At 41.7% G+C, this 72,089-nt stretch overlaps 3 protein-coding genes across 3 annotated transcripts in view; all 3 read left to right on the top strand.

Annotated features, from left to right (window-relative positions):
* Positions 1 to 7,897, top strand: part of LOC115555141 (NACHT, LRR and PYD domains-containing protein 12-like) — a gene marked incomplete at its 5' end in the record, with an annotated part of 9,357 nt that extends 1,460 nt beyond the window's left edge. Inside the window, 8 exons of the mRNA XM_030371831.1 lie at positions 1 to 1,259; positions 2,278 to 2,451; positions 3,987 to 4,160; positions 4,285 to 4,458; positions 5,621 to 5,794; positions 6,008 to 6,181; positions 6,351 to 6,397; positions 7,333 to 7,897. The exon at positions 1 to 1,259 is cut by the window's left edge and continues 527 nt beyond it. Coding sequence (XP_030227691.1) covers positions 1 to 1,259; positions 2,278 to 2,451; positions 3,987 to 4,160; positions 4,285 to 4,458; positions 5,621 to 5,794; positions 6,008 to 6,181; positions 6,351 to 6,397; positions 7,333 to 7,886 — 2,730 coding nt within the window. The remainder of the gene's footprint in view (positions 1,260 to 2,277; positions 2,452 to 3,986; positions 4,161 to 4,284; positions 4,459 to 5,620; positions 5,795 to 6,007; positions 6,182 to 6,350; positions 6,398 to 7,332) is intronic.
* Positions 7,898 to 20,524: 12,627 nt separating this feature from the next.
* Positions 20,525 to 48,968, top strand: LOC115555136 (NLR family CARD domain-containing protein 3). The gene is made up of 10 exons (XM_030371828.1): positions 20,525 to 20,662; positions 20,738 to 20,860; positions 21,014 to 21,083; positions 22,845 to 23,067; positions 24,524 to 26,294; positions 26,707 to 26,880; positions 46,344 to 46,517; positions 47,377 to 47,550; positions 47,725 to 47,771; positions 48,421 to 48,968. Exons 1-10 carry the CDS (start codon positions 20,595 to 20,597, stop codon positions 48,966 to 48,968), a joined length of 3,372 nt encoding a protein of 1,123 aa, XP_030227688.1. The 5' UTR covers positions 20,525 to 20,594.
* An 8,449-nt stretch (positions 48,969 to 57,417) lies between these two features.
* On the top strand, positions 57,418 to 69,933 carry LOC115555137 (NACHT, LRR and PYD domains-containing protein 12-like). Its single transcript, XM_030371829.1, has 9 exons — positions 57,418 to 57,425; positions 59,650 to 61,161; positions 61,981 to 62,157; positions 63,741 to 63,914; positions 65,703 to 65,876; positions 67,042 to 67,215; positions 67,433 to 67,606; positions 67,778 to 67,824; positions 69,306 to 69,933. Exons 1-9 carry the CDS (start codon positions 57,418 to 57,420, stop codon positions 69,857 to 69,859), a joined length of 2,994 nt encoding a protein of 997 aa, XP_030227689.1. The 3' UTR covers positions 69,860 to 69,933.
* The last annotated feature ends 2,156 nt before the right edge of the window (positions 69,934 to 72,089 follow it).

The following is a 72,089-nucleotide window of genomic DNA, read 5'->3' as shown; positions in this document are numbered from 1 at the left end:
GATGAGTGTCGACTTCCTCTGGACTTCCAGAAGAACCCGATCTGGAATGATGTCACAAAGTCCACCTCGGTGGACGTGCTGCTGACAAACCTCATCAGGGGCGACCTGCTTCCCTCCGCTCGCATCTGGATAACTACACGCCCTGCGGCAGCCAATAAGATCCCTGCTAAGTGTATTGCCATGGTGACAGAGGTCAGGGGGTTCACTGACCCACAAAAGGAGGAGTACTTCAGGAAGAGATTCAAGGAGGAGACACTGGCCAACAAAATCATCTCCCACGTCAAGACATCACGAAGCCTCCACGTCATGTGTCACATCCCAGTCTTCTGTTGGATCACTTCTACAGTTCTGGAAGACCACTTCAAAACATCCAAGACAGGAATAGAGGTGCCCAAGACCCATACTCAGATGTACAGCCACTTCCTGAGGGTTCAGTCCATACAGGGGGACATTAAGTACAATGAAGATGCAAAATCAGATCCAGACTGGAGTTCAGAGAGCAGGAAGATCATTGATTCTCTGGGAAAACTTGCTTTTAACCAGCTAGAGAAAGGCGTCCTGATCTTCTACGAGTCAGACCTGGCAGAGTGTGACATCGATATCAGAGCAACCTCAGTGTACTCAGGAGTATTCACCCAGATCTTTAAAGAGGAGTGTGGGCTGTACCAGGACAAGGTGTTCTGCTTTGTCCATCTGAGCATCCAGGAGTTTCTGGCTGCCCTTTATGTCTTTCAGTCCTTCATCAACACTGGGGTCAATCTGCTCTCAGAAGAACAACCAACATCCGGGGAAGATGAACTCCTTCTCCTCTACCAGAAGGCTGTGGACAAAGCCTTAGAAAGTGAAAACGGACAACTGGACTTGTTCCTCCGCTTCCTCCTGGGCCTCTCTCTAGAGACCAATCAGATTATCCTACAAGGTCTGCTGGGACAGACACGAAGTAGTTCACAGACCAATCAGAGTACAGTGTCTTACATCAAGAAGAAGATTAGTGGACATCTTTCTCCAGAGACAAGCATCAATCTGTTCCACTGTCTGAATGAGCTGAACGACCGTTCTCTAGTGGAGGAGATCCAACAGCTCCTGACATCAGGAAGTGTCTCCAGAATATCTCTCTCTCCTGCTCAGTGGTCCGCTCTGGTCTTCATCTTGCTGACGTCAGAAGAGCAGCTGGACGTGTTTGACCTGAAGAAATACTCTGCTTCAGAAGAGGGTCTTCTGAGGCTACTACCAGTGGTCAAAGCCTCCAAAACATCTCTGTAGGTTCACCAATAAAAGAAATACACAACACAAGGCTGTGTATATATTTATATGTATATATATATATATATATATATATATATTTATATTAGAGCTGTCAAGCGCTTAAAATATTTAATCACGATTAATTGCATTAATGCCATAGTTAACTCACGATTAATCGCGATTAATCTTTTTTTTTTTTTATATGCTAAATATCCCTTGAATTCTTTGTCCCATTAATTTTTCTAATTTTAATGCTCTTATCAACATGGAGAAGTGCATCGGCTTGCCTTGTGCAAATGTTTTTTTATTGATAAGAACATTTGCTTATACTGATCAAAACAGGACGGTACAAAAAAAAGCCTATAATGCAATTAAACGATGAACATACAAAGATATGCCTTGAACATAGCAGTCAGGCTAGTGCTTCTTTGTTTTGAGCCCAAAAAAATAAAAAAAGTATTTAAAAAAAATTGAAAATTTGGGTTAATCGCGCGTTAAAAAAAATTACGCCGTTAAAATTGGTTTGCGTTAACGCCGTTAATAACGCGTTTAACTGACAGCTCTAATTTATATATATTTATACATAATATATATGTATATATATATATATATATATATATATATATATATACATATATATATATATATATATATATATATATATATATATATATATATATATATATATATATATATATATATATATATATATATATATATACACAAGGTTAGGGATACTCTGTAGTTGTACTAATAACAGTAGTTATTTGCACAATACACACAACGTGATATAAATAATACTACAATAAAAATGAATATTCAAAACCCTTTCAAACACTACAAAACATCTTTCCACTATTCAATATTTATTTATTTACATATAAAGATCTAATGTAGTGAATCTTGTATTTTGGTTAAATTAATAAAACATTTCAAATAAAAGATTTCATCACAATTCCTTCATTAAGTAAAATATATTTATTTTAGTTATATTAAACACAGTTCCTAATATGTTGTTTATTTTGTTTCAAGGCTGAATGACTGTAAACTGTCAGAGAGATGCTGTGAAGCTCTGGCCTCAGTTTTCAGCTCCAACTCCTCTAGTCTGAGAGAGCTGGACCTAAGTACCAATAATCTGCTGGATTCAGGAGTGAGGCTTCTGTCTGCTGGACTGGAGAGTCCACATTGTACACTGGAAACTCTCAGGTCAGTTTTACTCAATGGTCAAACAGTTGCAAGTTCCATATCATAGGACATTGAACAGATTTACATCCAGAAAGTTAACAGGTCTAAATAAATAAGTAAAATGTCTCCTCTCAGTGCTCAAGGCACATTTTCTACTGGTGGTACTAACTTTTTCATTTGGTGGAATCATAGCAAATCTGTTCACATTCCTTGGTCACGTACCATCTATCTTTGTCCATTCATTGAACAGATTCACTCACTTTAAATGAGATGTCAAATGTTTTGATTGCATAGGGTGCATGACCACATGAATTTCAAACTTCAAATGGCTCAGTTTATGGCCAAATAATATGACCTAATTCACCCATGGCATAGCGTGTTCTTCTACAACTTCAGAAATACTGATTCGTCATTTAAATTTCGGCAAAGAAAACTTAACACACATATGATATGCGGCAATACATTAACAAACATCGTTTCTTACCAGTATTGTATACATTATCGTTATCGACTTGTGTTCCAAATTCGCATGAGTCCCCCCTGTTAATATACATTGCCATGGACAGTATTATGAGGTTTGTGTTTAGTTTGCGTGTGCTTAAACAGATGGAGGCACACCCGCGAGGCCGCATTCAATCATTATTTTTAACACTCACTCGCGGTAAAACAATCTTTTCTCATTATCAAATACTCATCAATCCTAAAAGCTATGGGCTTGTACACGATGTCTGTGTCAAGAAAATATGTGTTTGCTGTACAGTGTTTGCGGATGCATTGATTTAAATACAACTCTTACAGCTGCATCAGCTTTTTTTTTCCCCAAATAATTTAACCAAAGTTATCATTTACCCTAAAACGAGATTTTGTTTTGGAAGGCTGGGATATAGCCCACTTTGCTCAAGTTTATTATTGTTATTAGTACGAATGAACACCGTAGTATTACTACTACAGTGTTCATTCGTGCATGGATTTCGGTCAGTTGCGCAACTGCTTTATCGATCTGTAAGATAGCACCATGTAACATTTGCGCTGGAAAGCGCCTCTGCTTTTCGCCGACATGCCTCTCAGGGCGCACGTTCAGTGCCCTAGGTTTGCTGCGGGGGAAAAACGGCTTTGCGCCAGGTGCAAACTAGCAAAGATATGTGCGTCGGTGTAGAAAGTCAATTGCGCTGGATGCAAGATATGCCCAAGATGACTGAGGCCTCCATCTCATTCTATTTGTGTTGCCATGACAGTAAAAGGTTTGCATAGGATCCAGTTTGTTAATGATAGCATCAGGTTTATGTTTTATAACATTTCTATTGTGCTCATAATCATGTAGTCAGACAGAAAGGTGAACTTTAGAGTTTTTTTGTGAAGATAATAACAGCTTCTTCTTAGAACTTGGTATTTTCTAGGAGTTTTGTTGAATCCTTAGTTATTCGACCTCTAAGTAAGTCATAAATTGAAGATCAACTGTATCGACATTTACTTAAACTACTAAAACATTTTTCATAACCAATTGAAATTAAACATAATCACAATATCTGACATGTTCTGTTTGTTTTTGTGCGAAGGCTGAATGGCTGTTATCTCTCAGAGATATGCTGTAAAAATCTGGCCTCAGTTCTCAGCTTCAAATCCTCTAGTTTGAGAGAGCTGGACCTGAGTACAAATGATCTGTATGATTCAGGAGTTAAGACGCTCTCTGCTGGACTGGGGAGTCCACACTGTACACTGGAAACTCTCAGGTCAGTTTAACCTAATGTGCAAAAAGTTACACCACAACTTTAGTAAAGCGACTAAAACTAACACATTTCTAATAAAACATTAATCACAGTTCCAAATAACATGTTTTGTTTATTTTGTATCAAGGCTGAATGGCTGTGATCTGTCTGAGAGATGCTGTGAAGCTTTGGCCTCAGTTCTCAGATCAAACTCCTCTAGTCTCAGAGAGCTGGATCTGAGCTTCAATGATCTGCAGGATTCAGGAGTGAAGCTGCTCTCTGCTGGACTGAGGAGTCCACACTGTAGACTGAAAACTCTCAGGTCAGTTTTACTCAATTTGCAAACAGTTTCACAAGAAGTTCCATGTCAGAGGAAAGATGTCAGATTTGACAATAAGATGTCAAATGTTTTGATTGCATAGAGTTTTTTTTTTTTTTTTGCAATTTCATTGAAACTTTGCACAGACCACCTTTTTTATTCTCTGATCAAAGTAGAGTGTATTCATTGGAACTTCAGCGTGTCATGTGTCAGGGTTGGTTCTTGAACCCAGGTCTCCAGCGTGAAAGTCTCAGAGTAAAGCCCTGAACTTCGCAGGAACTGAGGTTGACTCAAGTGCGACGCAAATAGCATGATACGTTTTAGGTTTAAAAACAAGAAACCTAATCCATAAATTTAAAAGGGCAAAAAACTAATCTGACAGCTAATCCAAAGGGTAATCCAAAACTCAAATTACTTGACAGGCATAGGTTGGCAACAAGATCGATCCAGTTTAGAGCAAACAAAGACAGAGGTCAAGATTAATTTTACTCTCAGGGTTCAGTGAAGACTCAACAGAGACAGAGTGAAAAGACCAGGCTTAAGTACTGTGAGACAATTGGCTAGGCAACTCACATGATTACTTAACAAGGGAAGGTGAGTCTGATAAGCAGAGTGAACAGACAGGTAGAATCGGCGACATGTAGAGGTTATCTACAAAAGTCCAACATTGTGACATCGTGTTTCCAAATAGAGCAATCACACCGGCGCAGCTATACAGCCGCCCTTTAGCTCCCTGCTCTGAACTAAACCTTGGCAGTTTGCGTGCATCGCAGCACCATTACCACTCATCTTATGAAACACAAGACGCCCATCTCATTCTATTCGTGTTGCCATGACAGTAAAAGGTGTAAGTTGGATTCAGTTTGTTAATGATGGTATAAGTTTTATGTTTAAACATTCCAATAGTAACATTCCTATTGTACTCATAATAATGTAGTCAGACAGTGAGGTGAACATTAGAGGTTTTTTTAAGACGTTTAATAACAGCTCCTTCTTAGAACTGGGTCTTTTATGGAGTTTTTTTTGTTAGTTATCTGACCTATAATTAAGTCATTTTTTTGAAGATCTACTGTATTGACATTTAGTTAAACATTAAAACATGTCTAATAACACAATTTAAAAAGGAATAACCGTTTCTCACATGTTCTGTTTATTTTGTGTGCAGGCTGAATGGCTGTCATCTGTCAGAGATATGCTGTGAAGCTTTGGCCTCAGTTCTCATCACCAACTACTCTAATCTGGGAGAGCTGGACCTGAGCCTCAATGATCTGCAGGATTCAGGAGTAAAGCTGCTCTCTGCTGGACTGGGGAATCCACACTGTACACTGGAAACTCTCAGGTAAGTTTTAGTTTTACTCAATGATCCAACAGTTGCATCACAAGGTTCACTATCAGAAGGTATTTGATTGATTCACATACAGAAACTGTCCGTGTCTGTGTGTGTGTGTGTGTGTGTGTGTGTGTGTGTGTGTGTGTGTGTGTGTGTGTGTGTGTGTGTGTGTGTGTGTGTGTGTGTGTGTGTGTGTGTGTGTGTGTGTGTGTGTGGGTTTAGCTTGTCTGGCTGCCTGGTCACACAGGAAGGCTGTGCTTCTCTCGCCTCAGCCCTGAGCTCCAACCCCTCCCATCTGAGAGAGCTGGACCTGAGCTACAACCACCCAGGAGACTCAGGAGCTGCGCTGCTCTCTGCTGGACTGGAGGATCCACGCTGGAGACTGGACACTCTCAGGTATGGAGAGGACAGCTCACCACTCATGGACAATGTCTCCTACAAGGATTCAACCCGCTGCTAGTTGAAGTTGTTGTTGGCAGCTGTAACTCATGTTGTGTAGAAAGTGATGAGACAGCAGATGATGAAGGTGAATGTTTAAACATGCCCCAACATGTTTACCCCCCAGTGTGGAGCACGGTGGAGTGCGGATGCTGAAACCAGCGCTAAAGAAGTGTAAGTGTCTGTATAGTTTGATTCATCACAACACACACTAACTATTGAGATCGAAGGTCCATCCACACAGCAGGAGGTGATGTCTGGTCATTAATTTACATTTAGGGCATTTATCATTCCCTTTTATCTATAGCGACCTACAATGAGTACATTCGTCATAAGAAAGTGAAACAATATATCGCTGACGGTACAATAAGGATGTTCATAGAACCATGTGCAAAGCACCAACAATCGCTGGGTAAACCCATTCCCCGTATTCAACATAGATAGCTATGATGGTTCAAATGTGGACTTGTGTGTATTTTTTCTGTGCTTATGTATATCGTGTGTGTTTGTGTCGGTTTGTAGGTGTACATTACGTTTTATGTAGTGTATGTATGAAACTGTTCTATGGTACCAACATTTAACTTCCAGCCTGTATGTGAGCCCAGCTTGTTCAGTCTGTTGTTTACATTGGTACTATGGATGAGATTGGAACCTTCTAATATCTTGAAGAGTATGTAGACTATGGCTTGGATATTCCATTGGAGATATCACCTAGTTTTAATGTATAATATGTTGATGTGTATGTTGTCTAAAGTTGAGGGAGTAGATGCAGTTGATACATTTTCATAGGCTTCAATGTTTTGACTGGGACAGCCAATCACACACACACACACACACACACACACACACACACACACACACACACACATGGGATTTGAACTTTAACTATCTAATAGGCACAATAGTCCACTATAGTAGCAATCATACAATATTTTTAGACTGTCTATGTTAATGTTTGTAGAGTAGATGAACGTGAAACAGGACAGGAATAATAAGAAGTAGGCAAGACATCAGTACTAGTGATGATGATGATGATGATGATGATGATGATGATGATGATGATGATGAAGAATGGTAAAACAGCTCATCATGTCTTGTTCTCCCATCAGATGCCTGTGAACTCACACTGGACCCAAACACAGCCAACAGAGAACTCTCTCTGTCTGAGGACAACAGAAAGTTGACGCTGGCTAGAGAAAACCTGTCGTATCCTGATCACCCAGAGAGATTTGAATCCTATCCCCAGGTGTTGTGTAGAGAGGCTCTGACTGGTCGCTGTTACTGGGAGGTAGAGTGGGAAGGAGATGTTACTATAGGACTGACATACAGAGGAATCCAAAGGAGGGGAGGGGATGTTGGCAGCTGGCTTGGAAGGAACAACAACTCCTGGAGTCTTTGTTGTCATTATGGTGGTTACTCTGCCTGGTACAACGGTAGAGGAACTGAGATAAGTCTCCCCCCCACTGGCTCTCACAGAGTAGGAGTGTATCTGGACCGGCCTGCTGGCACTCTGTCATTCTACAGAGTGTCCCCAGGTGGAGGAGGGTCCCCAGACACACTGAGACTCCTCCACACCTTCCAGTCCACCTTCACCCAGGAGGACCTCCTCCCTGGATTTGTGTTATTGAGTTGTGGTGTCTCGGTGACTCTGTGTCGGTTGTAGCATCACACACACACACACACACACACACACACACACACACACACACACACACACACACACACACACACACACACACACACACACACACACACACACACACACACTTTCACAATCACACAGACACACACACATACACACTCTAATACAAAAACAAACACGTATATCAATACACACTACAAATACACACAAACATATATTCACACACACACAAACACATACAGTATATAAATACAGACATGCATATATGGATACATGAATAAAAAAAAAACGGAATATACACACAGTTTTTTGTTGATTTAATGTACTCAACTATAATCAATACTAGGGTTAAGCAGGTTTTACAAAGAATATATTTCTAATGTAAAATATATTTTAAATATTGTTTGATTGTAAATCAAACTTGTTTATACTTCAATATTTTGTATATTTTGACATTAACAGTTTCAAACTAAAGGGCTCTGATATCAGTTTATATTTTGATAAGCCAACCATGGAACCCTATTTAAAGCAGATTTAATATTATATTCATAAAGAAAGCGGTCTGTTAAAAGCTATTTATCATGTTGTGAATGACTTTGAACTTTAAGAATATTGATTCCTTGTGTTCTGTTGGGAAGAATACAGCAGCAGAACATGTTCAGATTTTAAAGATATGTGCACACCTGTTTATGATTAGTAATGTCTGCTGCTTCTATTGTTTGAGTCCTAGTATTTATTGTGCACATGTAAGGGACTCTTTTTCTGTTGTACTGGTTAATAAAGCATAATGGTGAACAACTCAGTGGGTCAACTAAATTTTCTTGTGTGTTAATATTAATATTATATAATACTAAGTGCCTTATGTACGTGCCCCGCCCCCGCCCCGATAGTAGTCCTGAGTATTACTGAGACAAAAAAGGGTTCAGCCGTAGACACAGTATAAAGGAAGTTTCTCATAATCTGCTGAACCCAAGGTTGCCTACGTCAAAGCAGGGCAACTTTCGCATTCATGCTGTCACCACTAAGAGAGTAAACAAAGGGAAACTTAGACACACTGCTAACCTCACAAATCTCATATCTATTGCCTCCAAACCAAAAACAACCTTAAAGCCTATCAACAGCACCATCAGGATGGCTCTACTTAATGTGAGGTCTCTTAATAACAAATCATTTTTAGTTAATGATTTTATTAACACTTCCAAACTGGATTTTATGTTTTTAACTGAAACATGGCTGGAACAAAATAACAGTGCAACCGTTCTGATAGAGACAGCTCCTCCCGACTATAACTTTTTTGATGCATGTAGATCTGGAAAAAGAGGTGGAGGGGTTGCTGCTATATTTAAAAATGTATTTCAGGGGAAACAGATGTTATTTGGGGATTTTCCATCGTTCGAATACCTTAGTGCTGTATTGAAATGCTCCCCCAGAGTTCTCCTATTAATTATTTACAGGCCACCCACATATTCTGCAAATTTTTTCGATGAATTCACAGAATTATTGTCTAGCATCTCCACAGAATTTGACTGTCTAGTTATAACTGGTGACTTCAATTTTCATACTGATGATTTGAATGACAAGTGTGCAAAAAAACTTTTTACCATTTTGGACACATTTGAACTGTCTCAACATGTGAAAGAGGCTACTCATTGCAAGGGGCACACTCTAGACCTGGTTATCACAAAGGGCCTCAATGTTTCTGATCTCTCTGTGACTGATCCTTCCTTGTCTGACCACTTTTGTGTTTTCTTTAACATATCTTTTATTCCCGACATACAGACAAAATCAAACACCGTCAAAAAACGGTATATCAATGAAGATTCTAATGTACTTTTTAAAAAGGCCATCTCCTTGCTACCACCTCTAAACCCATGTACTGCTGATGATCTTGTAGAAAACTTTAATTTGAAAATTTTGAAAGTCATAGATGTCATTGCACCTTATAAGGTTAAAACGATTTCTGGAAAGCAAAAGGCACCCTGGAGAAAAGCTGCTTCTGTAACAGCACAGAAAAAGGAATGCAGGAAGGTTGAACGCATCTGGCGTAAAACAAAACTTCATATTCACCATGATATCTATAAAGAGAGCCTCCGTGCCTACAATTTAGACTTAAAAAATGCTAGAGAAACATTTTTCTCCAATATCATTAAAACCAACACTAATAATGCAAAAACCCTATTTGCAACTGTTGACAGACTGACCAACCCCCCAACAGAAATTCCACCTGATCTCCATTCCACGCAGAAATGCAATGAGTTTGCAGCTTTTTATATTGATAAAATTGAAGGTATCAGACGCGCCATCAATATCTCCACGTCAAACAAAAATGTTGGACTACCACCCTGTTCAGGCAAAAATTACGTGGCAAGGATGGCATGCTTTAATGTTATAGACTCTCAAAATCTTGTGGAAACTGTGACACAACTAAAGCCATCCACCTGTTGCCTTGATACTATACCTACCAACCTCTTTAAGAATGTTTTCGACTGCCTAGCAGTAGACATATTGCAGATAGTTAACAACTCTCTCCAGTCAGGCAAGTTCACAAAAGCTTTGAAAACTGCAGTTATTAAACCCCTTTTAAAAAAGCGGAGCCTAGATGCCTCTATTATTAACAACTACAGACCAATATCAAATCTACCCTTCATAAGTAAAATCATTGAGAAAGTTGTCCTCCAGCAACTAAATCACTTCCTGGCATCAACTGGTTGCTATGACACCTTCCAATCAGGATTTCGACCCCTGCACAGCACTGAGACCGCCCTTATTAAAGTTGTAAACGACATCCGTCTTAACACAGACTCTGGCAAAACCTCAATACTAATGCTACTTGACCTCAGTGCTGCATTCGACACTGTAGACCATACATTACTTCTGGAAAGGTTAGAAAACTGGGTGGGGCTTTCAGGCACTGTCTTAAATTGGTTCAGGTCCTACCTACAAAATAGGAACTACTTTGTTTCCATTGGCGACTTTGTATCAGAATCAACCAACGTGACATGTGGAGTCCCACAAGGTTCGATCTTAGGACCCTCTTTATTCAACATCTACATGCTCCCACTAGGGCAAATCATGCAAAATAACAATATTGACCATCATTGCTATGCTGATGACACGCAAATCTATGTATCGCTATCACCAAATGACTATCGGCCCATAGATCTGCTGTGCCAGTGCATTGAGCAAGTGAAGGAATGGATGTGCCGAAATTTCCTTCAACTAAATGAGGACAAAACAGAGATAATTGTATTTGGTCCTAAAACGGAAAGGCTTAAAGTAACCCAACACCTTCACTCTCTGTCCCTGAAAACCTCAATCAAAGCCAGAAATCTAGGGGTTATCATGGATTCAGATTTACATTTTGACAGTCACATCAAATCAGTTACAAAATCGGCATATTATCACCTTAAAAATGTAGCAAGACTTAGAGGGCTCATGTCCACCGAAGACTTACAAAAACTTGTACATGCCTTTATCACTAGTAAGCTTGATTACTGCAATGGTCTCCTCACAGGTCTTCCAAAACAAACTCTGAGGAAGCTTCAGCTTGTTCAGAATGCTGCTGCTAGAGTTCTAACAAAGACCAAAAGATTTGATCATATTACACCAATTCTGAAATCGTTACATTGGCTTCCTGTAGGTCAGAGAATTGATTTTAAAATCATGTTGCTAACCTATAAATCCCTACATGGTTTAGGCCCAAAATATTTAACTGATATGCTTCCACTACATCAGCCTTCTAGACCACTAAGATCCTCTGAGACCAATCTGTTAATTATCCCCAGAGTAAACACAAAACATGGGAAAGCAGGATTTAGTTACGATGCAACAAATAGCTGGAATAAACTCCCAGAGGATTTAAGACTTGCCCCAACTCTGAGCACCTTTAAAACAAGACTGAAGACTTTTATGTTTGCTATAGCTTTCTGCTAAAATCTTAAATACATTGCACTTTCTAAAAAGCTTTTTTTAACTTTGCCTTTATTTTCTATTTTAATACTAAAATGCCTTTTTCTATATTAACCATTTCTTTGCATATGTTTTTCTTTTACTTATCTATTATTTTATTTTATTGTATGACAATGTTTATATGTGAAGCACTTTGAGTCTGCCTTGTGTATGAAAAGTGCTATATAAATAAAGTTGCCTTGCCTTGCCTTGCCTACGTGTCTGATAAATGAGTCAATAGTAAGATCTGAGGCTGATTATATAGCCATGCTTTAGTACTCTGTTATTCCATAAGGAGCCACTAGGGGGCGCCGAATCCATCTCAGTGCAGTTCACCTTCTGGCCAACATTATCAGAGTGACGGAGACACAGATGTGTGTGTGTGTGTGTGTGTGTGTGTGTGTGTGTGTGTGTGTGTGTGTGTGTGTGTGTGTGTGTGTGTGTGTGTGTGTGTGTGTGTGTGTGTGTGTGTGTGTGTGTGTGTGTGTGTGTGTGTGTGTGTGTGTGGTGGAGGTGTTTCGAAAGGTTGAAGAAACTTTGCTGCTCATCTGGCTGTGTGGTGTTTGCGTGTGTATGTGTGTGTTTTTGTGTGTGTGTGTGTGTGTGTGTGTGTGTGTGTGTGTGTGTGTGTGTGTGTGTGTGTGTGTGTGTGTGTGTGTGTGTGTGTGTGTGTGTGTGTGTGTGTGTGTGTGTGTGTGAAGAATTACTCTGCTTCAGAGGAGGGTCTTCTGAGGCTGCTGCCAGTGGTCAAAGCCTCCAAAATATCTCTGTAGGTTCACCAATAACATGTATTACAGTACACAACACAATATACATACTAGAATATAAAAGTTACATTTATAATATATTTATATATATTTGTATAAATTGATCCCCACCCCCTGTATTTAGGCAACCTTATAAATGTATTGTACTATTTTTGTTGGCACTCAAAAGTATTTGTAAAGTCTCTTGTTCTCTTTCTTTCAGTCCCTTATGTTACCATATATTTGACCTGTTCTGTATTAGTAGCAGACACATTTACAGTAAACTGCTTTAAGTTATCTCAATTACTTCAAATAAACCTTCCTGCATGTAGATTGCCGTTGCTGGAACATTTCTTCATCCTACTTTATTTTATAATAAAGTTGAATTCACTTGCTCACTGCTATCTAAAATAAAACTGAACATTCTGCCCATGGGATAACGAATCAAAGTCCTTATTAGATATAAAGTATATCAATATATAAAAATGTATATCGCCACTCACTGAACGTTTTCCCACTACTCTTCTCTACACTCATATGATATGCCTTCCTTCATGACGTCGGGATTCATATGATATGCTTCAACCCCCCATAGTATAACCATACATGTTTTATTATAGGAACGCTTCAAACCTGAATAGATCCGTGCGTAAGGACGGCTCGCCTGTGCGTGAGTGCGCACCACCGGATGCGCACACACGCACAGGCGAGCCGTCTCTACGCACGTTTTCCCGCCATGCTTTGTCCGACAGCCATAGAAAGGCCTGCGGAGGAGGCCGGACTGAAGGCATACCAGTCCATGGGTAGCCGGTCACCAAGAGACCATTCCAGTGGTGGAGTGGTGGTCGGGAGAATTTCAAGTGGGCCGTTAACGTTTCAATGCCGCCGACCTGATTACTGCGGGCTATCAATATTGCGTGCATAAAAGTTCCTTGCTGCGCCATCCGGCCAACCTGTGCGCTCCTCTCACTCATTGTCTCCCACATACAAACACACGCAAGCACTCACAAACTGTAAAAGGCACCCAGTGCAACTTTCGAGGCTTAAAAATAAACATTCAATTTCTAGTCTTTTTTACACGTAGTAAGTTTCAATAACTCCATACCATTACATACCGACATTCAAGCAGCAAAGGTGAGACGTCGTTGTGTGGTGAGAACTGATAGAAAATCAACAACAATGCCGCAATTTTCTATATTTTTTGTAACCTACAATAAATAAAGCAGGCTTCCAGTCAATGGAAAAATGGCTTCTCCCCACCGGCGATTGTTGTTGTTTACGATTTTCTATCAGTTCTCACCACACAGCGACGTCTCATCTTTGCTCCTTGAATGTCGATATGTAATGGTATGGAGTTATTGAAACTTACTACGCGTAAAAAAAGACTAGAAATTGAATGTTTATTTTTCATTGAATGTTTACATAAAGTTGCACTGGGTGCCTTTAACGTCACAACCAAGTCGATATTTGCGGAGAGGGCCATAACAACGTCAGCCAATCTAGAGTTAAACCAATGTGTTTCAGTAACTGTAAATACAAAAAAAGGGGGAAATATGGTCATTTTTGGGTGAAAATTACCCAAAGGAAATTAAATATACCTCAAATTTGTTATTATAGTTCACATCCATTTGATTATTCCTTCATCCAAACAATCTTTTTTCTTTTCATCACTTTAGTCACTAAAGTGATGAGCTAAATAATACAGTTCTGAACCACTAAAGTTTAGTGGTTCAGAACTGTATTATTTAGCTCACACTGCTATCTATTGGCTTAGACATGCAACAGCATAGTAACTAAGAAAATAAAGGTCACAGAATCTTGGACAGGACAAAAGAAAAATCATGGGTAAGTTTTAAACAATTTATTTCTTCTTTAAGAGCTAGAGACTAGCCAAAATATGTGGTAATCCTTTCCTCTGGGATAAAATACTCATTGGTATTATCACTATAACTGAGGTTTAGCTGTTAAAAAAAAAGGTATGTGCTCTTCTGACAATAAACCAGCAGACTGTTCAGAAATATACAAATGTTGGATTGATAGATAAATAGATTTACCCCTCACCATAATAAATGTAGGCTCTCCACCAGAAATCCCCCCCCCCCCCCCCCAGAACCTAGAATCGCTCCTCGCCGGACAGGGGCCTCGGTCGACGAGCTGAGGGGGAGGAGACATCGAAGGTTGGGTGGATCCTCATGGTACGAGAAAGCTGAAGGCGTACCGCCTCCGGGTTTATGATGCGGGTTCTGGGAAATGGTCCTTGATACGGCTTCAAACCTTTGCTTAACATACAGTTATTATGACCATCATAAAGGATGTACACATAGTTAGCTGCTTTCCAAGTCTCCTTCCTCATTCGATTTTTCATCCACACTGAGGAGCCCAACAGCTTAGTTTTTACTCTCAGAACCTTTAGAACCGAGTTAATGTTCTGTCTCGGTTCGAAACACTTAGTTTGAGTTTTCTTTTGGTGCTTTTACATTTTCGTACGACACGAGGCAGCACACGTTTCAACCCGGAGAAGCTAAGGTACAGTTTACTATGCGTCATTTTCTTCTTTATTCTCACTGTCTTAATACATTCAAAAATATTTAAGTTCAGTGTTTTCAGGGTCCTGCTTTAAAAGACACATTGATCTCAGAGAGATAAACTGTTTCAACAAACGAATATGGGTCAGGCAATAACTAGTTGCTGTAATGGGGGGGTTAGGCAGAACCCAAGCGCACGGACAGACGATAGTTGGACAGTTTCAAGGATTTAATTCGGTACAGGATCGGGCAGGCGGAGAGCAAACAGTAAAGTCGGCAACGGGAGGGTAGACAGGCAGGCAGGAAACAGGGAAGCAGACAGGCCGGCAGGAACTCGACAACAGACGGGTGGTCAGATAGGCGAGGGGTTGGAAACGGGAGGGCAGACAGGCCCTATTGTGTATCGCTGCAGCTTGTAGGTATGGGGTCAGAACAGTCTCATTAATAATGAATGCACAGAGAAGGATTCACAAATGTATTTTGTGATTTATAGATCAATTACGTCCTTCTCACAAATACATTTCAATGCACACGCAAATTGAAATCGGTATGTATAAATGTAAAATAAATCCATAAACAAAAATAAGTTTCACAAACACATTTCTGATCCACACACAAATGTGCCTTGTTTTAAATAAATGATATATATATCCATAAATATATTAATTAAAAATATATTTTCCTCGTAATAATACAGTTTTCACGGTGTTCCATAACTTTGGAGAATAAACTGGCTGTTGACATCAGTACGAGGCGTACATCGTTTTGTAACCAGGGTAGATACACAGGGTTTGCGGTAACCCTAGGTTTTCCGTTCCAAAATGAACACGGTATGTTAGTTAGGCCCAGGGGCGATTCTAGGTTCTGACTTTTGGGGGGGCTCAACCCCAGGAAGCCACAGGGGTATATGAAGTATATAAAGTCCTGTCCAAGATTTTTTTATTCGACAACCTTTATTTTATTAGTTATATGCTGTTGTATGTCTAAGCCAAAAGCTGGCAGTGTCAGCTAAATAATGCAGTTCTGAATCACTAAAGTGATGAAGGGAAAAAATACTATTTGGATGAAGGAATAATCATCTTTCCAAAAAGAACATAATAAATAAGACACTTAGTCCCGTACTGCCGCTCGCGCCCCCCCCCCCCCCCCCCCCCCCCTTTTATAAGCTGAGGGCGTTATCATGAGTCTCATAGTATTAGAACATGTGGTACTTGTTGATTAGCTCACGTTGTTATGGCAATGAACATGCCCTCAGCTGATAAAATAATGCTAGCGTTTTTTTTCAACTGAAAATTAGCACCCATGTCAACTTCTTCTGCTCCTTGCACCTTATCATGCTTATCATGCTACGCAGCATTACAAGACCCTGCCCACATTCTCTCATTGCTTGTGTAAAAAAAAAAAAGTAGAATATTAGATTTCAGAACGAAATGATAGGGGGGGCTAAGGCAAGTTTTGGGTGGGTTTGGCTTCAATCTGGATGGGTTTTCATGCCAAAGCAACAACCCTGGGTTCAATTTGCGCCAGAATTACACTTTAAAGGAGTGGACCCATCAAAAACACATTTCACAAACGCATGTTTTTGCAATCACAATTAGGTTGTTTCATTCATTAATTTTAGTGACTTGCCATCATTGTCATCTTGGCGAAGTAGTCGAGTAGTCGAGAAGAGAATGAAGCTCTCCTGCGCGATAAGCCAGTGACGTCAATGGGGGTGGCAAGTGGAATCACGTGACAGCACTTGGACGTTGGATGTCCTGTCCTACAGGCTGCAGCGAGACATTACTCGACAGGCAAGCGAGGGGCAGGAAACAGGGAAGCAGACGGGCCGGCAGGGTCTCAACAACAGGCGGGTGGTCAGACAGGCGAGGGGTTCGGCAACGGGAGGGCAGACAGGCAGGCGAGGGGCAGGAAACAGGGAAGCAGACAGGCCGGCAAGGACTCGACAAAAGGCGAGGGGCAGGAAACAGGCAGGATCAGCGTTGAAGTAACAGTTCAGGAGTTGCGGGAAAGCTCTGTGAGTACGAGAGACGATCTGGCAGAGACTGAGTGGAGAGGGAGGATTTATTTAGAGCAGGGGTGGGCAATTATTTTTCCCAGGGGGCCAAATGAGCAACTGAAAATATTTTGGAGGGCCGGGCCAAAATGCCGAACTCAATTATGCATAATATACATTTTATTTCTATATAAAAAGCAGTAAATGGCATTGTTTTGACTGCTGGTAAGAGTGCATGTTTTATTTGGCAATTAAAAGGCGAGGTTAGCTTTCAAAAATGTAATTTATTCAAATAGAATTTCCAAACTGATAAACAAAATGTGAAACATTTGACTCATTTCAGTCCCATTAATAACAAAGGCCATTTTGAAGGATTTTCTTAGCTTTCTAAAGACATCACATCATCTTTGTAGCCAAAATAAACCAGAGATGTCACTGAACTGTGTAACTGTGTGAAGAAAAGTGTCCCCGTTTTTTAGCCTTTTTGACTTTACATGCCTTTATTAAACATTTAATGTTTTCAGAACTGTGCAAAAAAGAAAACAAAAAATCAAGTGTCCCATTTCCCTTGTTATATTTACACATTTTAGTGTTCTTCAGTTCTTTTTTTTTACTGTGCAGAAAAAAAGAAAAGGATCAAGTGTCACATTTCACTTGTTATGTTCCCACATTTTAGGGTTCTTCAGTTCTTTTTTTTTCATTCAGTGTGAGAAATTCCAGTCTCTGTTGAGCATTAACAAGTCCATCAAAGTCAGGTTGAATGTCTGAGGTGGAGATGCGAACCACAGCTGACAGATGTTCATCAGTGAGAGAGGATCTGTACCTGGATTTGGTAAACCTCATGACTGAGAATGTCTGTTCACATATGTAGGTGGATCCAAAGAGAACCAACATATTCTGAGCGTCTCCTCATGTTTGGAAAGTTCTCCAACTTGAGAGCAGAGTAGAACTCTAGCAGTGATGCTGACTTAAAGTGCTCTTTCAGTAATGAATCAGACTGCACGTCAATGAGTTCAAGCTGAACATCAGTGGGTGCACTATCAACACTGCAGGTAAAGGGAGAGGAAACCAGCTGCATTTCATCCTCAACCTTTTTGGAATCTTAAAAACGCCTTAGAAATTCATCATGCAGTAGTCCTAACATGGATGAGTACCTGTGCCGGTGATCAGCTGATGGTTTGACTTCTTGCAGGGTTTTCATGTGTTCGAGATTGTTGCTGCCTAGTTGCCTTGAAATTAATTGCAACTTTGTCATGAAGGCTTTCACATGGCTATGCATTTCATGAGCAAAAAGGCCCTTGCCCTGCAGTTGTGTGTTCCGTTTATTCATCATTGCACTCACATCAACAGCAAATGTTAAACCTGCCATCCAGTCCTTCAGACAGCTCTGGGATGGTTTTGCCTTTAATCTCACAAAACTCTTTTATCCCTGATTTCAGAACCCAAAACCTTTACCCAAGCACTTTGCCCAGGCTGAGCCATCTGACAGCTGTGTGGTACCTGACATCACCATGTTCGCTCTCTTGCTCTTCCAATAGTGAAACAAACTGCCTGTTATTTAATGCTCGCGTCCTGATGAAATTAACTGTTGTAGGAACAACATCAACCACATGGCTAAGTTTTCGCACTGACTTGCACAACGCTTGCTGATGAATAATACGATGTATAAACATCAATTTCTGCTCTGCGTTTAGTCCACTCACTTTATCTTGCATTCTTTTCAAAAGCCCAACATTTTTCCCTGTCAAATTCGGACATCAATCCGTAGTGACACCTGCCAGTTTGTCCCATTTGAGTCCCAGTTTGTCCATGCATGCGTTTACCTCGGTGAACAGATCGCTCCCCGTTGTGGTTCCTTTCATTGGCCGCACTGCTGCCAGCTCCTCAATAAGCTTGAAGTCGCGCGTTATCCCCGGAGAAATATGAGCAGCTGGGCTGTGTCACGGACGTCACAGCTCTCATCCAAAGCCAAAGAAAAAAAGTCGAAGCACTTCACTTTGCAGCTGAAACTCCAGATTCTCTAGGATGTCCTCCACCCTTCTTGTCACGGTGCGGCGGGACAGCGGGATGTTTTCAAATGCTTTTTTTTCTCTGGGCATAGCAGTGCTGCAGACTCCACCATGCACTCTTTCACAAACTCCCCCTCCGAGAATGGCTTGCTGTTCTGGGCGATTTTGTGGGCTATCACAAAGCTGGTTCTGGTCGCTGCATGTCTCGCTGCATCCAGCTTTGTATACCAGCCTTGTTGTTTGTCTAGCTTTGCTAGTAAATCCGTGGATGTCCGTCAATCACACGCATTTCACGTGCACAGTTGACGTGCACGATTGCGTGCACTGTGAGAATAAATGGGTTTCAAAATAAAAGCAATGCGGTTTTAGTCCACCCATAAGATAATTAGAAAATATGTCGTATTTTCTAGTTATCATGTAATCTTTCGCGGGCCGGTCAGAATCATCCCGCGGGCCGTATTTGGCCCTGATATAGAGGGATCACAGGTGAAGGTGGTTGGGTTAATTAGGGGAGATCAGGGTGGCAGGCAGGTGAATGGGAAAACCAGGGGCGGACCATGACAAGTTTCACCGTGTCGAGGGCGTTTCGGTCCAGCAACCGAACAGAACCCAACGATTTGGATTCAAACATTCACTGTTTGGTACTGAAAGGATGAGTTAGAACCATCTCATGGACTGTGTGAGTCTGTATGAGTCTGTGCTGTAATTAGGTCACTTTGGTTGTGTTGTGGACTTTTATTGTGGAGTTTCAGCATGAACTGTAATGAGGTTAGTTTGGTTCATGTTATTGACTTTTATTGTGGAGTTTCATAGGCATCATTAGCTACTTATTGATGGTTTTATGGTGGTCTATAACGGTTGAGCACACAGATCTGTAGACTCTTGATGCTTTAGTATCTATGATCTACAATGATATGTAGGAGATCCAGATATAGAGCGTGATAGAGTGTGTATGCTATCTAGGTATAGAGATTGTTCGACAGGAGGAGGATAATCGTCAAATTTACGTTCGCGTCTCCTCAGAATCCACATAAACAATATAGTTGTGTTTTTGTCCAGGTCTCCAATCTACTATGGATGAGGAGAGAGAGGAGGGGGGTCCTACCTCTAAAACTACTCTGTCTGGGGAACATGGCCGCCAGAGCAAAACCAAGTTGTAAGAAGAGGAACTCTGTCTGTGACTGTCGTCCATCTCAGAGCTCAGGAGTGATACATCATGACTATATCATTAGTCTGAGTAAAAGCTGTGTGTGTTGTGTTGAAGCCCAGAGCAACAGGAGAAGGCAGACTCCCCTGGACCCAGCTGTGTCTCCATGAAGAGTGACTGGTCTATGGACGAACCTGCTAATTTCAAAGATGGAAATCAGTCCATTAAGAAGAGGTGAGGATTTAGTAGAGATTATTAAAAATACAGCATCTATCAAACATCCATAAATCCTGGTTCTTGTTTTTCTAGAAAAATCCTGCAGGAGAAGGCAGACTCCCCTGGACCCAGCTGTGTCTCCATGAAGAGTGACCGGTCTATGGACAAACCTGCTCATTTCAAAGGTGGAAATCAGTCTATTAAGAAGAGGTGAGGATTTAGTAGAGATTATTAAAAATACAGCATATATCAAACATCCATAAATCCTGGTTCTTGTTTTTCTAGAGAAATCCTGCAGGAGAAGGCAGACTCCCCTGGAGCCAGCTGTGTCTCGATGAAGAGTGACCGGTCTATGGATGGACCTCGTACATATGGATTTAAAGATGGATGCCCCTCCAGAGAAGAGATGTAGGAGTTTCAAACAGACGATTACTTATCAGACTTAATGTATACAAGTCAGGAATAATATATTCAAAGTGTGTGTGTGTGTGTGTGTGTGTGTGTGTGTGTGTGTGTGTGTGTGTGTGTGTGTGTGTGTGTGCGTGTGTGTTCTCTCCACAGACAAAACCAGGAGAGGTCTAAGGTTACCAGTGCTCATTCAGTACAGCAGAATCAGACAGAGCTGATCAAGGTGTGCTAAGTCCAACAAGAAATTTCCTTTAGCTCTACACAGACCCGGCGCCAGTGTAAATCTCAGGGGGCATGTCGATTGCAGAGGTCCACAGCAGCGCAAAATCATCAGCATGGCCGACAGCATTGCCTTAAGACGCACGTAGCTCGCAAATAGTACACATTAAAGGTCCCATCGCATGCCACCAGGTGTGGTGTGATTAGCCGCTACAAGCCGTTTTGGAAATCTGCCCCTTATGACATCACAGGTGGGCGTGTCCACCTAGATGTGTGATTTCCAAAACGGCTTGTACCGGCTAATCAAACCACACCTGGTGGCATGCCATGGGACCTTTAACACACACAGCCAAATACCAAATACATTTGCATTGTGTGCATGGCGGCACTTTAAATACACACACAGCATGATTCCAACAGCATTATGCCGCGCCACGCAGTCGAGCAAATAAACATAAATACACAAAACATTCTCAACATTGCATCACGGCACAAATAACAGTAAAAAACAACATCATCATCAAAAAAAAAATAAACATCACAACGACAGCTTTGCTTAGGCCTCAACGTTGCACTTGTCCAACCAAGCTGACAACAGCAAAATCACACTATATGCAACAACCACATTATCTGAAACACTGACTGAACAGTGTGAGATTTTACCATTCTGAAAATAGTTTACTCCCCGATCGATGCTAGTAAAGCTGGAGACGCCTTTTCCCTGTGGGATTGAACCCCATCAGCAAACGGTCCTTCCACTGCTCCCTGCATTTTTTAGTCAACTCCTTTTCAAAACTGAGCTGAATGAGGTGGGCTTTGCGTGGATGCCGCATACACATGCGAAAACTCATTTTCGTTTCAGTGGAAAAAGTTAAAGCAGACTTAAATGCCACCATGACACTGAGCATTGCTTCCAGGGTCTTGTGGAAAATGGTGAAAAGTGTTTTCACAGTCCAATTATCATCCTCTGCGCGCGTGGAGCCTTCCAATTGGGCCTTCCATCATGCTTTGTGGGTTAGATGTATCCTCTGGCTCTGTACACTGATCCCATAATGCACTGAACTCCGTTTCGGTGCGGAAGCCCTCAACGCACTTTGTGGCACCAGTTGGACAGATGTGTGGAGATCCATATCTTTTGATTGGAGCTATTTGGCGGTTTGAACAGGGTGAGAATCTTGCTCATCAGAAGCGCAATAAATCTGAAACTGGGTTCTGAAATTGCGCGCAGCAGTCCCAGCGCTTCCACTCTCACATCGGCTGGGAACAAGTGTGTGTCGATTTCTCTCACTAGCTGGGAAATGTTTTCATGTGCTTTGCTTATCACCTGCACTGTGGCCAAATGACCCATCGGGCGTTGGTCAAGCAACATTCCCGTGTGATCCATTCTGAATAGTGATAGGTTTACATGTATGTCAATCACGTAGTCTCTATTTTGTAAACTTTTTTTATTTAGTTTAACAATTATTTTTTTAGATTTGACATAGTATCTGACATCATATATATCTTAGCATAAAACATTAAATAAAAAAGTAAAATATATTTTGTTTTTACAAGGGCAAAGACATCAAATGGGCGGGCCCGGCCCGGTCTGGCCCGTCCTTGGCGCCGGGCCTGGCTCTAAAGGAACATTAGAAAGCATCTCTTGTGGTGCTAATAGTCCCCAGGCTTCCCTCTTTAGACCAGGGGGACTGAATCCAGGATAGATGCTTCTGATGTCCTCAGTTAGTTCAGAGTAAAGTTCTCCTGGATTTTTGTTCTGTTCCAGAGGGCTGAGGAGAACGCACACGCTTTTCTAGACAAGGAGCTGAAGAAGCTCTGGAGGGATCTCTTCCCAGATTACCCACAATGCTCAGAGAGTCAAAGGGAGGAGGAGGTGAATGGTAAGAACGAGGAGCAGAGGAGGCGCGCCATAGAGGGAGTGGTGGACATCACAAAGCTCTGCCTGATGGAGTTGAACCAGGAGGAACTGGCTGACACACTGTTGGGCGGTAAGAGACTTTTATTTTGAAAACAGTGGAGACAATTATTTTGAAGGGCAGGAGATACTCTTATCTTGAAAACAGAGAAGAATTACTCATTTTGAATAGCGGAATGAGATTCTTATTTGTTCTGCAATCAAATTAAATAATGTGAGATTTCTACATGTCTACCTTCAATTTGGAGATCTTTCCTATTCTGGGTTAAATGGTTTGGTCCAGATATGTAGGGTTATTGTTGGGGTATCAGGTTAAATAGTTTGGTCCAGATATGTAGGGTTATTGTGGGGGTATAAGGTTAAATGGTTTGATCCAGATATGTAGGATTTATTGGGGGTTTCAAGTTAAATGGTGTCATCCAGATGTATAGGGTTATTGTGGGGGTATCAGGTTAATTAGTTTGATCCAGATATGTGGGGTTATTGCTGGGGTATCAGGTTAAATGGTTTGATCCAGATATGTATTGTTATTTTGGGGGTATCAGGTAAATGGTTTGATCCAGATATTTAGGTTTATTGTGGGATTATCGGGTTAAAGTATATTGATGATGTTGATAATTTAACAGGAAATATTGACATGTTTACACTCAGGCTGGTCTTATACAAATTCCCATGATATTTTACGAAATGCTAACAGTCAACAGCAAAATGCATTCTTATGCTGAGGGGTAAAATCATGTTTGGATTTCAGCATTCATAGCGTCCATATCAACCACCAAAGCAAGGATGGAGATTGTTGTATGTGCTGGCGAGACCCGAAAGAATTGATGTTGATTCGTAATAATTAGGGATGCACCGAATATTCGGCCACCGAACATGTTCGGCCGAAAATGGCCCAAAACATAATGTTCGGTTTTGGCCAAAGGAGTAAAAAGGCCGAAAATAATACACCGAACATGTGTATTATTTTTTTTTCATTATGTTTTTTTTTATTTATTAAAAAAAAGAAAAATAAATAAATAAATTAAATAAATTACTCATTTATTTAAAGGTACATTGTTCTTAAATTCTTGCTATAATGTCTGCTGGAATGTTAGAAAACGTTCAGTATTAAATAAATATTTTGTATCAAATTTGTAAATGATTTTTTTTACAGAAAAGCAAGACAAAAAAGTTAAAAAAGGACATTTAATTGTTTGATTCATGCAATGGTGAAAAATTAAAGCAAAATGAATGAAAAACATTAAAAGACACATTCGGTATTCGGTTTCGGCCTTCGGCCAACTGTTTCAGTATATTCGGTTTCGGTTTCGGCCAAGAATTTTCATTTCGGTGCATCCCTAGTAATAATGAATCTATATCAAACTTTTGCATATTTTACTGAGAATGCTGATGGAAATTTGGAGGAATGTTACGAAAATATGTGAATAACTTTTCGTATGATATCATACGAAATATTGCATGAGGATATTTTGTTCCACTGATGTCAACATCCAGTCACTTTTGTCTTGTCTTCTTTTGTCATTAAGGCTCTACTGCTGTTCAGTGCCCACGTAATATCAAGTCTCATCTGAAGGAGAAGTTCAGGTTTATGTTTGAGGGAATCGCTAAAGCAGGACAGCCGACACCTCTGAATGACTTCTACACAGAACTCTTCATCACAGAGAGAGGCAGTGGAGAGGTCAACAAGGAACATGAGATCAGACTGATTGAAACAGCTTCAAGGAAAATAGCCAACGAGGAAACACCAATCAGATGTGAAGACATTTTTAAACCCTTACCTGACCAATATCAACCAATCAGAACAATAATGACAACTGGAGTGGCCGGCATTGGAAAAACCGTCTTAACACACAAGTTCACTCTGGACTGGGCTGAAGGCAAAACCAACCAAGACATACATTTCACATTTCTCCTCACTTTCAGAGAGCTGAATTTAATGAAAGGGGAAGAGTTTAGCTTGGTGGAACTTCTTCATTACTTCTTTATTGAGATCAAAGAAGCAGGGATCTGCAGATTCGACCGCTTCCAAGTTGTCTTCATCTTGGATGGTCTGGATGAGTGTCGACTACCTCTGGACTTCCAGAACAACCTGATCTGGACTGATGTCACAAAGCCGACCTCGGTGGACGTGCTGCTGACAAACCTCATCAGGGGCAACCTGCTTCCCTCCGCTCGCATCTGGATAACCACACGCCCTGCAGCAGCCAATCAGCTCCCTGCTGAGTGTGTTGACAGGGTGACAGAGGTGAGAGGGTTCACTGACAAACAAAAGGAGGGGTACTTCAGGAAGAGATTCAGAGAGGAGAAGCTGGCAAGCACAATCTTCTCCCACATCAAGACATCACGAAGCCTCCATATCATGTGTCACATCCCAGTCTTCTGTTGGATCACAGCTACGGTTCTGGAGGACTTCTTCAAAACATCCAAGAGAAGAGAGGAGATGCCCAAGACCGTGACTCAGATGTACAGTCACTTCCTGCATGTTCAGTCCATACAGGGGGACAGGAAGTACCATGGGAGGGCTGAAACAGATCCACACTGGAGTTCAGAGAACAGGAAGATCATTGTTTCTCTGGGAAAATTGGCTTTTAACCAGCTGGAGAAAGGCAACCTGATCTTCTACGAGTCAGACCTGGCAGAGTGTGACATTGATATCAGGGCAGCCTCTCAAACAGGAGTGTTCACCCAGATCTTTAAAGAGGAGTGTGGGCTGTACCAAAGCAAGGTGTTCTGCTTTGTCCATCTGAGCATCCAGGAGTTTCTGGCTGCCCTTTATGTCTTTCAGTCCTTCATCGATACTGGTGTCAATCTGCTCTCAGAAGAACAACCAACCTGCATGGAAGATCTCTACCAGAGTTCCGTGGACAAGGCCTTACAGAGTGAGAATGGACACCTGGACTTGTTCCTCCGCTTCCTCCTGGGCCTCTCGCTGGAGACCAATCAGATTCCCCTACGAGGTCTGCTGGGACAGACAGGAAGTAGCTCACAGACCAATCAGAATACTGTGTCTTACATCAAGAAGAAGATAAATGGAGATCTTTCTCTGGAGAGAAGTATCAATCTGATCCACTGTCTGAATGAGCTCAACGACCGTTCTCTAGTGGAGGAGATCCAACAGCTCCTGACATCAGGAAGTCTCTCTAGAGAATCCCTCTCTCCTGCTCAGTGGTCAGCTCTGGTCTTCATCTTGCTGTCATCAGAAGAGGAGCTGGAGGTGTTTGACCTGAAGAAATACTCTGCTTCAGAGGAGGGTCTTCTGAGGCTGCTGCCAGTGGTTAAAGCCTCCAAAACATCTCTGTAGGTTCACTAATATCAAGTTTTACCATACACACAACACAATATATATAATATATATATATAGATTATAAAAGTTATTATAATATGCATAACATATCTGTAGTTCTACTGTAATTGTACAATGACATGTACAAGACATGCAAGAAAATATAAATAATGCTACAATAAAAAATAATATTAATATTCAAAACCAATTTCAAACACTACAAAGCATATTTTCAATAATCTACATTTTACACCAAATATTGAATTGACATTTACGGATATAATATATTGACTAGTATATATTTGTTAAATTAATAAAACATCTCTTAAAGAAGTTTTAAACACAATTCCTTCATTATGTAAGAAGTAAAAGAGGAAAGTTATTTTAATCACAGTTCCTAACATATCTTGTTTATTTTGTGTGAAGGCTGAATTGCTGTCATCTGTCAGAGAGATGCTGTGAAGCTCTTGCCTCAGTTCTCAGCTCCAACTCCTCTAGTCTGAGAGAGCTGGACCTGAGTACCAATGATCTGCAGGATTCTGGAGTGAAGCTGCTCTCTGCTGGACTGGGGAGTCCACACTGTAGATTGGAAACTCTCAGGTCAGTTTTACACAATGATCCAAGAATTACACCACAAGGTTTACTATCAGAAGGTATTTGACCGATTCACATCCAGAAAAGTAATAATTCACACCTGTGTGTGTGTGTGTGTGTGTGTGTGTGTGTGTGTGTGTGTGTGTGTGTGTGTGTGTGTGTGTGTGTGTGTGTGTCTGTGTGTCTGTGTGTCTGTGTGTCTGTCTGTGCGTAGCTTGTCTGGCTGCCTGGTCACACAGGAAGGCTGTGCTTCTCTGGCCTCAGCTCTGAGCTCCAACCCCTCCCATCTGAGAGAGCTTGACCTGAGCTACAATCATCCAGGAGACTCAGGAGCTATGCTGCTCTCAGCTGGACTGGAGGATCCACACTGGAGACTAGAAACTCTCAGGTATGGAGAGGACAGCAAACCATTCAGGGACAAAGTCTCCGACAAGGATTCAACCCGCTGCTAGATGAAGTGGTTCAAACGCAGCTGTAACTCATGTTATTTAGAAAGTGATGAGAGCAGATGATGAAGGTGAATGTTTCAACATGCTGTTCTCACTTCTTTTTCCCCCCAGTGTGGAGCACGGTGGAGTGTGGAGACTGAAACCAGCTCTCAAGAAGTGTGAGTGTCTGTTTAGTTTGATTCATCACAACACACACTTACTATAGAGATGGAAAGTCCATCCACACAGCAGGAGGTGAAGTCCGTTCATTCAAATGTGTACTCGTGTGTTTGTTTTCCGTTTATGTATGTCTATGTAATGAGTTCAATGAGTCCGTGCAGGCAGAATTGTCGTCCCTCAGCGGGAGATCGTCCATTGTCTTTTAGAAAGCAAACACAATAACTCAAAACTATAACAGAGGATTCCCGCTAGTCGTCTCTGTGTGGGTTTTTTGTGTGATCTCCATTCGCTCTCGCTCTGGATATCTTTGGTCCGTTTGCTCCGGGTTCTCCTACTACAACACAAAGCAGGCACATAAGTACACACTCCCTGAGCAGGTGTCCGCAATCAGGTCCAATCCCCCCAGCAGATCCGGTGTGCTCCCAACCTGCCCATACTCCCCCTGCAGGCCAGACGTCGCACGTCCCCCCACATACCCCCACCGCCCGACAAAGGCCGGGATCACATCCGGCCGCCAACTCACTCCCCCCTCCCCGGAGCGGGAGAGGAAGTCCGCCATGGCCATCTGCGCCCCAGGCCTGTGCACGACCCGACGGTTAAAGGGTTGCAACGCGAGGTACCAACGGGTGATCCTCGCGTGATCCTGCCGGTAGTGCCCTACTGGAGGGGGGGCGTGGTCAGAGGAGAGGGTGAACGCGCGCCCCAGCAGGTAGTAGCGAAGGGCGCCGACGGCCAGCGGATGGCGAGACACTCCTTTTCCACCGTGCTGCACCGACCCTCCCGGTCTGATCATATCCGGCTCAGGTACAGCACCGGGCGGTCGACCCCCTCCACCCTCTGGGTCAGGACCGCGCCCAACCCCCTATCCGATGCGTCTGTCTGCAGGGAAAAAGGGAGATCAAAGTTAGGAGCCCATAGGACCGACTTCCCAAAGAGGGCTGTTTTAATAGCCTCAAACACCTGACATGGCTCCGACCACTGGGCTCTATCTGGGGCCCTCTTACGGGTGAGGTCGGTCAAGGGGCTGGCCAGGTCCGAGAAGTGCGGCACGAACTGCCGGTAATACCCCGCCAGTCCCAAGAACCACCTCACCTCCTTCTTGGTCCTGGGCCGAGGGGAGTCTAGTATGTTTGTGTAGGTATGTACGTGTGCGTATGTGTACATGTCTATGTATATATAGTATGTATGAGCCAGTTCTATGGTAACAACATGGATGTGTATTGCAACCTTCCCAAGTCTAATATCTTGAGAAGTATGTAGACTATTGCTTGGATATCTCATAGGAGCAATCAGTGGGGCTTTCAACATTTACAATGTAGTGTAAATGTTGAGGGAGTAGATGCAGTTTATACATGTTATACAAACAATCACATACACATTTAGGGCCCTATCTTGCATCCGCCGCAAGTGACTTAGTCACTGGCGCATGTGTCGTTTCTAGTTTACAACTGGCGCAGAGCGTTCTTTTCCCACCACCGCCACTCGCCGGTAAATTAGGGATTGATGATGCGCCCCAAGGGGCGGTTCGGCGGAAGGAGGAGGCGTGTTCTGGCGCAAACGGTATTTTGCCGTCTCTGAATACCATTGCGCTACTGACCAGGAAATACCTGGTTTAAAGTCAGTGGCGCGTTGTTCAGACGCTATTTTAAGGGCGCATGCATACATGCGCATGCGATGCATACGGATTGCTTGTGCACCTCGCGCATACACTTTGCTTCTCCCATCTACCTAGCTGCACATTCTTGGTAAATTATTTGGGAAAGAACAGCTGATGCAGCGGTAATAAGTTGTACTTTTAAATCAATACATCTGCAAACACCGTACAGCAAACACATATTTTCTTGACATCGTGTAGGCCTACATGCCCATAACTTTTAGGATTGATGAGTATTTGATCGTGAAAAACGTTGTTTTACCGCGAGTGAGTGTTAAAAAGAAGAAATGAATGCGGGCGCGCGTGTGTGCTCTCTGTAAACACACGCAAACTAAACACGTAACGCATGATACAATCAATGGCAATGTCTATTACCGCGGGGACACATGCATATTAGGATAGCATACAATACTGATAAGAACCAATGTTTATAATGTATTGCGTATATCATTAAATAGAACCACAGTTACCGCATATCATATGTTATATCATATACGTTTTCTTTGCCGAAATTTATTTGAGGACTCAGCATTTCTGAAGTTGTGGAAGAAAACCCCTTATTCCATGTGTGAATTAGGCCATATTATTTGGCAATAAACTGAGCCATTTGCTGAAATTCATGTGCATCTGTCTCATCGGAGACTGCAGACGCGCTGTCAAAATATCAACTCGTCCGATTCAAATGCGCTCATGGCTCTTAAAGGGGATGGGAGCTGGCACTCTCATTGGTTTGTTGGACGTTACGCCCAAACCACACCTACCGGTAACTGGGCTGCTTCAGACCAACCCTTTTGACACTTGCGCCGCGACGCAAGTGTCATTTATCCGCCCTTAAAATAGCGATAGCGCCGTAGAACCGCCCACAAAGCTACTTGCGCTTTGCGCTTCCCACTTGCGTTTCAGACTGTTAAAATAGGGCCCTTTGTCTTTCTATGTAATGTTTGTAGAGTAGATGGTACATGAAACAAGAGCGGAACAAGAAGAAGTAGTGCTGGGCAGTATACCGGTTCACACCGTAAAAGGGTGTGTATTTCTGTTAGGAAATGAAGTTTTAATGTACCGCCATACTGTTATATTTGATTACACGACATTCGGAACGCTGCGCTGTGCGACACTGTTTCAGATGGGACCCATTTCAATGTTGCGCTTTTGAACACGCACGGTATATACGTTATATTACTTAATATGACTTTGGCAGCAATATTTTAATCCTCGCCATGCACGCAAGTGTAAACGTGAGCAGCGTAGCTGCGTGCCTGGTTGCTTTCAATTATTATTATTTTTATTTTTCTATCTTTTTTTAATCATTCCTTTAGATAAGTCGACTATTCGAAAAGTTTGTGGAAAGATTAGTCGTTTGAAAATTTGCCATAATTGGCAGCACTAGTGAACACCTGTTTATGCATGAAAAAAATTATACCGTCATACCGTGAAATCGTTAGAATTGAGAAAAATACTGTGCATAAATTTTAGGTCATACCGCCTAGCACTAAGAAGGCGGTGTGCAAGACAACAGACCTAGTGATGATGATGATGATGATGATGATGATGATGATGATGATGATGATGATGATGATGAATATGATGAGGATGATAAAGAATGTTTCAACAGCTCCTCATGTCTTGCTCTCCGTCAGATGCCTGTGAACTCACACTGGATCCAGACACGGCCAACAGACAACTCTCTCTGTCCGAGGACAACAGGAAGGTGACAGAGGTTACAGAGGACCTGTCGTATTCGGATCACCCAGACAGATTTGTCTCCTCTCCCCAGGTGCTGGGTAGAGAGGCTCTGACTGGCCGCTGTTACTGGGAGGTAGAGTGGAAAGGACCTGTTCAGATAGGAGTGACATACAGAGGAATCACAAGGAGGGGAGGGAATGGTGGCAGCTGGCTTGGATTGAACAACAAGTCCTGGTGTCTTCATTGTCATGAGGGTGGTTACTATGCCCTGTACAGCTGTCAAAGAACAATCACGTGTCTCCCCCCCGCTGGCTCCACCAGAGTAGGAGTGTATCTGGACCGGCCTACTGGCTCTCTGTCCTACTACAGAGTGTCCCCAGGTGGAGGAGGGTCCTCAGACACACTGACACACATCCACACCTTCCAGTCCTCCTTCACCCAGGAGGACCTCCTCCCTGGGTTTGGGTTATTGAGTTCTGGTGCCTCAGTGTCTCTGTGTCGGTTGTAGCAACACACATACACATGCATATATAAACACACACACGCACATTTATGAATACACACGCATATATGAATACACAAACAACACACACACACACACACACACACACACATACACACACACACACACACACACACACACACACACACACACACATGCATAGATAAACACTCACACATGCATTAATGAATACACACACTACTACACACACAAACACCCACATATATATGAGTACACACACATGCATACAGATTCACACACACACACACACACACACACACACACACACACACACACACACACATATTAATACATACACACGCATGCATGTATGGATACACACAAACTCACGTGCACGTGTAGTAGCAATTATAACCGAATTATCTATCACTTCAAATAACTATAAACATGAGGAATCGGGGAGTCCGGAAAAAGTATTGACAGAGACTTTATTGTTACCCACAAACTAGCAACAACAAAGCGAGGTTTGCGAAGACACTGACGGGGGCTCCGATCCCGGTCTCTCTTATCCATTCAAACTGAGCTGTTTTGCATGTTATATGACTGCCCTGGTATATCCTTACATTCCTTTAAGTATGTGTTCATCTACTGTAGTTAATCTAAATAATGGGAGGATGACAGTAGCCTTGGCCCCAGGCTCCCTGGCGCCTTATGAGGCCCTTGCTCTGAGTCCAGAGGTGGTTTCTCTACTTTCCACCATTAATGTATGCCTGATGTATAGGCCTGATAATACTCATAGTTAATATAAAAGTAATGGTTAATTTCTCCCATGCACGCACGTATGCATGTATGAATACACACATTTCCCACATACATCCGCATTCGAATACACAAACCACAAAGACACTTTCACACACACAAACACATGTGTAAATACACACACACTCATATGTAAATACACACACACACACACACACACACACACACACACACACACACACACACACACATGAATACACACACGATTTAAGAACATGTTATCAACTATACTGCTTTTTTTGTGCTTCTGAAAAGTTTAGCATGATAAACCATGAAAGGAAGAGACTTTTAAAATGTTCCATAGGGTGAAGCAAGTTTTACAAAGACTATATTTCTAATGTAAAATGTATTTCAAATTTTGGTTGAATGTAAATCAAAACTTTTTTATACTACTATATTTTGTATATTTTCAGACATTAACAGTTTCATACTGCAGGGCTCTGATATCAGTTTATATTTTGATAAGCCTAACATGGAACCTGATTTAAAGCAGATTTAATATTATATGCATAATGCAAGCGGTCTTAGAAAAGCTATTATGGTAATCATGTTGTGATGACTTTAAATATTGAATACTTTTGAATTTTGATTCCTTGTGTTCTGTTGGGAATAACAAAGCAGCAGAACATGTTCAGTTATGATGAACGATATCGGCAAACCTGTTTATGATTTATAATGTCTACTGCTTCTAAAGTTTCAGTCCTTGTGCTTATTGTGTACATTTAAGGGACTCTTATCTGTTGTGCTGGTTAATAAAGCATAATCGTAATAAACAATTAAAAGGATCAACTGTATGTTCTCGTGTGTTCAGCAGAGGTTTGGGGTTTCACTAAATAAAAATCACAAGGCTTGGCTTCGTCTACACAAACATTAATAATCAGGATACCAGCAATTGCATTTCCATATCAGACTCATACGCCCGAAGAGTGACATAATACGGAGTGAATTCTAGTAACGACCTGACAGGAAACAGACCCCAGCTATTGGCGTCTCTCCAGAGATGAGCCTTGCAGGCTGGTTGATACACCACCTCCCCTGTGGCGTCTAACAGGACCCTGAGCATCCATGTTGAAACACACAGAGGTCTGTGGTTGAGGCGCAGGTGCTGAGCTGCAGAAGAAGGGACCTCTCCTTCTCTGCCTGGTTGGGAGAGGGCCCATGCAGGCCACCGTACCACAGAATCAGACCAGGACCTGTTTTATTAAGATAATCCCAGTGACACGACCAGTTGACCTTTTGTGTTTGTTATTATAGGGCAAGGCGTGACAATAAAGAAGGATTCATTATAAGGATTTTTAATCCCTGCATGCATTTTCGGCTGCGGCCACTAGAGGGTTTAGTGAGTCCCTGAAACAACACAAACTGCACCTGTGGTGTTCAGCAGATGATTCTACTTCCTGTTTCTTCAGTTTAAATCCTCCAAGCTCCGCAGATTTTTCTCCAGAGCCCAATACATGCACCTGCTGACACATAGAAATGGATGTCTTTCTTATCTACACAATAGACTATGGGCCTACTTATGTCTCTTACTCACAGGCTCTATCCACCTTATTCCGCGTGTAAACAAGGGGGGCGCCATATTGGTTCCGTTTTGTGTTCTATCTTCCGGTTGAGCAACACTGTCCTTTATCAGTGGAACAATACATTAGCAATTTTAGTCAAGATTGATTGAAATTCTTTATTGACACACATGTACAAAGGCAAGTGCACAAATGTACATCAGGTCAAAAGGATGAAACAAAAAAGCCCATGGGCTTATTTCCATTATGGTCCCTTTGTAGTGTCAGCATGTGGATAGGTATAATGTGTGTCTGCACCATACACAGTTGTAGATAGTTTACTCTATCCTCTACTTTCAACCATTTCAATCTACTAAAATGAGCAGGAGTGAGATGAGTGAGAGGTTGTAGCTTAAGGATCAGCCTAACTAGTTTATTTTGAGATGTTTATAACTTCTTTTTGAGGATGATGAAGATGACCAGCATTATTTTTTCTGTGCGGGGCTGCCTTAACAACTGGAATAAAAGATGGGTGTCCTTTAGGGCTGTAACGATACGCGTATCAAACCGAAAATCGCGATACTCAAAGCCACGAACCTGTCTCGCGGTGTGAGAAGGCAGAAGCGCGATATGCCCTTTCTAACTCTTCGGTCAAATTGTCCGATTGAAATTTGCTAATAATTTGTCTAAATAATAGTCTGCTGACAGCGCCCCCTCCTATCGATGCCGTAAATATGTGACGAGATGCCCTCTCTGTGATCACAGCTCTCCGTGGCTACGGAGGATTGCATTTCTCCACAGCCGTCGAAGTCCTCATATGCGATATGAACGACATTTATCCAGAGTGGGCCAAGCGCGAAAAAAATTGCCTGTGTGATCCTGTCTCTATTGTTTTGTGTGATTTGACTGGCAGTAGGTCTGCTTATAGGTCGGAATGAAGGGGCCACCGATTATTGACAGGATGGGTACTTTATTCTACCGGAATCGTTCGCTTCTTCACTAGACACACACGCTACCGCTCGCTGTCCTCGCTCGTCCACTCACTTGCTGACGTCACTCACAAACAAACATTACGCACACTGCCATTCTCGCGCACACACATAAGCTACTCGTAACACTATGCCTCGTTATTGCGACGTTCATGTTTTTTCCCATCTATTGAAAGTTAGGCTATTAAAAATGTTGCATTCTATACGGCCTGATTATGTCATTATTTAAGCTACTTAGCCTAATAAGAAGCGCTAATAGGATATTTGACTAAACCACCAAACTAGTTGAGGGTTTTTGCCTACCTGCAAGCATCCTCCAACTGCAATCTTTGGTTATTTATTTATTAACTTAGCTATACTTTAATAGTATTCTATCTGTTCAAATCTGTTCATTGTTCCAAATTATTTGTTATTAAATTTTACATTAAGTTAATTGTTGTATAAGTGTTGTTTAATTAAAAAGCTTTTTAAATTTAAAAATATCGTGGGATGTATCGAACCGTGGGTCAAGAATCATGATACAAACCGAATCGTGAGTTGGTGTATCGTTACAGCCCTAATATATATATATTTATACAACGGGGGGCCTGAATCCAGCGATCTGATTGGTTCCTAACTGTTGTATAATGAGCATATACATAACTGCTATGATGCCCAATCATTTTGTGAAAGTATCACTCCGCGCCATGAAGTGGAAAGTTTCAAAGAATACAACCGTATTTTTACTAGTGTGTGTGTGTTGAGTAATTTTGCCATAATTTTAACAGTTGTATAAAAGCAATAGCACAGGTCACTGAAGCCTAAAATCGGCGAGTGAACTGCTCCATAGGATAAATTGCCGGCGAACCGCTCTATCGGAGCCTTCTCTCGGAGGGACGCTAAAGTGTGTTGCATAGCGACCGTCGATGCATAGCGGCAGCCAGGAGGGACTACTTTTTGGTAGTCTTTAATAAAACGGCTACTTTGACTTCGTTGGTTTCTTTTTAAATGTAGTGTGTCTATGACTTTCGTTTCGCCATAACAGTAACCGTTGTATAAAAGCAATAGATCACTTCAGTCAGTGGCATGTGCTCATTATACCACTGTGATGGGGGTCGCCGGCCCTCCGCTGCGCGTCGGGGCCGGACAACGCCCCTTAACAGTGGTATAATGAGCACATGCCACTGACTGAAGTGATCTATTGCTTAAATATATATATAGCTTAGATATTTCATGGGAGCAATTAAGTCATCATGCTGAACATTTGATGTATAATTTGTGTATGTAGTCTAGATATTGTGGGAGGAGATGCACTTTATACATTTCGATAGGCTACACTGGGATAGCCACTCACACACACATGGAACTTGCAATGAACTTTAACTTTAATTATCTTAAAGTCATTGCACACAAGTCCCCTATCGTACCAATCATACAATATTATTTGTTTTACTATGTTAATGTTTATAGAGTAGATGGGACAGGAATAAGAAGAAGAATGCAAGACAACAGCACTAGTGATGATGATGATGATGATGATGATGATGATGATGATGATGATGATGATGATGATAAAGATTGGTTCCGCAGCTTAATCATGTCTTGTTCTCCCGTCAGATGCCTGTGAACTCACACTGGACCCAAACACAGCCCAAAGACGACTCTCTCTGTCTGAGGACAACAGAAAGGCGACGGAGGTTAGAGAGAACCGGTCGTATCCGGATCACCCAGACAGATTTGAGCACTGGCCCCAGGTGTTGTGTAGAGAGGGTCTGACTGGCCGCTGTTACTGGGAGGTAGAGTGGGAACGAGAAGTTGACATCGGAGTGACCTACAGAGGAATCACAAGGAGAGGCGCGGTTGCTGACAACAGGCTTGGATTGAACAACAAGTCCTGGTGTCTTCATTGTCATGAGGGTGGTTACTATGCCCTGTACAACAGTAAAAGAACATTCACGTGTCTCCCCCCCGCTGGCTCCACCAGAGTAGGAGTGTATCTTGACCGGCCTGCTGGCACTCTGTCCTTCTACAGAGTGTACCCAGGTGGAGGAGGGTCCTCAGACACACTGACACACATCCACACCTTCAAGTCCACCTTCACCCAGGAGGACCTCCTCCCTGGGTTTATGTTATTGACATATGGTGCCTCTGTGTCTCTGTGTCGGTTGTAGCAACACAAATACACATGCATAGGCATTAGGCATATATAAACACACTCACACGCATGCATTTCTGAATACACACACTACATACACACACACACACACACACACACACACACACACACACACACACACACACACACACACACACACACACACACACACACACACACACACACACACACACACTCACACATGCATATATCGGTGGAGGCTTCTCCAGTGGGGAGAGGGAGGAAGATCCCCCTTAACAAAAAATGTAGATTGCCCAGACTGCTGTAATGTATTAATTCCCTTAAATATGACTACTTTAATGCCTTTGTATATGTAATGTTCGTTTTCCTGGATAAAGGGACATTAGCACCCCTTATCGCCTATTGAACATAACTGCTTGAGGAAGTTCCTCCCTTAGCCTCCACTGACTCCCCTTAATTTCTCCAGCAGTATTGGCACGGTGAATAAGGCCCATTCTGAATCATCCATTAGCATCCACATTTGCCTCATACAATGTTAGGCCTACTACAGGCAATGTAAATAGTTGTGAAGTAATGTTCTTGCTTTTAATTGTTTGTTACTCTGACCGTTCTGTTTCATAGTTTGGAAAGGATGTTAGTGAATGATTCAGAGCATGATGCATTATAAATTGCATCACTTTTGGTCTTGTTTCTTGATTTTTCTTAAAACAATTGTTGCTAAAAAATAAACATAGCCAATTGACAAACAATAGCTTCAGTCATTTAGGGCAAAAAAAAGAATATAAGGTAAATATATTTATAATGGAGCCAAATGAACCCCCTTCATTTCGAGGTTACTGAATCGTAGTTTTGACGCCTCAGGTGTCGTGGTTTCGGGCACGACCCGGAGAGTGGTAGAGGTTCAACGCTTGAGTTTTTCAGAGCTATGATATGGTGTGGACTAACGGAATACATTTATTTACTGAATAGGCCATGGGCCTACTTATCGAAATTAAGTTACACACAGGCTTACACACTTTATTACTTCTTCTTTTTTTGGATTCTCAGCATAACAGATATACAGTACACGTCATACATAAAGTGAAATTGAAACATTCTGTGAAAAAAGGTACTAACAAAGAGACAGTTTACCCCCAACTCCAAATCAAGTATGAATTATATAAGAATATAAGGTAAATATACTTATAATGGAGCCAAATGAACCCCCTGCATTCCGATGAGCCCCCGACGCCTCATGTAAATGACCTCTCAGAGAAACATCTGTTATCCCCTGTGGTCCCTCGTCTGTGGTTTTGGATGTATATTCTGGAAGCTCCAAATTGGAGTAACGTTAACTAATCCATACCCCATCTAAAATCAGACACCACCCACATTAGGATTATGACTGTATGTGCCACAGAAAAATAAAGTGGCATTGTTAACTATTACAAATGCATATTTTACTGTTAAAATTAATATTGCTTTCACAGGGCTCATCTCTCAAACCCATGTGGTCATGGGTCATGGGGATTTAAGATCAGGTTTATAAACTAGGCGATGAATGGATTTTGATGAAAGACCTCACTTCATATAACTAATGTATAATATGTAACTTTATGCAACTAATGTTAAATATGTAACCCTTTTGTACGTAATGCTTGAATTATGTAAGGATTGTATTTTAGACATTTTGAGCGGGACATAAATGCTAATGGAGAACGGGGCGGGCCCGTAGCTTAGAGCATTGTGATTGGCCAAGGACATCTTGGGGGAGGCCACACAATTAGGATATAAATAAGGATATAAAGCGGAGCTCCGAGACTGTTTGCGAGTTCTTTGCAAACCAACTCAGGTGATGTTTTTACTCTCTGTGGTGACAATAAAGCCTTGATCAATCAACCCTAGTCCTTCTCGACCTCTCGTAATTTGTTAGAGTAGGCCTATTATACCGTGGGTTTTATCCACGACAGTAGCAAGATGGAGGAACACAAGAATCCAACCCAACCAGATTAATCACTGAAGAGAAAATAACCCTTCTATTATATAAACATAACCAGTGCTTAATTTGAGGGGGAGCAAGGGGGAGCGCGCTCCGGAAGCTCTGACGTGCGCTCCGCCAGCTGGATCTTGAGTGTGTGTGTGTGTGTGTGTGTGTGTGTGTGTGTGTGTGTGTGTGTGTGTGTGTGTGTGTGTGTGTGTGTGTGTGTGTGTGTGTGTGTGTGTGTGTGTGTGTGTGTGTGTGTGAGGGGCTAATACTGTGTGCATGTGTGTGTTTTGTTCAGATGTGCAGCAAGAGAGGTTGGACTTGGAGTGACGCGAGTCGGTTGAGTGATGTGTGATAAATCTGCGAGGAGTTAGCGAAAGTAGTGAACTTTATTATTATTATGGTTTTTGTGGTATTCTGGTATTGTTCTGGTTAATAATATGTATCTATTTGTTAACGTGGCCAAGTTGTCATGCCAGATTGTTGTTCTAACTAGGCCTACTATAATCTATGAGGTAGCCTATCTATTTGTTTTCATCTTTTGATGCGACGGAGATCCATTTTCAAGGACTTGGTGTATTTTGTTGTGTTGAGAATACAATGACTCAATGACGCACCTGCGAGTGCATGACATATTCCTCAACTGTTAGTAAACAAAGGTAAACTTTATAACGTGTGGCTGTGTGTCTCTCCAACCTAACATATGTTTACTATTTTTCTGCGTACATCCCCATTCACGAGGCTTTAGTAGGCTAATTTCTTGCGATGTTGAAACCCCCCCGCCGCTTTTTTTCTACTCGTCCTCAGCGCTCCGGGAGCTCCCACTTGACAAATTAAGCACTGAACATAACCATTATTAATGATTACACTACATGCTGTACAAGGTCAGATTTCTCCTCAACACCCTGTGTAGCCGTTAATGCTGTCACATCAGCAGTTGCATTCATGTAGAATTGTTTAAAGGATCCATTTTGATGACATGCTGAATGACATCACGTTAGAATGTTTGCACACTGTACTGATTCTAATGAGACTAAAGGTGTGCCGAATGCCTGCCTGTAAAGGGTGCAGCAAGATGGAGAATTAAAAGCAAACAAAGAATCCAAGCCAACAGGAAGACTTGTACGGTAAATATGCTGTGATATGTGATGACAGTTCACACACTCTGCTGTGTTGAGCTCGAATTAGGTTTACCCAGAAAAATTACTATTTATTTGATGACATAATAACTTTTTGGTTTCATGGCTAACAGACTTTAGATTTACTCGTGAATTGTAAACATTTTGGGACCCCAGTAAAGAAAACTGAAAGTTAAAAAAAGGAGAAAACAGTCAAATGTTTCCACTGTTTAATACCCTTGGATATTTAACATGACCTCATGAGGCCCAAACACATTGACACTATTCAGATAGCAGTCAATAGTGAGAATAGTGAACATGGTTTTTAATGCCTAGACGTATTTGTTATTCAATTTGGGTCGTTTTGGCAAAAGTTTAACTGTTGCTCTTATTTGTTGGAGTTAGTGTTTGGAGACAATGATCTATAGTTTCAGGAAACACATTTCAACGGTATTTGTTTATTTGTCTCTACATGAGAATATGAACTGGCAGGGGAACTGGTCCAACTGGTAAGTTCACAGCATCATTTCCTTGTTATGAGTCTGAAGGTTTGCTGTGGTTCACTTCATTACAGCAGGAAGAAGACTAAGGTACTGTTCTCAACTCTGATCCCTGATATATCATACATTTGCAGAATATTGAATTATATCAGTAGGTTGATGGTGGGTTTTCTGTAAAGCACACGGTTAAAAAAATGTATAGAATATATAGATGCATGGCTATTTGTCAAATATACTATTTACAAATTTTGCTAAAGTGACTGACAGTGAATTCAGATACCGGTCATTCAGGAGCAGGGAGGTGTTAGACAGTACAGACACAGGTCATTATGGAGCAGGTAGGGGTTAGTTTATTAAATTTTTATGTGATTTATGATTTCTCTCAAATCACAATTGACCTTGGGTGACTTCAAAGGTAGCCTACTTAGGATAGAATGTACAGTTGTTATATTTGTATTACTGTCGTGTTCTTTTAGAAAAGGTAATCGAATCAGGATCGCTTTTAACTCACTTTATTTGGTAAAGTTTCGGTATGGTACCTATATGAAGCAAAGGTGGGAAATTGTATTATGTACACGTGGAGATGCCTTTAGCAGGGCATCCGAGGTTGCCCTGCCTCTAGAGTCGCTGCCTCTTCTGGGGCTTGCGCGCTGTTTACATACAGGGCAGGCATGGCCTCTAGACGTATAATGTGTTCTAAATTTGGCTATGGTTTTGAGAGCCTGCTTCAAGTTTTCCTCATGTGTGACGGTGCTGTTATCTTGTGGCTAAGTGCAGTTATTGCAGGTTATATGTTTGGTCCTGCTCCCCTTGTGGCTAAGTGCAGTTATTACAGGTTATATGTTTGGTCCTGCTCCCCTTGTGGCTATGTGCAGTTATTGCAGCTTATATGCTTATTTGCATCACATTTCCATGAGTCATATCATATAAGGCAGGAAGATGCACGTCAACTTGTTCTGGGTCTTGTTCGCTGTGGGCCTACAGCATAGATGTGGTTGTGATATCATACGACATGAGGAAGTCCATATACGGACATGTCTTCAGAGCGGTTTAACCAGCACATGGAACAGTAGCTATGATATTCGCACAGTGAACTTGATCAGACACATTTGATGCCCTAAGAGACCTTCTGTGTGGAATGATAATACGTTATTAGAAACATCTGGCCAGCATCTGCACATCTTTGCCCTCGTTGAGAATGAGAGGGTCTATGAATCTGCGTCTAGGAAAGACCACACTGCATCTCTTCCAAAGTAAACTGTGACAACAGCCCCCAGTGACCGGCAATAAGCAGCTTTTATAAATGAAGAGAACGCTGAATGTATGCAGAAACAACATGCAGTTGAGTTTGTGTCCAGATCCTGGTCTTCTATGGAAGAAGAGAGAGAGAAGGGGGGTCCTACCTCTAAAACCACTCTGCCTTGGGAAAATGGCTGCCCGAGCAAAGCCAAGCGGTAAGGAGAGAGGATCTCACTGTCTGTGACTGTTGTCCATCTCAGAGCTCAGCAGTGATACATCATGACTCCATCATTAGTCTGAGTTAACGCTGTGTTTGTTGTGTTGAAGCCCAGAGCAGCAGGAGAGAGCAGACTCCCCTGGACCCAGCTGTGTCTCCATGAAGAGTGACCGGTCTATGGACAAACCTGTTCGTTTCAAAGATGGAAAACAGTCTGTTGAGAGGTGAGGATTTAGCAGAGATTGTTAAAAATACAGCATCTATAAAACATCCATAAATCCTTGTTCTTGTTTTTTGAGAAGAGTCGAGCAGGAGAGAGCAGATTCCCCTGGACCCAGCTGTGTCTCCATGAAGAGTGACCGGTCTATGGACAAACCTGTTCGTTTCAAAGATGGAAATCAGTCTGTTGAGGAGAGGTGAGGATTTAGCAGAGATTATAAAAAATACAGCATCTTTGAAACATCCATAAATCCTGGTTCTTGTTTTCCTAGAAATGTCCTGCAGGAGAAGGCAGACTCCCCTGGACCCAGCTGTGTCTCCATGAAGAGTGACCGGTCTATGGACAAACCTGTTCGTTTCAAAGATGGAAAACAGTCTGTTGAGGAGAGGTGAGGATTTAGCAGAGATTATTAAAAATACAGCATCTATCAAACAACCATAAAACCTTGTTCTTGTTTTTCTAGAAGTGTCCAGCAGGAGAGAGAAGACTCCCCTGGACCCAGCTGTGTCTCCATGAAGAGTGACTGGTCTATGGACAAACCTGTTCGTTTCAAAGATGGAAATTTGTCTATTGAGAAGAGGTGAGGTTTTAGCAGAGATTATTAAAAATACCGCATCTATCAAACATCCATAAATCCCGATTCACCCAGCTGTGACTTCATGAAGAGTGACTGGTCTATGGGCAGACCTTCTGCATTTAAAGATGGACGCCCCTCCAGAGAGGAGATGTATTCGTTTCAAACAGACTATGACTTATCTGACTTAATGTATACAAGTCAGGAAAAATGTATCCAAAATGTGTGTGTGTGTGTGTGTGTGTGTGTGTGTGTGTGTGTGTGTGTGTGTGTGTGTGTGTGTGTGTGTGTGTGTGTGTGTGTGTGTGTGTGTTCTCCACAGTCAACACCAGGAGAGGACAAAGTTTACTAGCGATCACTCTGTTCAGCAGCATCAAACACAGCTGATCATGGTGTGTAAAGTCCCATTAAAAAGCATCTCTTCTGTTACGAATAGTCTCCAGGCTTCGCTCTTCTGCCAGCGGGACGTGAATCCAGGGCAGATGCTTTAAATGTGCTCAGTTAGATCAGAGTAAAGTTCTCCTTGATGTTTGTTCTGTTCCAGAGTGCTGAGGAGGTGGATGGTAAGAACAAGGAGCAGAGGAGGCGCGCCATAGAGGGAGGTGTAGACATCACAAAGCTCTGCGGTACGAAGACAGAGGAGACAATTATTTTGAAAGGTAGAAGAGACTCTTATCTTGAAAACAGAAGAAATACTTATTTTGAAGAGCAATATGAGACTCTTATTTATTATTTTCAGACTAAATGACAGAATGTGAAATGTTTTACATTTCTAACTTCAATTTGGAGATCTTTCGTCTTTGGTGTTAAATTGTCGAGTTACTATAAGGCCAAGTTTCTGCGGCCTTCAACCGTCAAACGGTTGGGGTCCGTTGTACTCATATTGACCACTTTTATATTAATGTTTGCATTAAACTCTACTTAATTATCAATTTGGTGGTTCCAGCCCAACCGGAAGTTATGTAATCTCTCCCTGAGAGGTCGTAGAAGATGTAAAAAAAACACACCCTTTATGTTAGGCAATATTGACTTGAGAATAAGATGGAGACGTGTGAATCATTAAGGTCTGGTAAAATTATAAACTTGGGGGCTCTAGTTCTTCAGGAAAGAGCATCATCAAATGCTCCAACGCATTGGAAACACAAAAATGCTAGAAATTATTCTAAATTCGTATACTGTGACGTAAATCAGCACACATAATAACAAGCTGTAATAACCGCACAAGATGTCAGTGATGCGACGTATTTAACAAGTAAGTTGTAATGACTGCAGATAGCCACCAGATGTCAGTACCAGCACACATACAAGGAAGTATGAGGGGGGCGCTCAACACCATAGCCAATCAGATTATACGTCATAGAGGCGAATTGATCGCTCATGCTAATGGAAAGTCGGAAGAATCTTACAAAGCTATGTGAATAATTTTTGGTACAATATCAAAAAAAAAATTGACTGAGGACATGTTACTCCACTGATGTCACCAATCGCTAACTGTGGTCTTGCGTTGCTTTGTCATTTAGGATCGGCTGTTCAGTGCCAACATAAGTCCCATCTGATGAAGAAGTTCAGGTTTATGTTCGAGGGAATCGCCAAAGCAGGACATTCAACACCTCTAAATGACTTCTACACAGAGCTCTTCATCACAGAGAGAGGCAGTGGAGAGTTCAACAAGGAACATGAGTTCAGACTGATTGAAACAGCTGCCAGGAAACTGGCCAAGGAGGAAAAGCATATAAAATGTGAAGACATCTTTAAACCCTTACCTGAACAAGATCAACCAATCAGAACAATAATGACAACTGGAGTGGCTGGCATTGGTAAAACCGCCTTAACACACAAGTTCACTCTGGACTGGGCTGAAGGCAATGCCAACAACGACATACACTTCACATTTCTCCTCACTTTCAGAGAGCTGAATTTATTGAAAGGGAAAGAGTTTAGCTTGGTTGAACTTCTTAATCACTTCTTTATTGAGACCAAAGAAGCAGAAATCTGCAGAAATGACTGGTACCAAGTTGTCTTCATCTTGGATGGTCTGGATGAGTGTCGACATCCTTTGGACTTCCAGAACAACCCGATCTGGACTGATGTCACAAGGTCCACCTCAGTTGACGTGCTGCTGACAAACCTCATCAGGGGCGACCTGCTTCCCTCCGCTCGTATCTGGATAACCACACGCCCTGAAGCCGCCAATAAGATCCCTGCTGAGTGTGTTGGCATGGTGACAGAGGTGAGAGGGTTCACCGACCCACAGAAGGAGGAGTACTTCAGGAAGAGATTCAGAGAGGAGAAGCTGGCCAGCACAATCATCTCCCACATCAAGAAATCACGAAGCCTCCACATCATGTGTCACATCCCAGTCTTCTGTTGGATCACAGCTACAGTTCTGGAGGACTCCTTCAAAACATCCAAGAGAGGAGAAGAGGTGCCCAATACTGTGACTCAGATGTACAGTCACTTCCTGAGGGTTCAGTGCATACAGGGGGACAGGAAGTACCATGGGAGAGCTGAAACAGATCAACACTGGAGTTCAGAGAGCAGGGAGATCATCGTTTCGCTGGGGAAACTGGCTTTTAACCAGCTGGAGAAAGGCAACCTGATTTTCTATGAGGAAGACCTGGCTGAGTGTGGCATCGATATCAGAGCAGCCTCAATGTACTCAGGAGTGTTCACCCAGATCTTTAAAGAGGAATGTTGGCTGTACCAGGACAAGGTGTTCTGCTTTGTCCATCTGAGCATCCAGGAGTTTCTGGCTGCCCTTTATGTCTTTCAGTCCTTCATCAACACTGGTGTCAATCTGCTCTCCAAAAAAAACAAAAAGAAAAACAAGAAAAAGAAGACCTTCAAGAACTATAGACTCGTACTCTACCAGAGTGCTGTGGACATGGCCTTACAGAGTCAGAACGGACACCTAGACTTGTTCCTCCGCTTCCTCCTGGGCCTTTCTCCGGAGACCAATCAGATTATCCTACGAGGACTGCTCGGACAGACAGGAAGTAGCTCACAGACCTATCACAAAACAGTGTCTTACATCAAGAAGAGGATAAATGAAAATCCTTCTCCAGAGAGAAGCATCAATCTGATCCACTGTCTGAATGAGCTGAACGACCGATCTCTGGTGGAGGAGATCCAACAGTACCTGACATCAGGAAGTCTGTCCAGAAAATCTCTCTCTCCTACTCAGTGGTCAGCTCTTGTCTTCATCTTACTGTCATCAGAAGCGGAGCTGGACGTGTTTGACCTGAAGAGATTCTCTGCTTCAGAGGAAGGTCTTATAAGGCTGCTGCCAGTGTTCAAAGCCTCCAAAACATCTCTGTAAGTTCACTAGTAACATGTATTACAATACACACAACACAATATACATAATACTAGAATTTAAAAGTTATGATGATACACAAAACATCTCTGTAGGTTCACTAGTATCATCTTTTACAATACACACAATATAATATACTTAATATATATAATATAAAACTAATGATAATATACAAAACATATCTGTAGGTGTACTTAACAACTACATATACAATACACGCAACACAATATCCTTAATTCTACGATAAAAAAATAACAATGGAAAACATTTTCAAACACTACAAAACATCTTTCCAATATTCAACAGTTTACGCAAAATATTTAATTGACATTTAAGGATCTAATGTATTGACTAATATATCTGAGTTAAATTAATAAAAGATTTCTAATAAAAGATTTCAACACAATTCCTTCATAAGGATCAGTAAAAGATTTTATGATTTATTTATTTTAATCAGAGTTCCTAACATGTTCTGTTTATTTTGTGTAAAGGCTGAATGGCTGTCATTTGTCAGGGAGATGCTGTGAAGCTCTGGCCTCAGTTCTCAGCTCCAACTCCTCTAGTCTGAGAGAGCTGGACCTTAGTACCAATGATCTGCAGGATTCAGGAGTGAAGCTGCTCTCTGCTGGACTGGGGAGTCCACACTGTACACTGGAAGCTCTCAGGTCAGTCTTACTCACAATCAAACAGTTACACCACTTGTTGCCATTAGTTGTCAAATGTGAAAGTGGGTCGTGTTTCCCAATAGAGCGGTCAGACCGGTGACGCAATACAGCCGCGCTTAAACATCCAGCACTGAACTGAACCTTGGCAGTTTGCATGCATCGCAGTGCCATTACCACTCATCTTATGAAACACAAGACCTCAATCTCATTATTTTTGTGTTGCCATGACAGTGAAGTTGTACGTTATATTCAGTTCAGGTGTATGTTTTATTAAATCATATTCTACTCCTAATTATGACAGACAGTAAGGTGACCTTTAGAGTTGCTTTGTGAAGTTTAAAAACAGGTGCTTCTTAGAACTGGGTCTTTTAAGGAGTTTTGTTGAATCCTTAGTTATTCGACTTCTAAGTAAGTCATAATTTCAAGATCTACTGTATTGACATTTACTTAAACTACTAAAACATGTCTGATAGCCAATTTAAAATAAAACCTTAATCCCAATTTCTCACATGTTCGTCTTTTTTTTGTGAAGGCTGAATGGCTGTTATCTGTCAGAGAGATGCTGTGAAGCTCTGGCCTCAGTTCTCAGCTCCTCCTCTAGTCTGAGAGAGCTTGACCTGAGTAGCAATGATCTGCAGGATTCAGGAGTGAAGCTGCTCTCTGCTGGACTGGGGAGTCAACACTGTAAACTGGAAACTCTCAGGTCAGTTTTCCTCACATTCAAACAGTTACACACAAAGAAAACATTTGACAGATTCACATCCAGAAAAGTAATATTTTGGTAAAAAAGAAAATCACACTGTGTGTGTGTTTGTGTGTGTTTGTGTGGGTGTGGGTGTGGGTGTGTGTGTGTGTTTAGCTTGTCCGGCTGCCTGGTCACACAGGAAGGCTGTGCTTCTCTGGCCTCAGCTCTGAGCTCCAACCCCTCCCATCTGAGAGAGCTGGACCTGAGCTACAATCACCCAGGAGACTCAGGAGCTGCGCTGCTCTCTGCTGGACTGGAGGATCCACGCTGGAGACTGGACACTCTCAGGTATGGAGAGGATATCTCACCACTCAGGGACAATGTCTATTACAAGGATTCATACCGCTACTAGATGAAATGTTTTAAACGTAGCTGTAACTCATGTTGTATAGAAAGCGTTGAGACAGCAGATGATAAAGGTGAATGTTTCAACATGCTGCTCTCACTTTGTTTCCCCCGCAGTGTGGAGCACGGTGGAGTGTGGAGGCTGAAACCAGCTCTAAAGAAGTGTAAGTGTCTGTTTAGTTTGATTCATTACACTTACTATTGAGATGGAAAGTCCATCGAAACAGCCAGAGGTGACATTCTTCATTCAAATATTGACTTGTGTTAATGTTGACATGTCTGTATAGTATGTATGAAACAGTTCTATGGTACCAACAGTTAATATCCAGCCTGTATGTGAGCCCAGCTTGTTCAGTCTGTTGTTTACTTTGGTATAATGGATGTGTATTTGAACCTTTCAAAGTCTTATATCTTGAAGAGTATGTAGAGTATTCGTGCTGAACGTTTTAATGTATAATATGTGTATGTGTATGTTGTGTAAATGTTGAGTGAGTAGATGCAGTTTAAACATTTGTATAGGCTTCAATGTTTTGACTTGGACAGCCACTCAAACACACATGGGTAATAACTTAAACTTTAATTATCTAATAGTGAAGGCACACTAGTCCACTATAGTAGCTAACATGCGATATTATTTAATCTTTCTATGTTAATGTTTGTAGAGTAGATTAATGTGAAAAAGGACAGGAATAAGAAGAAGAATGGAAGACATCAGCACTAGTGATGATGATGATGATGATGATGATGATGATGATGATGATGAGGATGATGATGATGATAGGTTCAGCAGCTAATCATGCCTTCTCCTGTCAGATGCCTGTGAACTCAGACTGGACCCAAACACAGCCCAAAGACGACTCTCTCTGTCTGAGGACAACGGAAGGGTGACGCTGGTTACAGAGAACCAGTTGTATCCGGATCACTCAGAGAGATTTGACTTCTGGCCCCAGGTGTTGTGTAGAGAGGGTCTGACCGGCCGCTGTTACTGGGAGGTAGAGAGGAAAGGACGTGTTGATATAGGAGTGACATACAGAGGAATCACAAGGAGAGGAGGGGGTGAAGACAGCAGGCTTGGAGAGAACAACAAGTCCTGGAGACTTTGTTGTAATGACGATGGTTGCTATGCCTACTACAACGCTAGAAGATCAGACATACGTCTCCGCCGCGCTAAAAGAGTAGGAGTGTATCTGGACCGGCCTGCTGGCACTCTGTCCTTCTACAGAGTGTCCCCAGATGTAGAAGGGTCCTCAGACACACTGACACACCTCCACACCTTCCAGTCCACCTTCACCCAGGAGGACCTCCTCCCTGGGTTGAGGTTATTGAGTTATGGTGCCTCAGTGTCTCTGTGTCGGTTATAGCAACACACACACACACACACACACACACACACACACACACACACACACACACGAACACACAAACATGCATATATAAACACACACACGCATTGATGAATACACACAACGCAAACACACACACACACAAATATATGAATGCACACACACCACCCACATGCATATATAAACACAATCACACTCACATATATGAATACACCCACATGTATACACATTCACATACTCATTCACACACGCATATTTTAATGCACTCACAACACACACATGCAGACACACACACACACACACACACAAACGGATAAATGAATACACTCAAATGCGTGCACGTGCCCATGTATGAATACACACACACACACACACACACACACACACACACACACACACACACACACACACACACACACACACACACACAAACATGAATAAACACATATGAATATACACAGTCACTGTGTTCTGTTGATTTAAAGACATGTACTATACTCAATTCCATGAAGGGATGAGACTTAAAAATAACTTTTAAATGTTCCATAGGGTTAAACAGGTCTAACATTGACTATTTTTCTAATGTAAAATACCGTATTTTCCGGACTATAAGTCGCGGTTTTTTTGTACTTTGGCTTGCCCTGCGATTTATATTTCGAAGCGACTTATATGCCAAAATTGTGCGTACATAATCTTCGGCCGCAAGATGGCACCGTCATTCATTAGGCCTACAACTGAACGCTGCAAGCCTACTGCACCACCGAATAAATTATAAATAAACTAGACCGTAGACAAAACAAAAGAGAACACAAAATAAAATGCCGCCAAAAAGAAAAAGCTATACTGCACAATTTAAACTGCAGATTATAAAGTATGTAGCCGAAAACGGCAATCGAGCAACAGAAAGAAAGTTTGGGGTGAGTGAAAAACTTGTCCGGGACTGGCGAAAAGCCGAGGAAACTGTAATTGCGATGAAAAAAACAAAGAAAGCTAACCGGGGGCTGAAAGCCCGATGGCCAGAGCTGGAGGAACGAGTCCACAGATGGGTCATTGAACAGCGTGATGCTGGCCGGGGCTTATCAACGGTGCAGTTGCGCCTCCATGCCCAGGTAGTTGCCAAGGAGATGAATATCACTGATTTTGCTGGCGGTCCATCTTGGTGCTATCGCTTCATGCAACGCAACCACCAGTCTATCAGAGCACGGACCGCGGCATGTTTAAAAATAAATGCGACTTATACACCGATGCAACGTATATGTTTTTTTCCTCGTCATGGAGCATTTTTTGACTGATGCGACTAATACTCGGGAGCGACGTATAGTCCGGAAAATACGGTATATTTTTTTATATTGATTGATTGTAAATCAACACTTATATAATCAACAAACAATATTTTGTATATTTTCAGAAATTAACAGTTTCAAACTAAAGGGCTCTGATACCAGTTTATATTTTGATAAGCCTAATATGGAACCTGGTTTAAAGCAGATTTAGTATTATAAGATAAGATAAGATCAACTTTATTCATCTCAGCAGCCAGCATACATACACAGCCCAACACAACACATGTATACATACATATCCCACCTAAACAAAACTCTGCACCCACAATACCTAGCCTAGGAGAGAAAAAGTGGAATGGATGGTCCATGTCCATAAGTAGAAGTAGCTATATATATATATATATATTAGTGCTGTCAGTTAAACACGTTGTTAACGGCGTTAACGCGAACCAATTTTAACGGCGTTAATTTTTTTTAGCGCGATTAATCGTGAGTTAACTATGACATTAATGTGATTAATCGTGATTAAATATTTTGATCGCTTGACAGCACTAATATATATATAAGCATATATAAGTATATATAAGTTTGATATATATAAGCAGCGCAAGCTGAAATTTAAATGAATATTCTTCTGTCCTTACTATATTCATAATGAAAGTGGTCTGGGGATAGCTATTGATCCTGTTGTGATGACTTTAAACTGAGTATGGATTCCTTGTGTTTTGTGGGAAACAACACAGCAGCAGAACATCAGTTATTAAAGACATGTGAAAACCTGTTTATGATGAGTTAGTTATGTCTGCTGCTTCTATTGTTTGAGTCCTAGTGTTTACTGTGTACATGTAAGGGTCTCTTTTTCTGTTGTACTGGTTAATAAAGCACAATGGTAATAAACAACTCAGTGTATCAGTGTGTTCAGCAGAGGATCAGTTAACACTTTAAGGTCGGAGGTTCACTAAATAAAAATCCAAAACAGAGTCTCTGTCTACGCAAACATTAATAATCAGGATACCAGGAAGTGCATTTCCATATCAAACTCTACGCCCGATGAGTGACGGAATATACAGAGAATTCAAGAGGTGACACGGCAGGAAACAGACCCCAGCTACTGGCGTCTCTCCAAAGATGATCATTGCAGGCTGGTTGATACACCACCTCCCCCGTGGCGTCTAACAGGACCCTGAGCCTCCATGTAGAAACACACAGAGGTCTGTGTCTGAGGCGGTGGTGCTGAGCTAAAGAAGAAGGGACCTCTCCTTCTCTGCCTGGGTGAGCGTGGGAGAGGGCCCATACAGGCAACCGTAGAATCAGACAAGGACCTGTTTCATTAAGATAATCAGTCACACAACGAATTCACCCTTTCTGTTGGTTATTATAGGGCAAGGCATTACAACAAAGAAGGATTCATTATCAGGAAAATCCCTGCATGCAGTTTTGGCTGCGGCCACTAGAGGGTTCAATGAGCCTCCGAAACAACACAAACTGCACCTGTGGTGTTCAGCAGATGATTCTACTTCCTTTTTCTTCAGTTGAAATCCTCCAAGCTCAGCAGATGTTTCTCAAGACCTCAAAACATGCACCTGCTGACACATAGTCATGGAAGTCTGTCTTTACTACGCAATAGAGACTATGGGCCTACTTATCTAAATTAAGTTACACAAAGGTTTACACACTTTACATACTTTTTTTCATGATTTATTTTTTTGATTTTGAGCTATAGATATACAGTACACCTCATACATAAAGTGAAATGAAAACAATCTGTGAAACAAGGTACTTGTTTCACAGATTGTGAAACAATGTAAGGGAGGGAAGGGTACCCCCCCTTCCCTCCCTTACACCAATAAAATAGGGTATAATGGGTTTTGACACAGGTATTAATGGGAGTGGATATTGGCCATGCATGCCATTACATATACAGAGACATACCACACACTTTAATACTGCCTGCTTTCAGAGGGTCTCCTGATGAGAAGCAACAAATAAAAAGTTTATGATTACTTCTCTCCTCGCTGCCTCCACAAACTACTGGATACTGAATGACGTCACGTTCCAATGTTGATACACTGTACCGATTTAGTGAGACTAAAGGTGTGTGTTGCTGAATACCAGCCTGTAGAGGGTGTAGCAAGATGGAGGAACACAAGAATCCAACCCAACCAGATTAATCACTAAAGAGAAAATAACCCTGCTATGATAGAAACATAACTATTATTAATGATAAATACATATACTATGCTGTTCAAGGTCTTATTTCTCCTCAATACCTTGTATAACCGTTAATTCTGTCACATCAGCAGCTGCAGTCATGTAGAAATTTTCAATTTCTACATCAATGTTCAAATGTTCCAAAGGATCCATTTTTGAGGTTGTAACAATCCAGTCTGTATTTCATTTAGTAGCTGCTTCTGAATGCTGAATGACATCACGTTAGAATGTTTGTACACTGTACTGATTCTAATCAGACTAAAGGTGTGCTGAATGCCTGCCTGTAAAGGGTGCAGCAAGATGGAGAATTAAAAGCACACAAAGAATCCAAGCCAACAAGAACACTCATACGGTAAATATGCTGTTCAAACTTAATTACTTTTGTTCGTGTTGCGTCATTTTGGCATAAGTTTAGCTGTTGCTCTAATTTGTTGGAGTTAGTGTTTGGAGAAAATGATCTTTAGTTTAGTAAATTGACTGCGTTCCTGTTGGTTCTAAGATGCAGAAGGATTCTGCATCAGTGACTGAGTGTTTTCACATGCTGCCTGAACTATCAAGTGTCTCTTTGTTTTTCTCTGTCTGAGCTTGTAGACATCGGAGCTCTCTGTCCATCGGTCATATTTTAATAAAGTGATTAGTCTTCATCACTGATTGAGGTCATGGAACAGCAGCCCATTGGAGGCAAGTCTGAGAGGAGTATGAACTGGGAGGGGAACTGGTCCAACTGGTTGGTTCACAGCATCATTTTCTTGTTATGAGTCGGACTGTTTGGTGTGGCTCACTTCATTACAGCAGGAAGAAGGCTAAGGTACTGTACTCAACTCTGATCCCTGATATATCCTAAATATGCAGAACTTTGATTTGTATCAGTAGGTTGATGGTTGGTTTTCTGTCAATATATGGATGTATGGCTCTTTGTCAAAATTACTGTTGAATGATTTTGCAGATTCTTTATCTAAAGGGACTGACAGTGAATGCAGATACAGGTCATTAAGGACCAGGTGGGTTGAGACAGTACAGAGAGTTCATTAAGGAGCCGGTAGGGGTTATACAGGTTTTGTCTCATATCACAAGTGTCCTTGGGTGACTTAAAAGGTACTTAGGATAGAACAGTTGTTTTATTTGTATTATTATGAGTCATAAGACTGGAAGACGGCCATCTTGTTTAGTGAAGGTGTTTACACGTCATCTTGTTCTGGAACTAGTTCTCTGTGGACCTGCCAGCATAGATTTGGGTGTGATGTCATACGACATGAGGAAGTCCATATATGGACATGTCTTCATAGCGGTTTAACCAGCACAGGGAACAGTAGGTATGATATATGCACGCTGAACTTGATCTTGATACTTCCCTGTGAGCAGCAATAAACAGCTTTTATAAAAGAAGAGAATAAACAAATGCTGAATGTCTGCAGGAACTAGGGATGGGCATAATTAATCGATGCTCGATAATTGATCGTTAAGAAATGCGTCGATCAATTTATATTGTTATCGATCAAAAGGACGTTGTGTTGCATACTGTGAGTCTTGAAGCATTTAATTGAATATCACTATGTGGGAAAGTGAATGGAAGAAGGTTCCCCAGGCTGTCAAAGTTAGCGCGACAATGCCTCTGCATCCCCGCAACTTCGGTCCCGTCAGAGCGGGTGTTTTCTGCTGCTGGACTGACAGTTACAAGGCTGCGTTCGCGTCTGACCCCCGAGCATGTTAACATGCTTATATTCCTAAACAAAAATATGTAGGCTGGAGTTACTGTATGCTATGGACAGTAGGGACAGTCACCACCGTATGTGAGTCGCTCTTTTTTTTCTTAATGTGTTGTCTCTCGCTCCGCTTTTCTTTCGGCTTGGTGCCTCTTGGAGTCGTTACATTTTGCCAAAACTGTGATATTTTAGCAACAAGTTCAGCCTTATATATGTTCAATAAGGTATTGCTTTTAGATAGACTAGTTCATGCAATTGTTTGTAAATGGGTTGCTCATCTTTTTGTTGCGAGCCTTTTCCGCGCGCCGGCTGCAGCCTATAGGCATTATATGTCTGCCTTTTTCCCCCTTTTTTTCAAAACAGTTATACAGTTTAATGCCCACTTTTAGCCTACTGCCTTTGTTTGATTATTGTTGTCCGATAAGTTGGCTACTTATTGTAATTGGAATAGGCTACAGATTTAGTCTTGTTGAATCGTTTACAAACCTTTAAGAGCGCCTGTAGGCGCATTGTTCGGACTTTACGAGCGCCAAATAGGCCTATAACCTATAATGCCTGTATTTATTATTTTAAAACTGTTAAACAGTTGTAGGTCTTCAAGTTAACTGTATTGTATTAATGTTGGCCCATACATTATTGTTGGAATAAAGATTTCATTGATAAAAACATGCTGCATTTTGCATTTTCTACCAACGGGAATTTCAATATAGCCTATAGAAAAAAGTTAATGATTAATCGATAATTGATCGATAACTCTAGCGATGCTCGATCAAGGAAATTTCTTCAAATGCCCATCCCTAGCAGGAACAATAGTTGTGTTTGTGTCCAGGTCTCCAGACTACTATGGATGATAAAATAGAGGAGGGGGGTCCTACCTCTAAAATCAGTCTGTCTGGGGAACATGGCCGCCAGAGCAAAGCTAAGAGGTAAGAAGAGGATCTCACTGTCTGTGACTGTTGTCCATCTCAGAGCTCAGCAGTGATACATCATGACTCCATCCTTAGACTGAGTAAAAGCTGTGTGTGTTGTGTTGAAGCCCAGAGCAGCAGGAGAGAGCAGACTCCCCTGGACCCAGCTGTGTCTCCATGAAGAGTGACCACTCTATGGATCTACCTGAAGAGTTTAAAGAGGGAAATCCGTCTATTGAGAAGAGGTGAGGATTTATCAGAGAGTAAAAATATAAAGCATCCATCAAACATAAATATATCCTGGTCCTTATTTTCTAGAAGATTCCAGCAGGAGAGAGCAGACTCCCCTGGACCCAGCTGTGTCTCCATGAAGAGTGACCGCTCTATGGATCCACCTGGCACGTTTAAAGAGGGAAATCCGTCTATTGAGAAGAGGTGAGGATTTATCAGACATTATAAATACAAAGCATCTATCAAATATCAATATATCCTGTTCCTATTTTTCTAGAAGATTCTGTATCTCCATGATTAGTGAGGGTGAGTCTATGGATAGACCTCCTGAATTTAAAGATGGACGCCCCACCAGAGAGCAGAGGTAGGAGTTTCAAGCAGAAGAGGATTTATCTAACTTAATGTATGTAAGTCAAGAAAAGTAGATCCAAAGTGTGTGTGTGTGTGTGTGTGTGTGTGTGTGTGTGTGTGTGTGTGTGTGTGTGTGTGTGTGTGTATGTGTGTGTGTGTGTGTGTGTGTGTGTGTGTGTGTGTGTGTGTGTGTGTGTGTGTGTGTGTGTGTTTGTGTGTTCTCTCCACAGACAAAACCAGGAGAGGTCTAAGGTTGCCAGTGCTCATTCAGTACAGCAGAATCAAACAGAGCTGATCAAGGTGTGCAAAGTCCAACAAGAAATTTCCTTTAGCTTTACACAGACCCGGCGCCAGCGTAAATATCTGCAGGGGGCATGTCGATTTTGGGGGAGGGCCCACATAAATACAGACAGGTGCACAAAAACCCCAATTGCAGCAGTCAACAGCAGCGCAAAATCATCAGCATGGCCAACAGCATTGCCTTAAGACGCACGTAGATCGCAAATAGTACACATTAAAGGTCCCATGGCATGCTATCAGGTGTGGTGTGATTAGCCGCTACAAGCCGTTTTGGAAATCTACCCCTAATGACATCACAGGTGGGCGTGTCCACCTAGATGTTTGACAGATTTCCAAAACGGCTTGTACCGGCTAATCACACCACAACTGGTGGCATGCCATGGGACCTTTAACACACACAAACAGCGAAATACAAAATACATTTGCATTGTGTGCATGACGGCACATTAAATACACACACAGCATGGCGCCAACAGCAATATGCCACGTCACGAAGTCGAGCAAATAAACATAAACATACAAAACAACAACTCAGCATCTACAAGTTTTGTGCTGGTCAAATCCAAGAGGGGCCTCACTTTTTCTGTGTCCAAAAAAGTTTCACTCTCTGGGTCTGTGAAGCCAGTGATTCCATAAGCGCACTGTTGTGCTCTCCAAAACCGTCGTGCCATCTCTCAGCAAACTGCGTCAATACATCCATAATACAGTCTGAGGGCCCTATTTTAAGGGTCTGAAACGCAAGTGAGAAGCGCCAAGCGCAAGTAGCTTTGTCGGGGGTTCTATGGCGCGGTCGCTATTTTACCAGCGCAAAAAATTACTCTTGCGCCCGGCGCAAATCTAAAAAGGGTTGGTCTGAAGTAGCCTAATTACCCGTAGGTGTGGTTTGGGCGTAACGTGCAATAAACCAACGATCATGCCAGCTCCCATCCCCTTTAAGAGCCATGAGCGCATTTGAATCTGACGAGTTGATATTTTGACAGTGCGTCTGCAGTCTCCGATGAGACAGATGCACATGAATTTCAAACTTCAAATGGCTCAGTTTATGGCCAAATAATACGGCCTAATTCACACATGGAATAAGGTTTTCTTCCACAACTTCAGAAATACTGAGTCCTCAAATAAATTTCGGCAAAGATAACTTATATGATATAACATATAATATGCGGTAACTGTTGTTCTATTTAATGATATACGCAATACATTATAAACATGGTTTATTTTGTATTCTGCATTATCGTTATCGACTTGTGTTCCTAATATCATGTGTCCCCCCATTAACATACATTGCCATGGACTGTATTATGCGTTACGTGTTTAGTTTGCGTGTGTTTAAACAGATGGACGCACGCACGCGCGCCCGCATTCATTAATTATTTTACACATACACACACGCATGCCCGCATTCATTCATTCTTTTTAACACTCACTCGCGGTAAAACAATGTTTTCTCACGATCAAATACTCTTCAATCCTAAAAGTTATGGGCATGTAAACGATGTCTGTGTCAAGAAAATATGTGTTTGCTGTACGGTGTTTGCAGATGCATAGATTTAAAAGTACAACTTATTACCGCTGTATCAGCTGTTCTTTCCTAAATAATTTACCAAGAATTTGTGGCTAGGTAGATGAGAGAAGCAAAGTGTATGCGCAAGGTGCACAAGCAACATTATGCATGCGCCCTTAAAATAGCATCTGAACAACGTGCCACTGACTTTAAACCAGGTATTTCCTGGTTTCTGGCGCAAGTTGTTTCTGAAACTGAAAAATAGCACCGGGGAATGTTTGCGCCAGAACACGCCTCCTCGTTTCACCGAACCGCCCCTTGGGGCTCAAGATCATTCCCTAATTTTCCGACGCGTGGCGCAGGAGGGAAAAGAACGCTCTGGGCCAGTTGCAAACAAGCAACGACACATGCGCCAGTGATTAAGTCAATTGCGCTGGATGCAAGATAGGGCCCTGAGTCTCTGTCGTTTTGCTGTGCTGTCCTGGTCAATTCGTGCACCCAGAGCCTGCTCAACAACAAAATCTTGTACCTTTGTTGGTTTATGTGCATCTCCTCTTGCTTTGTGGGTTAGATGTATCCTCTGGCTCTGTACACTGATCCCATAACGCACTGAACTCCGTTTCGGTGCGGAGGCCCTCAATACACGTTGGACAGCTGTGTACATACCAGTTGGACAGCTGTGTGGAGATCCATATCTTTTGATTGGAGCTATTTGGTGGTTCAAACAGGGTCAGAATCTTGCTCATCAGAAGCGCAATAAATCTGAAACTGGGTTCTGAAATTGCGTTCAGCAGTCCCACCGCTTCCACTCTCACATCGGCTTGGAACAAGTTTTCAAGTTTTTGCAGCTGGGAAATGTTTTCATGTGCTTTGCTTATTACCTGCACTGTGGCCATCGTTGGTCAAGCAGACGTTTTAGCGGCTAGGCTACTAGCTTGCATAATGGGCTAAGGTGTAACGCCGTCATTACACTTGAACGTTCCCGTGTGATGCATTCTGAATAGTGATAGGTTTACATGTATGTCAATCACATAGTCTCTATTTTGTACACCTTTTTTTATTTAGTTTAACAATTAATTTTTGAGATTTGACATAGTATCTGAAATCATATATATCTTAGCATAAAAAATGTAATAAAAAAGTAAACTACATTTTATTTTTAAAAGGGCAAAGACATCAAAAAATTGTTTCCTTGGCGCCGGGCCTGGCTCTAAAGGAACATTAGAAAGCATCTATTGTGGTGCTAATAGTCTCCAGGCTTCCCTCTTTAGACCAGCGGGACTGAATCCAGGACAGATGCTTCTGATGTCCTCAGTTAGTTCAGAGTAAAGTTCTCCTTGATTTTTGTTCTGTTCCAGAGGGCTGAGGAGAACGCACACGCTTTTCTAGACAAGGAGCTGAAGAAGCTCTGGAGGGATCTCTTCCCAGATTACCCACAATGCTCAGAGAGTCAGAGGGATGAGGAAGATGTGGATGGAAAGAACGGGGAGCAGAGGAGGCGCGCCATAGAGGGAGTGGTGGACATAACAAAGCTCTGCCTGATTGAGATGAACCAGGAGGAACTGGCTGACAAACTGGGGAACGGTAAGAGACTCTTATTTTCAAGCCAGAGGGGACAATTATTTTGAAGGGCAGAAGATCATTTTATCTTAAAAACAGAGTAGAATTACTCATCATCATTTTTTATTGTTGGTCTACCAGTTTAAATAGTTTGATACAGATACATAGGGTTATTGTGGGGTATCAGGTTAAATGCTTTGAAAATGAAGAATGTTTAACATGTAGCATGCAGTCCTTGTCACGACCAACTTCTCCGACCACAAGTAATGAAGCCACTAAATATCATGAAGTTGATAATTTAACAGGAAATATTGACTTGATTCCACTTGTATCACCATCCACTAACTGTTGTCTTGTGTTCTTTTTTCGTTTAGGCTCTACTGCTGTTCAGTGCCAAAATAACTTCAAGTCTCATCTGAAAGAAAAGTTCAGGTTTATGTTTGAGGGAATCGCTAAAGCAGGACAGCCAACACCTCTGAATGACTTCTACAGAGAGCTCTTCATCACAGAGAGTGGCAGTGGAGAGGTAAACAAGGAACATGAGGTCAGACTGATTGAAACAGCTACCAGGAAACAGACCAAGGAGGAAAATATTATCAAATGTGAAGACATCTTTAAACCCGTACCTGAACAAGATAAACCAATCAGAACGATAATGACAACTGGAGTGGCCGGCATTGGTAAAACCGTCTTAACACACAAGTTCACTCTAGACTGGGCTGAGGGCAAAACCAACCACGACATACACTTCGCATTTCTCCTCACTTTCAGAGAGCTGAATTTAATGAAAGAGAAAGAGTTTAGCTTGGTTGAACTTCTTCACCACTTCTTTATTGAAACCAAAGAAGCAGGAATCTGCAGATACGACAGGTTCCAAGTTGTCTTCATCTTGGATGGTCTGGATGAGTGTCGACTTCCTCTGGACTTCCAGAACAACCCGATCTGGACTGATGTCACAAAGTCCACCTCGATGGACGTGCTGCTGACAAACCTCATCAGGGGCGACCTGCTTCCCTCCGCTCGCATCTGGATAACTACACGCCCTGCGGCAGCCAATAAGATCCCTGCTAAGTGTGTTGCCATGTTGACAGAGGTCAGAGGGTTCACTGACCCACAAAAGGAGGAGTACTTCAGGAAGAGATTCAAGGAGGAGACACTGGCCAACAAAATCATCTCCCACGTCAAGACATCACGAAGCCTCCACGTCATGTGTCACATCCCAGTCTTCTGTTGGATCACTTCTACAGTTCTGGAAGACCACTTCAAAACATCCAAGACAGGAGAAGAGGTGCCCAAGACCCATACTCAGATGTACAGCCACTTCCTGAGGGTTCAGTCCATGCAGGGGGAAATTAAGTACAATGGAGGTGCAAAATCAGATCCAGACTGGAGTTCAGAGAGCAGGAAGATCATTAATTCTCTGGGAAAACTTGCTTTTAACCAGCTAGAGAAAGGCGTCCTGATCTTCTACGAGTCAGACCTGGCAGAGTGTTCAATCGATATCAGAGCAGCCTCAGTGTACTCAGGATTATTCACCCAGATCTTTAAAGAGGAGTGTGGGCTGTACCAGGACAAGGTGTTCTGCTTTGTCCATCTGAGCATCCAGGAGTTTCTGGCTGCCCTTTATGTCTTTCAGTCCTTCATCAACAATGGGGTCAATCTGCTCTCAGAAGAACAACCAACATCCGGGGAAGATGAACTCCTCCTCCTCTATCAGAAGGCTGTGGACAAGGCATTACAGAGTGAAAACGGACAACTGGACTTGTTCCTCCGCTTCCTCCTGGGCCTCTCTCTAGAGACCAATCAGATTATCCTACAAGGTCTGCTGGGACAGACAGGAAGTAATTCACAGACCAATCAGAGTACAGTGTCTTATATCAAGAAGAAGATTAGTGGACATCTTTCTCCAGAGAGAAGCATCAATCTGTTCCACTGTCTGAATGAGCTGAACGACCGTTCTCTAGTGGAGGAGATCCAACAGCTCCTGACATCAGGAAGTCTCTCTAGAGAATTTCTCTCTCCTGCTCAGTGGTCAGCTCTGGTCTTCATCTTACTGTCATCAGAAGAGGAGCTGGAGGTGTTTGACCTGAAGAAATACTCGGCTTCAGAGGAGGGTCTTCTGAGGCTGCTGCCAGTGATCAAAGCCTCCAAAACATCTCTGTAGGTTCACCAATAAAAGAAATACACAACACAAGGCTGTGTATATATATATATATATATATATATATATATATATATATATATATATATATATATATATATATATATATATATATATATATATATATATATATTTATATTAGAGCTGTCAAGCGATTAAAATATTTAATCATGATTAATCGCATTAATGCCATAGTTAACTCGCGATTAATCGCGATTAATCTTTTTTTTTTTTCTATGATAAATATCCCTTGAATTCTTTGTCCCATTATTTTTTCTCATTTTAATGATCTTATCAACATGGAGAACTGCATCGGCTTGCCTTGTGCAAATGTTTTTTTATTGATAACAACATTTGCTTATACTGATCAAAACAGGACGGTACAAAAAAAGCATGTAATGCAATTAAACGATGAACATAAAAAGATATGCCTTGAACATAGCAGTCAGGCTACTGCTTCTTTGCTTCAGCTCTAATTTATATATATATGTATATATATATATATATACAGGGTTAGGGATATCTCTGTAGTTGTACTAATAACAGTAGCTATTTGCACAATACACACAACGTGATATAAATAATACTACAATAAAAATGAATATTCAAAACCCTTTCAAACACTACAAAACATCTTTCCACTATTCAATATTTTTTTATCTACATATAAAGTTCTAATGTATTGAATCTTATATTTTGGTTAAATTAATAAAACATTTCTAATAAAAGATTTCATCACAATTCCTTCATTAAGTAAAACATATTTATTTTAGTTATATTAAACACAGTTCCTAATATGTTGTTTATTTTGTTTCAAGGCTGAATGACTGTAAACTGTCAGAGAGATGCTGTGAAGCTCTGGCCTCAGTTCTCAGCTCCAACTCCTCTAGTCTGAGAGAGCTGGACCTGAGTACCAATAATCTGCTTCAGGATTCAGGAGTGAGGCTGCTGTCTGCTGGACTGGAGAGTCCACATTGTACACTGGAAACTCTCAGGTCAGTTTTACTCAATGGTCAAACAGTTGCAAGTTCCATATCATAGGACATTGAACAGATTTACATCCAGAAAGTTAACAGGTCTAAATAAATAAGTAAAATCTCTCCTCTCAGTGCTCAAGGCACATTTTCTACTGGTGGCACTAACTTTTTCATTTGGTGGCATCATAGCAAATCTGTTCACATCCCTTTATTAAAGTGAAAATGTCCTTGGTCACGTACCATCTATCTTTGTCCATTCATTGAACAGATTCACTCACTTTAAATGAGATGTCAAATGTTTTGATTGCATAGGGTGCATGACCACATGAATTTCAAACATTAAGTGGCTCAGTTTATAGCCAAATAATATGGCCTTATTCACCCATGGTGCGTGTTCTTCTACAACTTCAGAAATACTGATTCGTCATGTAAATTTCGGCAAAGAAAACTTAACACACATATGATATGCGGCAATACATTAACAAACATCGTTTCTTACCAGTATTGTATACATTATCGTTATCGACTTGTGTTCCAAATTCGCATGAGTCCCCCCTATTAATATACATTGGACAGTATAATGCGGTTTGTGTTTAGTTTGCGTGTGCTTAAACAGATGCAATCATTATTTTTAACACTCACTCGCGGTAAAACATTATTTTCTCATTATCAAATACTAAAAGCTATGGGCTTGTACACGATGTCTGTGTCAAGAAAATATGTGTTTGCTGTACAGTGTTTGCGGATGCATTGATTTAAATATCAATGCATCAGCTTTTTTTTCCCCAAATAATTTAACCAAAGTTATCATTTACCCTAAAACGAGATTTTGTTTTGGAAGGCTGGGATATAGCCTACTTTGCTCAAGTTTATTATTGTTATTAGTACGAATGAACACCGTAGTATTACTACTACAGTGTTCATTCGTGCATGGATTTTTTTTTTCTCGTCAAAATGGAACGTCAAAATAGCAACACCAACTGCGCTTTCCGCTAGTGCATTTAGACCAGGTATTTGTCGGTCGGTTGCGCAACTGCTTTATCGATCTGTAAGATAGCACCATGTAACATTTGCGCTGGAAAGCGCCTCTGCTTTTCGCCGACAAGCCTCTCAGGGCGCACGTTTAGTGCCCTAGGTTTGCTGCGGGGGAAAAACGGCTTTGCGCCAGGTGCAAACTAGCAAAGATATGTGCGTCGGTGTAGAAAGTCAATTGCGCTGGATGCAAGATATGCCCAAGATGACCGAGGCCTCCATCTCATTCTATTTGTGTTGCCATGACAGTAAAAGGTTTGCATAGGATCCAGTTTGTTAATGATAGCATCAGGTTTATTTTTTATAACATTTCTATTGTGCTCATAATCATGTAGTCAGACCGAAAGGTGAACTTTAGAGTTTTTTTGTGAAGATAATAACAGCTTCTTCTTAGAACTTGGTATTTTCTAGGAGTTTTGTTGAATCCTTAGTTATTCGACCTCTAAGTAAGTCATAAATTGAAGATCAACTGTATTGACATTTACTTAAACTACTAAAACATTTTTCATAACCAATTGAAAGTAAACATAATCACAATATCTGACATGTTCTGTTTGTTTTGTGCGAAGGCTGAATGGCTGTTATCTCTCAAAGATATGCTGTAAAAATCTGGCCTCAGTTCTCAGCTTCAAATCCTCTAGTTTGAGAGAGCTGGACCTGGGTACCAATGATCTGTATGATTCAGGAGTTAAGCTGCTCTCTGCTGGACTGGGGAGTCCACACTGTACACTGGAAACTCTCAGGTCAGTTTAACCTAATGTGCAAAAAGTTACACCACAAGTTCCATATTAGAGGACATTGATCATCCATTAAGTAAACAGGTCTAAATAGATAAGTTAAATATGTCCTCTCTGGGCTCAAGACACATTTTCTACTTGTGGCAGTATTCGTGGCAGCCTAGCAAATTCTTCCTAAATAAATACCTACTCATACTTACCGGCTGCTAATTGGATAAGATAAGATAAGATAAGATATAACTTTATTAATCCCCCGTAGGAGAAATTTGTATGTATAACATACTCAAATTAGGATTTATTTTATTTTCTGGCATCATCCAAAGTAGTGCATTTCTTCCCATGTTCTTGATCAGAAAACAATGCCTGTGCTGCGGTGACATTTTTCACAATGCATCAAACACTGTTGTTTTCTGATCAAAGCATTGTGCCTCAATAGAAACTTTGGCAGGTCGTGTTTCCCAATAGAGTGATCACACCGGTGCAGCAATAGAGCCGCCCTATAACTTCCTGCACTGAACTAAACCTTGTCAGTTTGAGTGCATCGCAGCACCATTACCACTCATCTTATCAAACACAAGACCTCCATCTCATTCTATTTGTTTTGCCATGACAGTAAAGGGTGTACGTTATATTCAGTTTAAAGGTCCCATGGCATGCTACTTTATGGATGTTTTTATATAGGTGTTAGTGGGTCCCTAATACAGTACATTTGAAGATGTTTCAGAAGTTCCGCTTTGGTGCAGAATTACAGCCACTACGAGCCAGTCCCATGATGAGCTTTCCACAAATGTGCAGTTTCTGTGTCTGTATCTTTAAATGCTAATGAGGAGGAGAGAGGCGGGGGCAAGGTGGATAGTGGGGATGTGGCCCTGAGCAGCTTGTGGCCACGGTTCCATGCGCTAATGTTTACAGTGGATGTATCGCAATGGCTCGGATTCATAATATCATCCGGAGGCGCACACAGCTTTTGCCCCTGTTCTGTAAATATTTTAGAACACTCCGGGTGCTCCGGCGAGAGTTCTTGAGCTCTATATCTAAATAATATAATATAATATATAGATATCTATATAATATAATATATATTATCATGGCCAAAAGCTGTGTGTGCCTCCGGATGATATTATGAATCTCAAACGACTGCGTCGCGTACGCTGACGCCTCTGGTTCTTCCACTTCCACATCAATCTGAAGTACAGACTGAACCGCGACATGAAGGAGAAAGGGATGTTGCCGTTTGAGGACTGTTGATCCATTGTCTTATTGGCGGGCCAAATTCTCTGGATGGGCAAAGCAGAGAAAGGGGAGGTAAACTGGCCCATTCTGACGACATATGGGGCGAATTCCAAATCGGCCAGTATGGGCTTTAGTTTTTCAAAGGCGGAGCAGGATACCTAGTGCTCGTTTTCACCTTTTACGCCATTTCCACCCACTGGGGGACCATAGACAGGCTAGGGGTACTCATATTTTTGTTAGAAAACCTCATAAAGTGAAGTTTTCATGCCATGGGACCTTTAATAATGGTATAAGGTCTATGTTTTATTACTTTCCATTCTACTCATAATCGTGTAGTCAGACAGTAAGGTGAACTTTAGAGTCAATGAATAACTTCTTCTTAGAATTGGGTCTTTCGAAGAGTTTTGTTGAATCTTAAGTTATCTGACCTCTAATTAAGTCATATGTGAAGATCTACTTTATTGACATTAAGTAAAGCGACTAAAACTTGTCTGATAACACATTTCTAATAAAACATTAATCACAGTTCCAAATAACATGTTTTGTTTATTTTGTGTGAAGGCTGAATGGCTGTGATCTGTCTGAGAGATGCTGTGAAGCTTTGGCCTCAGTTCTCAGATCCAACTCCTCTAGTCTCAGAGAGCTGGATCTGAGCTTCAATGATCTGCAGGATTCAGGAGTGAAGCTGCTCTCTGCTGGACTGAGGAGTCCACACTGTAGACTGAAAACTCTCAGGTCAGTTTTACTCAATTTGCAAACAGTTTCACAAGAAGTTCCATGTCAGAGGAAAGATGTCAGATTTGACAATAAGATGTCAAATGTTTTGATTGCATAGAGGGTTTTTTATTTTTTTTGCAATTTCATTGAAACTTTGCACAGACCACCTTTTTTTATTCTCTGATCAAAGTAGAGTGTATTCATTGGAACTTCAGCGGGTCATGTGTCAGGGTTGGTTCTTGAACCCAGGTCTCCAGCGTGAAAGTCTCAGAGTAAAGCCCTGAACTTCGCAGGAACTGAGGTTGACTCAAGTGCGACGCAAATAGCATGATAAGTTTTAGGTTTAAAAACAAGAAACCTAATCCATAAATTTAAAAGGGCAAAAAACTAATCTCACAGCTAATCCAAAGGGTAATCCAAAACTCAAATTACTTGACAGGCATAGGTTGGCAACAAGATCGATCCAGTTTAGAGCAAACAAAGACAGAGGTCAAGATTAATTTTACTCTCAGGGTTCAATGAAGACTCAACAAAGACAGAGTGAAAAGACCAGGCTTAAGTACTGTGAGACAATTGGCTAGGCAACTCACATGATTACTTAACAAGGGGAAGGTGAGTCTGATAAGCAGAGTGAACAGACAGGTAGAATCGGCGACATGTAGAGGTTGTCTACAAAAGTCCAACATTGTGACATCGTGTTTCCAAATAGAGCAATCACACCGGCGCAGCTATACAGCCGCCCTTTAGCTCCCTGCACTGAACTAAACCTTGGCAGTTTGCGTGCATCGCAGCACCATTAACACTCATCTTATGAAACACAAGACGCCCATCTCATTCTATTTGTGTTGCCATGACCGTAAAAGGTGTAAGTTGGATTCAGTTTGTTAATGATGGTATAAGTTTTATGTTTAAACATTCCAATAGTAACATTCCTATTGTACTCATAATAATGTAGTCAGACAGTGAGGTGAACATTAGAGGTTTTTTTAAGACGTTTAATAACAGCTCCTTCTTAGAACTGGGTCTTTTATGGAGTTTTTTTTGTTAGTTATCTGACCTATAATTAAGTCATTTTTTTGAAGATCTACTGTATTGACATTTAGTTAAACATTAAAACATGTCTAATAACACAATTTAAAAAGGAATAACCGTTTCTCACATGTTCTGTTTATTTTGTGTGCAGGCTGAATGGCTGTCATCTGTCAGAGATATGCTGTGAAGCTTTGGCCTCAGTTCTCAGCACCAACTACTCTAATCTGGGAGAGCTGGACCTGAGCCTCAATGATCTGCAGGATTCAGGAGTAAAGAGGCTCTCTGCTGGACTGGGGAATCCACACTGTACACTGGAAACTCTCAGGTAAGTTTTAGTTTTACTCAATGATCCAACAGTTACATCACAAGGTTCACTATCAGAAGGTATTTGACTGATTCACATCCAGAAACGGTATAATTCACACCGTGTGTCCGTGTGTGTGTGTGTGTGTGTGTGTGTGTGTGTGTGTGTGTGTGTGTGTGTGTGTGTGTGTGTGTGTGTGTGTGTGTGTGTGTGTGTGTGTGTGTGTGTGTGTGTTTAGCTTGTCTGGCTGCCTGGTCACACAGGAAGGCTGTGCTTCTCTGGCCTCAGCTCTGAGCTCCAACCCCTCCCATCTGAGGAAGCTGGACCTGAGCTACAATCACCCAGGAGACTCAGGAGCTGCGCTGCTCTCTGCTGGACTGGAGGATCCACGCTGGAGACTGGACACTCTCAGGTATGGAGAGGACAGCTCACCACTCAAGGACAACGTCTCCTACAAGGATTCAACCTGCTGCTAGTTGAAGTTGTTTGAAAGGCAGCTGTAACTCATGTTGTGTTGAAAGTGATGAGACCGCAGATGATGCAGGTGAATGTTTCAACATGCCCCAACATGTTTACCCCCCAGTGTGGAGCACGGTGGAGTGTGGAGGCTGAAACCAGCGCTAAAGAAGTGTAAGTGTCTGTATAGTTTGATTCATCACAACATACACTAACTATTGAGATGGAAAGTCCATCCACACAGCAGGAGGTGATGTCCGGTCATTAATTTACATTTAGGGCATTTATCATTCCCTTTTATCCATAGCGACCTACAATAAGTACATTTGTCATAAGAAAGTGAAAGAATATATCGCTGACGGTACAATAAGGATGTTCATAGAACCATGTGCAAAGCACCAACAATCGCTCGGTAAACCCATTCTCCATATTCAACTTATGCCGCTTTTCCACTGCATGGTACCAGCTCGACACGACTCGACTCAGCTCGCCTTTTTTGCGTTTCCACCGCGAAAACATGGTATCTGGTACCTGAAGTGGCTGCTTTTTCTAGTACCGCCTCGCTCTAGGTTCCAAGCGGCTGAGCCGATGCTAAAAGGTGACGTCGGCAGACGGCCGGCCACTGATTGGCCAGAGAGTGTGACGAAGTCACGAGAGCGACATGGCAACCATGCTGGTAACAGCCATAGCAGCGCCGCAGCCAACATATTCCACTTCTTCAACATGCCAGCTAATAATACGAACACGAATACCATCGCATCGATGTTCTCCATTGTTGTTATGTGGGTTCTGTCCATGTGTGGGTTACGTAGGTGTTGTTTGCGTCGCATACAAAAATACGTCACGGCCCTTTCGCGCAGCCGACCCCGCCCACGTCCCGGAGGTACTATTTGCGGTGGAAAAGGACCCGCGCTGCTACCGTGTCGAGTCGTGTCGAGTCGTGTCGTGTCGAGTCGAGCTACATGTGCGGTGGAAAAGCGGCAATAGATAGCTATGATGGTTCAAATGTGGACTTGTGTGTATTTTTTCTGTGTTTATGTATATCGTGTGTGTTTGTGTCGGTTTGTAGGTGTACATTACGTTTTATGTAGTGTATGTATGAAACTGTTCTATGGTACCAACATTTAACTTCCAGCCTGTATGTGAGCCCAGCTTGTTCAGTCTGTTGTTTACATTGGTACTATGGATGAGAATTGGAACCTTTCTAAGTCTAATATCTTGAAGAGTATGTAGACTATGGCTTGGATATTCCATTGGAGATATCAACTAGTTTTAATGTATAATATGTCGATGTGTATGTTGTCTAAAGTTGAGGGAGTAGATGCAGTTGATACATTTTCATAGGCTTCAATGTTTTGACTGGGACAGCCAATCACACACACACACACACACACACACATGGGATTTGAACTTTAACTATCTAATAGGCACAATAGTCCACTATAGTAGCAATCATACAATAGTTTTAGACTTTCTGTGTTAATGTTTGTAGAGTAGATGAACGTGAAACAGGACAGGAATAATAAGAAGTAGGCAAGACAACAGCACTAGTGATGATGATGATGATGATGATGATGATGATGATGATGATGATGATGATGATGATGATGATGAAGAATGGTAAAACAGCTCATGATGTCTTGTTCTCCCATCAGATGACTGTGAACTCACACTGGACCCCAACACAGCCAACAGAGAACTCTCTCTGTCTGAGGACTACAGAAAGTTGACTCTGGTTAGAGAAAACCTGTCGTATCCTGATCACCCAGAGAGATTTGACTCCTATCCCCAGGTGTTGTGTAGAGAGGCTCTGACTGGTCGCTGTTACTGGGAGGTAGAGTGGGAAGGAGATGTTACTATAGGACTGGCATACAGAGGAATCCAAAGGAGGGGGGGGGATGTTGGCAGCTGGCTTGGAAGGAACTACGACTCCTGGAGTCTTTGTTGTCATTATGGTGGTTACTCTGCCTGGTACAACAGTAGAGGAACTGAGATATGTCTCCCCCCCAATGGCTCTCACAGAGTAGGAGTGTATCTGGACCGGCCTGCTGGCACTCTGTCCTTCTACAGAGTGTCCCCAGGTGGAGGAGGGTCCTCAGACACACTGAGACTCCTCCACACCTTCCAGTCCACCTTCACCCAGGAGGACCTCCTCCCTGGATTTGTGTTATTGAGTTGTGGTGTCTCGGTGACTCTGTGTCGGTTGTAGCATCACACACACACACACACACACACACACACACACACACACACACACACACACACACACACACACACACACACACACACACACACACACACACACACACACTTTCACAATCACACAGACACACACACATACACACTCTAATACAAAAACAAACACGTATATCAATACACACTACAAATACACACAAACATATATTCACACACACACAAACACATACAGTATATAAATACAGATATGCATATATGGATACATGAATAAAAAAAAAACGGAATATACACACAGTTTTTTGTTGATTTAATGTACTCAACTATAATCAATACTAGGGTTAAGCAGGTTTTACAAAGAATATATTTCTAATGTAAAATATATTTTAAATATTGTTTGATTGTAAATCAAACTTGTTTATACTTCAATATTTTGTATATTTTGACATTAACAGTTTCAAACTAAAGGGCTCTGATATCAGTTTATATTTTGATAAGCCAACCATGGAACCCTATTTAAAGCAGATTTAATATTATATTCATAATGAAAGCGGTCTGTTAAAAGCTATTTATCATGTTGTGAATGACTTTGAACTTTAAGAATATTGATTCCTTGTGTTCTGTTGGGAAGAATACAGCAGCAGAACATGTTCAGATTTTAAAGATATGTGCACACCTGTTTATGATTAGTAATGTCTGCTGCTTCTATTGTTTGAGTCCTAGTATTTATTGTGCACATGTAAGGGACTCTTTTTCTGTTGTACTGGTTAATAAAGCATAATGGTGAACAACTCAGTGGGTCAACTAAATTTTCTTGTGTGTTAATATTATATAATACTAAGTGCCTTATGTACGTGTCTGATAAATGAGTCAATAGTAAGATCTGAGGCTGATTATATAGCCATGCTTTAGTACTCTGTTATTCCATAAGGAGCCACTAGGGGGCGCCGAATCCATCTCAGTGCAGTTCACCTTCTGGCCAACATTATCAGAGTGACGGAGACACAGATGTGTGTGTGTGTGTGTGTGTGTGTGTGTGTGTGTGTGTGTGTGTGTGTGTGTGTGTGTGTGTGTGTGTGTGTGTGTGTGTGTGTGTGTGTGTGTGTGTGTGTGTGTGTGTGTGTGTGTGTGTGTGTGTGTGTGTGTGTGTGTGTGTGTGTGTGTGTGTGTGTGTTTGTGTGTGGTGGAGGTGTTTCGAAAGGTTGAAGAAACTTTGCTGCTCATCTGGCTGTGTGGTGTTTGCGTGTGTATGTGTGTGTTTTTGTGTGTGTGTGTGTGTGTGTGTGTGTGTGTGTGTGTGTGTGTGTGTGTGTGTGTGTGTGTGTGTGTGTGTGTGTGTGTGTGTGTGTGTGTGTGTGTGTGTGTGTGTGAAGAATTACTCTGCTTCAGAGGAGGGTCTTCTGAGGCTGCTGCCAGTGGTCAAAGCCTCCAAAATATCTCTGTAGGTTCACCAATAACATGTATTACAGTACACAACACAATATACATACTAGAATATAAAAGTTACATGAATAATATATTTATATATATTTGTATAAATTGATCCCCACCCCCTGTATTTAGGCAACCTTATAAATGTATTGTACTATTTTTGTTGGCACTCAAAAATATTTGTAAAGTCTCTTGTTCTCTTTCTTTCAGTCCCTTATGTTACCATATATTTGACCTGTTCTGTATTAGTAGCAGACACATTTACAGTAAACTGCTTTAAGTTATCTCAATTACTTCAAATAAACCTTCCTGCATGTAGATTGCCGTTGCTGGAACATTTCTTCATCCTACTTTATTTTATAATAAAGTTGAATTCACTTGCTCACTGCTATCTAAAATAAAACTGAACATTCTGCCCATGGGATAACGAATCAAAGTCCTTATTAGATATAAAGTATATCAATATATAAAAATGTATATCGCCAGTCACTGAACGTTTTCCCACTACTCTTCTCTACACTCATATGATATGCCTTCCTTCATGACGTCGGGATTCATATGATATGCTTCAACCCCCCATAGTATAACCATACATGTTTTATTATAGGAACGCTTCAAACCTGAATAGATCCGTGCGTAAGGACAGCTCGTATGGGCTCGCCTGTGCGTGAGTGCGCACCACCGGATGCGCACACACGCACAGGCGAGCCGTCTCTACGCACGTTTTCCCGCCATGCTTTGTCCGACAGCCATAGAAAGGCCTGCGGAGGAGGCCGGACTGAAGGCATACCAGTCCATGGGTAGCCGGTCACCAA

This window comes from Gadus morhua, chromosome 12 (genome assembly GCF_902167405.1).
Source record: "Gadus morhua chromosome 12, gadMor3.0, whole genome shotgun sequence".
In the NCBI taxonomy this organism is placed as follows: domain Eukaryota; kingdom Metazoa; phylum Chordata; class Actinopteri; order Gadiformes; family Gadidae; genus Gadus; species Gadus morhua.
The sequence above is the reverse complement of the archived record's forward strand: the minus strand, read 5'-3'. Positions and strand labels throughout refer to the sequence as shown.

Coding starts and splice junctions, on each gene's coding strand:
- LOC115555136 (XM_030371828.1), top strand. CDS start 20,595: ATGAAGAGTGACCGGTCTATGGACAAACCTGCTCATTTCAAAGGTGGA. Junction 47,551..47,724: donor TGGAGACTGGACACTCTCAG/GTATGGAGAGGA, acceptor TTTCCCCCGCAG/TGTGGAGCACGGTGGAGTGT. Junction 47,772..48,420: donor GAAACCAGCTCTAAAGAAGT/GTAAGTGTCTGT, acceptor TTCTCCTGTCAG/ATGCCTGTGAACTCAGACTG.
- LOC115555137 (XM_030371829.1), top strand. Junction 65,877..67,041: donor TGTAGACTGAAAACTCTCAG/GTCAGTTTTACT, acceptor TTTTGTGTGCAG/GCTGAATGGCTGTCATCTGT. Junction 67,607..67,777: donor TGGAGACTGGACACTCTCAG/GTATGGAGAGGA, acceptor TTTACCCCCCAG/TGTGGAGCACGGTGGAGTGT.